This window comes from Vicugna pacos, chromosome 3, assembly GCF_048564905.1.
Source record: "Vicugna pacos chromosome 3, VicPac4, whole genome shotgun sequence".
NCBI classification, from domain to species: Eukaryota; Metazoa; Chordata; class Mammalia; order Artiodactyla; family Camelidae; genus Vicugna; species Vicugna pacos.
In genome coordinates, this window is record NC_132989.1 from 111,270,878 (window position 1) to 111,342,966 (window position 72,089).

Consider the following 72,089-nt stretch of genomic DNA (forward strand, 5'->3'; position numbering starts at 1 on the left):
TACTGCAAGTGATTGTGCCAATTTCTTTTCCAAGAAGCTTACAAACGTGTCAGTTGAGAGAGCCAGCTGAACCACCATCATTCCATCTTCACACTCTTTCCCTCTTCTCCCTTGCCTCCACCTCTCATTTTTTGGAAGAGTACAGTGCCTGTGAATCCTTACAGCTTATATTCAGTAAGCACCTACAATGTTCCAGGCACAGCTCTGATTGCTTGAGAAGGAAATTCTTATTTCCCTTCCACTCTCCAAGGGAAGAAAGGCATCAGGAGAAAGGCTTGTAATATTTTCTAGTAATTATGAAAAGAGAAAAGAAGCATGTTACTTCCAGGCCTGGTTTTTGAAATCAATGACGGGTTGACTTGGCCTCTTCTACAAGAGAGGCTGTGCTGGGGAGGTTTCAGAAAAAATGTATGGTGGGTCATGGGGAAGCACTGCCAGGCAGAGATGGATAGTACCACCCTTCTACACTTGAATTCCTGCTTTCTGAGAGGAAAATGCATATATAAATGTGTGTTTGTATATATATGTATATATATATACACATTCATGCATATAAATGTATATATACTTATGAGTAAATGCATAAATATACATATATGCATATAAATATTATATATACATAACTGAACATCACTGAATGACGCTGCAGTGACTAATGCTTTAATTACAAAAGTTATTGAGAAAGGTTTAAAAATAGCTTGAAATTATATTAATGGAGCTTGCTTTTTCCAAAGGCAAGGAGGTAGAAGGTACCAGAATGCAGCTGGGAGGAAACATAAAATCAATATGTGTTTATACCACAACTAATAAGCTTCTCCACTAAACTCATACTAGTAGGATAAGAGATCCTGCAAAATATTAGCTAATTAAATACTCATGACAACTGTATAATTTAAGGGCTACTTTATTCATTGTATAGACAAGGAACCTGGGTTAGAGGAATTATGTAACACAAGCAAGCTCACACAGCTACTCTGAGGCAGATTTGGAACTTTTACTCTAGAGCATTTGGATTTGAAATTTATCTTTTTCCCCTGTCTCATGTTGCATGCTGCATAATATATAAACTTATCTGATTGACAGCTTTCCTATAAATGCAATTTGAGTTGAATGAGTCTGCACAATATCATTAGAATTTAGTTACTTTTATCCGTACATATCCATATATTTGATTAATTATTGCTTTTTACATTAAGAAACAATTAGATTTGATCACTATTCAATTGAAGAGGTATATTTCTTTTCTTGTGAGGAGGTGTAAGAGTGATATTTTGATTCTCAAAGACTTCATATTTGTGTGTGCTCCAAGCAATTTTTTAATCTTTTGAGGTGAGCTTCTTCAGGGGAAAGAGTTTCTTGCCAGAATGTCCCAGTCTTATCCAGTTCTTTCGCTAAAGATCCTTTTGCCCCTTATCGTGTTAAAGGTTTTATCTTTCTCTTCTCCATCTCTAGGCCAGATTATCCTTGATTAATACTGTTCCTCAGGCTTCCTTCTTTATTGTTATATGAAAACAACTCATCACATTCACTTTAGTTCCCCAGCTAAGGGAAACGTGTAATCCACCTGTGTAATTGCTGGGTCCTGCAGCTAACAGTAAGCCCTGTGGGAAGTATTGGTGTTTTCTGTTTGTTTGCTTGTTTCCTCTGGCAAGTCCTAAAAGTTCTTGCTCAGCTGCCCAGTAAACTTGTTTTCCAAACAAGCTTAGTAAATGACATTTCTAATTCAATTGGTTCATTCCTTAGTATAATTGTAGGTTAATAAAATGTATATATTTGTCCTTTAGTACACTTTGCTGTGAATCTTTAGCTTCAATGTTATAAATTTTCTCGTAACATGCTAGATATGTTTATTAATATTTTAATTTAGTGAGTATTCCATATATACTAAACTATACACGCATGTGAATAAGTATATGTCTCTGTGAACCTATTGGTTTTTCTATTTTGTTCCCAATTAAGATGGTAAATATATCATTCCTCTTTCTTTGTTAGTAGAATTGCATCTTTCAGAGAAATTGTAATATTTCATTTTTATGAGAGGATGAAAGGATGTCTTGATAATTTTAAGAAGAAAATGTTGTTAATATTCTTGTTCACATGAAGGCATTTAAAGGTTTAAAATGAAAACCCAGAATCCAGCCACGTGAAGGTATGTTTGAATGTTGTGATTGGTTGCCTTCCCAACAATCATTCCCTCTTGACTGGCCAGCCCATTTCCCCTGGTGAACAGGGGGCTCCTGAAGGATCTGCCTGCAGCTCCAGCTCCAGGAAGACACACTTCTCAAGCCCACTGCGTTGGCCACAGTGATGAGTTCAGAAGTTGGCTTGAGACTAAGATAAGTTTTTCTGGGAATACCGGCACTCAGATACTCATCCCATTCTCTGTGGCCACTGGTTGAATTAATTTTTGGCTCTCCGTAGATTTCTGGAGAAAGTTCATACCCTTTCCTCAGTATACAAGCCTTTTGTACGCCAATGCTCACTGTTCCCCTGGGTTTATTTATTTCTTTCTCCTCTCCAGCCCTGTCTCACACACATGTACACGCACACGCACACACTCTCTCTGTCTCTCTCTCTCTTTGTCTCTCTATCTCTCTCAATCTGTTTTGAAAACTGCTGTAATTAAAACTTTCCTAAATGAAAAATTTTCAGGCATTGATTGGTTTGCATGTTGCAGCTCATTGCCTGGAACTCCTACGCTCTCTTTCTTCTCTCCCCATCTGCCCGGCAGCCAGATTTCTTTGGTCGAGTCTCACCTCTCTCCTCTGAGGCTATTTCCCAAGAGACACAGAGTTTGATGGGGCCATTTATGCTCCCACAGCTTAAGCCTCAAGTCTACCCTAGCACCCATCACACTGCAATGTAATTGTTGGTTTTATTATCTGTTCCTAGAAAACACTGCAACATTATACAGAGCATGGACCGCATCTTAGTCACCAGAATAATAGGAAGAGTATGTACTCTGGAGACCAATGGACCTTGACTTTACTTTAATCCCTGCTCAAATGTTTCCCAGATGTACAACTACCAGCAAGTTCCTTTACTTTCCTGAGCCTTAGCTTTATTACCTTTATTTTAAATAGAGCTCCTAATGTCTATACCTCAAGGAGTTTAATTATAAATATATACGACATACCACATAAAAACACTTAATATAGTGCCTGGCACATATTTTCTACTATTATAAAACATTTAATACATTTGTTAAATAAATAACTGCTAATCACTAAAATCAAAGAATCAAAGTTTGCAGGGAACTTTGATTCCCATTGAGACGTAGCTTCTGCAGCACCATTCTAACACCTCTTAAAATGGTGTCCTTGAAGTTACCGATGACTTCCTAAAGTTTTTTTCTCTTTCTTCTAGATTTTTTTGCATTAAATTAATTCCACCATTTTATTCTGTGAGGTTCTTTCTGCATAAAAGTTCTATGTACATTAACTCTTTTTATGGAACTTTGAATCATCAGCAAATTTGGACAGTGCAGTGGTCCTCAGTGGAGGAGGAGAGGAGTACATTTGGCAATATCTGGAGAAATTTTTGGTTTTCACGAATGGGGAGGTGCTACTGGCACCTAATAGGTAGAAATAAAAGATTCTGTTAGATATCTCACAATGCACCCAGTCTCCACCAACCAATAATTACCCATCCCAAAATGTCAGTAGTAATGAGGTTGAGAAACACTAGTCTAAGGCCATTTATTTCTTTGAGAACATTTCCAGGGAATGAAAGGCTGTCCTAGATCTTTTACATTTCCCCCAAATGCTAACTGAAAAGTGAAAAAAAATTGTTTTTCTGTTGAGTTATTTTACTAAGAGCACCCCATTCCAGGTACAAAACCATGTTTCTAATATCTACTCCTGTTCAACAACCCACACCAAAACTTAGTGGCATTAAACAACTACATATTCACAAGATACATCTAGTAAATTATTATATTGTCCTGGATTGATCAACACTGAAAAATGTTGAACGTTATAGATTAAAAAAAACCTTTTGGCAAAAAAAAAAATCAAGTAACATAAATAAAATATCAAAAGCAAAATGTTCTGCTGGAACCTAAGGGCACAACATTTTTAAAGCTATGCAAAGGAAGAAAATATGAGCCAAGGATTTTATATTTAGTCACAATTTTGAGTATAACAAGATCACAGGAAAAAGAGCGTTAAGAACTCAAAGTTTCATCTGAGATTATCTCAAGGGCTCTACTAGAATGGGTTTCAGCCAAATATTCACAAAACAGCTGCAGAAACTTTAGCGTAAATTCTGGAGGTAATCACTGAATGTATCTGGTTATAGAACAAAAGATGGGACAAGCATGTCAGATTAGTAAGAGAGTTATAGGTACAGAAAAGAGTGAAACAACAAATAAAGTGAGAGGCAAGGAAATCAACCCTTTACTCTTTAGGAATTTGGCAATTGCAGTTGTAGAGAGAAAGACTCAAGCAATTTCCCTGACTTTCCTATTAGAATTATATGTAAGAGAGGCTCAGTAGTCTGATTAGGAAAAGTACTTCTTTACAGAACAATTTCATCTAATAAATGTGAAAGGAATACTCAAAATAGAAAAATCCCTGTTTTGGCTTTAGCCTTGATCATGGATGGATTAAAAAGCTTGTGAAATGTTAATGGGTAATTTTCTAATGAGGGGGTCGGGTTTGGCCATATGAAGCTACCGATTTATCTTCATTTTAGTAGCATAACTAGACATTATATTCCTCTTGATGCAATGTAATATGAGATATATAGCAACTGCTATGTTAAAAAATGATGACGCTAGGATCTAATCAACCTTTCAGAACTCACTTCTCTTTCATGGAAACTATCTGAACTGAGGAACAAGTGAAAATATACCATAAGGATACCATAAGGGAAAAACAGACAAATTCACAATATGAAATATCCTGAGAACAAATGACCCAGTTCCTTAGCAAGTTAGTGGAGTACATTAAAAAGGCTGGGATGGGGCACTGCATTGTATTAATATTGTGGATCCAAACAAAGTCTATATCCTGGGTTTGGTGGTTATGTTATTGTTTCAAGTACATGTTACTTGTTTTTTGCAAAGTTATTGTCAGTTACATTTACTTTTTTATATTAAAAAATTGAAATATAGCTGATTTATAATATTGTGTTCATTTCAGGTGTACAGCAAAGTGATTCAGATATATATATAGTTATATATATAGTTAATATTTAGTTATATATACAGTTAATATATAGTTTATATATAGTTAATATTTAGTTATATATACAGTATATATATAGTTATTTATAGCTTTGTTTTGGTAAAGTCCCCTTATGTGCTTACTGGAGAATTCATGTTCTCTAGGTATATTCATAATGGTCTCTTTCATTAGATATTTGAGGAACTATTGTGCCAGGCACTGTGCTGGATACTGGAAAAAATTTGCAAATTTACCCAGGAGCAGGTCTGTCTTTAAACTGATCATCCTCTGCTTTCTGTCTGCTTTACTGCTGGCATTCTAAGCTTCCTGTGCAAATGTGTAGTAGTTTTAACATTCACCCAGGGGTGGGGTGAGGGTGGAGTGGGGAGGCTGGAAAGTTGAGGTAGTGGGGGTTTGTACTCAGATTTTGAACTTCAGCTCTTCTGAGGTTTTCTGGCTTACAGGGTATTTTCTTTTAATATTCTATTCATCTGCCCTGATGCTCTGAGCTTTATCATCTATCACTTCGAAGTACTACTGCAGTTTTCACAGCTGAGTGAAATGGGGGAGTGCTTCCAAGCTAAGAAGTCATAAGCCCACAGCCCTTACTTAATGAAATAGGTGTCTTTCTGGTATAAATTCTTTTCAAGTTTCTTTTCACTTTGGTCATTTTCTATTGATTTCAAATTGCCACTTTGAACATTGTTCAGGTTTTATTACCTGATGGTTGAATTGCCAGACCTCTTTATGTCATCATTATTGCAAATCCTACCCATTTTTATCCTGAGCCAATTCTTTTAAAGAAAAGATAATCAAGTATTTTATGAAATCTTGGATCTTCATCTGAAGAATGGCTGGATTGCTACAAGATTTTCTCAATTTAATTAAGGTCCACATTTACCAGGCATACATTTGGAATACTTTTCTAATAGAGGAAATGCCTCATAGTTATTTTTTCTTTGTGCATTGTATATTAATGACAAAAATAATTCCAACAACTAGATTTAAATATAACCTGGAGAGAGAGAATTGCTTTAATAACATTCTAAAAATTTTAAATTTATCTATATTAGATAAGATTTTTCACAAATAGCCAGGATAAGTGTTGATATCTCAGAAGAATAAAAATGTAAAAGGAATCAGGTATAATAATAACCCAATTATGTAAAATTATATATCTGATCATATATCACTCCATGATCCCTTATCTGAAATCACTGGGACCAGATGTGTTTCAAAATTCTGTAGGTTTCAGATTTTAGAAAGGTAACATCATGTTATTTCACACTTGAAGAAGTGCTTGAGGCAACGTGCCACCATGAAACATATAAATATTTTTGCTGTGAAATGTATAAATATTATATTAATGAAAAGAATGATGAGCATATACTAGTTCATGGTAGGACTTATCAGGATTTGTCACAAATGGTTTGTATAAAAATTCTGTTTTTAATATTTTTATTTCAGAATTGCAGATTATTTACTGGTATATACAAAGACATATTTATAATAGGATTATTACTAAAATCACAGGGTTGTATAGTTTCAGATGAGTTTTGGCCTGTCTTATTATATTTATAATTTTTAAAAAAAGTTTTTACAATCAGATGTATTATTTAGGTGATGATAAGAAAGTATTTGTTAAGGATCTTACAAAAATTTTTGTATTGTTATTGGGACCTCTATTAAAAGGAATTTATATTTAGATTTCACCATTTTTAAATTTAATTGCGTACTATTTAGGTAAGGCGTCAAGATTACATAGCAACAAATTGTTGCCTTGTTGAGGTCTTGCTGTAACAAATAAATAATGCTGGTTGATTCATGATTTACACATCAAAGCAGCAGTTAAGTAAGGCTGGTCACTGGTATGATGCTCCACTTACTAGTACAGAACATTTATTGGACAAAGAGGTGAAAGTTACTGATGTGTTTGAAAGACATTTTTCTCTTGAGTTTCTTCCAGCCTTGTTTATTCTATCCTTTTGCTAGCTGAGTAGATTTTTCCGTGCACAATGCAAAGGTGAACTTTCCTTTAGTCTTTACTTGACTGTAAGTAACAAATTAATTCTTTCTAAATGAGATTTGACGGTGCCTACTAATGCATATGTCCTCATTTCCTTAAAGTTTTTGCTAAGAAATGATGTTTTAACTCTTCCCCTCCTCGTTCAACTTGCTATTCTAGTAAATTCTTCAGTGCCCCTGGACTTGATTCTCATTCTTCTCTACTTCCCTGAATGATTCATCTACATTCTTTTGAAGTTGGTAGAGGCCTTATACATAAAAGAAATAGGCAGATTTGGGAAAGAGGCAGAAGAATCAGAGCACAGATTTTTCTGGTGCAGGTAAGGAAGGGTGTGGATTTCTTCACATGAAGAAATGATATTCTATTTAAACATGCAAAAATATAAATCTGTATATAAGCTTGATATTCTGTTTGTATCTGATATATGGTCAATAAGGAAATAAAATTTTCAAGAATTTATAGAAAATATATTATGTATTTTAGCTGAGAATAAAAAAATTGTATGCCAACATTCTTAATTTTGCCTTGTGTAGAAATTCAGTGGAAACAAAGTCTGTCATTTTTGTCAGCTAGCCTAATATTTGTTAGTAAATAATCTTAAAGAAATAGGAGGTTGCTGACACACTGCTTTGTTACTCATCTTATTACATCAAACAGATACAATAATTCTCTAATATTTTTATCTTGTCATAACTTTAAATCAAATGTATATATCTACTTGTTGCATATCTTGTCCTCATAAATTCAAGTTCTTTTTCTAAGACTATTTACCAAGCAAGACAAGGAGGTTTCTCTATAACAGAAAAAGATCTATTTTAATGGTCACAAAGATGATTAACAATAATAATTAATAATAAAGGTTATTAACCTTGAGGCTAAAATACATTTGTCATTAAAAAAACCCTACATTAAAAAAAAGCTTATTGCAGCCAAGAATATACAATGGGAATAAATCTGTTGGGAAAACTGGACTGCCACATGCAAAAGAATGAAACTGGATCCCTATCTTGCACCACATACAAAGTCAACACAAAATTAATTAAAGACTTGAACGGAAGACCTGAAACCATAAAACTCCCAGAAGAAAACATAGTGGGGATAAGCTCCTTGACATAGGTCTCAGCAAAGACTTTTTGGATTTGACACCAAAAGTGAAGACAACAAAAGTAAAAATAAATATGTGGAATGATATTAAACTAAAAATCTTCTGCATGGCAAAGTGAACCATCAACAGAATGGAAAGGCAACCTACAGAATGGGAGAAATTATCTGCAAGTCACATATCTGATAAGGGATTACTATCCCAAATATATGAATAACCCATACAACTCAAAAGCAAAGAATTCCAAGCAATCTGATTAAAAAATGGGCAGAGGAGCTGATGGACATTTTTCCAAAGAAGACATGTAAATGAGCAACAGGTACATGGAAAGATGTTCAACAACACTGATCATCAGAGAATGTAAATCAAAACTACAATGAGATATTACCTCACACCTGTTAGAAAGGCTGTCAACAAAAAGACAACAAATAACAATTGTTGGTGAGGATGTAGGTAAAAGGGAACCCTGTGCACCATTGGCAAGAATGTAAATTGGTATGATCACTATGGAAAACAGTATGGTGGGTCCTCAAAAAATTAAAAATAGAACTGCTATATAATCCGGCAATCCCACTTCTGCATATTTGCCTAAAAAAGCCCCCACTAATTTGAAATGCTGTATACACTCCAAAGTTCATTGAAGCATTATTTATAATAGCCGAAATATGGAATCAAACTAATCGTCCTTCAACAGATGAATGGATAAGAAAATGTGGTATCTATCTATCTATCTATCTATCTATCTATCTATCTATCTATCTATCTATCCACAAATACACACAATGGAGAATTATTGTATAAGAAAGAAATAAAGAAATCCTCCCATTTTTGACAGCAAGGATGGAACTTGAGGGTATTATATTAAGTCAAATAAGCCTCAGAGAACAACAAATACTGCTCAGTATCACATGTGTGGAACAAAAGGAAAAAAAAACCAGTCAAGCTCATAGAGACAGAGTGTTGAAAAGTAATGGCCAGGGTCTCTAGGCTGGGGGAAATAGGGAGAGGTTGGTAAAAGGCTACAAACTTTCAGCTATCAGATGAATGAAGTTGAGGATCTATCGTAAAACATGCTGACTACAGTTGATGACAATGTATTATATAATGGAAATTTGTTAAGAGCATAGAACTTAAATGTTCCCTCACACATACACACAAAAGATAAACATGTGAAGTGATGGATACGTTAATTAACTGAGTGGTGGGAATCCATTCACAATATACACACATATTGAATCACCATGAAAATATCTCACAATTTTATATGTCAATTATACATCAATCAAGATGGACAAGGAAAGAGAGTGGATGGGTTAAAAAACAAAACAGCTACAAAACTAAAACAAAGATTAAAAAAGGCTTCTCATAAAAAAACTGCATTCACTCAAATTTATAAACTTTTCCAATCAGTTTTCTTTTATTCAGTAAGTGTGGGTTGTGATTAGTCATTAATAGCATCACTAATGTAGTTCTAATTATTTTAACTAGTTCACAAAGACTATGCATAGCTTCATAAAATTAAAATGTCACTTTAACATATTAGCTTTAAAATCAGTGCAGAATCTCACATTTGTCTCTCCAGAGCTTCAGTGCCTGGCTCGGAGGATTCCAGGCACTGTGGGGCTCATCTCATGAACTACCATTCAGTCATGGTTCTTCCTGTCACCTGATAACAGTGCGCCTTTTGGATGGAATATTCATGTTTCCTATTCATGTCACATAAAAGTCACTGATTCTCATACCAATGGCTCTAATTTAGGAGAAGGAAACAATTTAGCTATGAAGATAATACAATCTGGTTTCACAAAAGCATACCTAGTTGAGGGGAGCCATTGTAGACCCCTATAATTATTTTCCATAGCAGGCTAATGAATGGACAGAAGTGCATGCAAGGAATGATTGACTGAGTGGACTCAGTGGCCCAAGTCTGTTTGCCTCATTGGAACAGCCTAAATTTTAGATAACTTTTTATAGTAATTGTGTTAAGGTATAAATTTCAAAAGCTAGCAATATGATTTGCATTCAAATATATAAAAAGTATGTATCAGATTGTTATTTAATTTATTAGTGAAGAAACCAGCAGGATGGTAAAGCCAATTTAGAAAAAAAAAATGACATACAGATAGTTGTAGAATAAATAATGCTGGAATAAGATTGCTAGATAAGATAAAAAATTGATCAATGTCCTGCAGAGCAATAAAATTATAACCTTTATTGTTATCTTTTCTAACAGATGACAATAATTTGCATCTCTAGCAGCCAAAATGTTTTATAACTTATTAATCTTGTGCAAGCCTCACTCTTGGCCTGATCCATAGTAATAAATAAGTCAAACAGTGGTACACTAGATAAGTAGAAATCTTGGGCTTGTTAGAAACCGCATCAGTAAAATATTGAAGGCACATCATTTTAGCCATATATTCAAGTTGCAGATAATATTTTATTAAGAATTGTGGTTTTTCATAAACCATACCCCTGCTTTTTTTCCCTTTCAAAATTTTCTGGAAGCAAAACCACATTCTCCAGAAACCATCACATCTTGAGTTTTTGTAGTATAATCATGGAAGCATGTGTATACTTATCTATAGAGTCTTTAATCTTTAAAAAGATTGACACATTCTTTAATTTTGGACTTATTTTACATTAGCAGCAAGTGGAGTTATTGATAATTGCTTAACATTTAGGTTAATTTTATACTTTGCAACTTAAATTTTAAGATGTTGAACTATTTTGCTGAATCAAAGATAGCAAAGTTCAAGAAAGTTCTATCTATCTGAAAATAGACCAAATTCTGGGAGTCTGACTAGATATATAGAATGCCTAGGTTGAAAGCAATATAGGTAAAGAAAAGCTAATGTTATACTTTCCACAAAGTATCTATGTTTCTAGCCATCCCTTCAGTTTGCAAGCTTGGGAAAAGATGTTGACATCTGGGTAAGTCCACATGTTAGTGCTGTACTTAGAAACTCTAAGAGTTTTAAAAAGATGTATTACATTAAAAATTTATGTACATGTAATTATAGGTCGTATTTTGCTAGGTAATTTTACATTGAGTTTACTATGGTTGTGGTCTGATGATGTAAAATCATAAGGAATTGGGTTGGGAACTTAGCCATCCTCTGGGAGACTGGTAAACCAGGAGAAATACAGCATTGTAATTTGTTTATCAGGGCAGCTATGTAGTACTGATTCATCGGGGACTGTCAGAAGAGACCAAATCAAGGTAGAAAAGATTTGGCCGACAGCTCTAAGATCATGATTTCCTGTAAAGTCAATCATCTACCTTGAAGAGAGCCAAGTGATCAGTCATTCTTAGACAAATCATTCCTGCAGATAGCTGTGGTATGATTTTCTAGACAGCTGACACATTTCAATGTGCGAGGTGAGTGTTACCTACTCACTTAGAAAGTCCCTTGGTCTGGGAGCATGTAAAAGTTACCCAACAAGAAGAAATTATTTGGATTATTTTTTCTTATTTTACTTATTAATTAAAGAGAACTGAGCATGGTCCCTTTAGAATTTACTAGCTTTGTCTCTGATAATGTTTATGAGTTGTTAGTATTCACTGAAAGCTATTGACAAGTGTTCAAAGAAATTTCACATTGGACTGGATTTTAAATATTAATTAATTTAATTTATTTTGACTTCCCTAAGATTATTTAATTAATTAGAAAGAAAATTTGGGATTGTTCAGTACATATAAAAATAATTTTTATAAGGATCAGAACCTCCTCTTCCTACATAATTACATTTATGTATCAGTTATTTATTTTGTTATTTGCTGTTTATTGACTGTATACTATATGACTGGCACTGAGCCAGGGATTTCAAGATTATTCAAATATGAAATTCCTACTCACAAAAGCACACAATTTAGTGTCAGATGTTAGGTTTTAACGTGGATATATTGTACCTACAAGAAATAAGTATTTGAGAGTTAAACATAATTTTCTGGAAGAAGCAGAGATGAATCTTGATTGATTGAAAGGATTTACCAACTAAAGTTTCAGAGAGGAGGTTGAATTCAAGCATATAATTAAACCATAGAGCTACATTAACAAGTGGAAAGAGAATGGACTTCTAGAAAGAGGGAAGATTATGAGAAAACCATTACAGTAGAGAAGAGAGCTTATACTCAACAAGTGTGTACCCAGCAAATTAGCTAAAATATATGATATATACATAAAAGAGGTAGAAGGTAAGACCAGAAAGACAGATTGAGACTACATTTTGCTGATTTGGAATACTATGCTGTGGTGTTTGTAAAGTTGGTGACAAACTTAGAGCAGATAAAATATTCTGAGCAAGGAAGTAACATATTCAAAAACGTCTTTCTTTTTTTTTTTTTTAAAGATAAAACAGGTAAGTGTTGAAAGTTAGTTTAGGGAGTGTGCAGACTGAAAGTAAGAAGAAAAATTAGGAGCTGATGCAGTAATAGAAGGAAGATCAAAGGAGAGCCTCCGATCTAACTGTGGCAGGGAGTGGAGGACAGAAATGCTATTGAGAGCAAAAGGGAATTAAGTAAAAATAGTTTTAGGAAGGAGTCCACGGTAGACTTGTTGAATTTGAGGTATTGTTTTAGAGGAGAAAGAGGTCATAGGCATAATTCAGTCCAAATGCATCTCAGTACAAATGAATAAATCAAAACTCAGTTTAGCTTGGAGGTCCAATTGCAGATAAATATTCATAAGTCATCAGCAATTGGCGATAGTTGAAGCTCTAGACATGAATGATATCACAGAAAAGAGCTGTGTAGATAGAGAGTAAAAAGAAGATTAAGGCAGGTCTTTGTCAAATATCTACCTTTAGACAGAAAGAGAAAGCAAATAATAAATGCTGAGAGGTAGGATGAGAAACGGGTTACAGTGTGATTTATGGGATATTGAATATTGATGAGCATTAAGCATCTTCATATCTTAAAGTCTGAGTCAAAGCCATTGATTTTTACTCAGTAACTTATTCAGTTTCTTTCTCACTCAAAGAAGTATTTACTGAATTCTTAAAATGTGTCCATCCCTCTGGTAGGTATAAGATAGGATAATAAACAAAAAGACAGATGGGATCCACGTCTTTCAGTGGCTTATAGCCTTGTGGAGAGCAGACGTTTATCAAATAATCCCACATAAACATTTCCAAATTGTAATACGTACCAGGAGTAAATGACTCAGGGTACTATGAGGGTGGAGGATGTAGGTGTTCGTGTGAGGGGTTGGGTGGTGGAGGACAAATTCAAGTGAGAAGAACCAGCCTCAGGGGCCTTTGCTTTATTTGTAAGGACTTCTGAGCTATCGAGTTCTGCATTTGCCCAGAATAGACCATCATGAGCCCCTCCTTGGAGATCCCACTCACACATATTCATATGAATATTATGTGGTGCTAACTAGGCAAGAATCCCACTTAGCATTTGGTCCAAGGGACAGAAAATTATTGCCTAATAATGCAACATGCCCAGGACCATACATCAAGAGCTGGTGGAGCTAGGTTTTGGATCTTTATGCTCTCAAGGCTTCAGCTCTCTCATGGGTCTAGATTAGTCCTTCATTGACAGATTTTGTTCATTAACCAAAAGTCAGTTTAATACTCTAGTTCCTCATTGATCATCAGTCTTTTTATTAGCTTAGTTCTCAATACATGCTTTATCTGGAATAGGTAAGTGGAAAAATTACTATCCCTTATTAACATAATTTGCTTTCGACCACATTTAATGTGCAAAAGTCACATGCATACTTTTTGCCTGTGCAAACTATATCTAATATGAATCTTTCATAAGATCTGTGAAAAGTTCAGCTCGTTTATTGCAACAGACTTTCAACACCTCTACACTCAATTAAAACCATAATTGTTATTTGGTGATGATAAGGATTCTCTATATATATATAAAGAAGTTGACAAGCAACAAGATAAATGATACAGAAACACCATGATAAAAGAACACTGGTAGGTGACAAATTCTTCCCTTTCTTTGAGTTACTAAGGCAAAGGCTCATTTTTCAAACATGACAGAATTGCTTAAATAGCTAGCATTTTGCTCTGGGATGTTTGGGATGTCACGCTATGGGAGAAGCCAATGAAAAATCCACTTTATTTTTTGATAACTCTCCACAAAAAGAAAAGATACTTTCTAATTGGGTAGATGGAGGACTTTGTCCTTCATTAAGGAAATCAAATTAGTACAATAATAAAACATTTTTTAAATAGGCAAAAGAGCTCTAGAAGAGATGTTGGCCAAGGAAATCCATGACAAAGATAAATCTAAAAATGACATGAAGACATGTAAATCTGTCTTTATTTGAGCTAGGGCACTGCAAAACTAGACTATTTTAAATCCATAAAGGAAATTATTTTAAATAAAATATACTAAATTCTTTTATTTATTTTTAAAATAATAATGCTATCATTTCATACATTGAATTTTTCATGGATAAGTCATATATTCACCTCTAAAGTTTAGAGTTTGTACAACTGTTAAATAAAACTGCAATTATTTTGTGTACGTTTTGTCTTACTGAATTAAGTGAGGAAGTTAGAATACGGTAATCTATGCTATTTTGACTGTAATGTCCTTTATTTGACAATTATTTCCTGAGAGAGGCTATTTGAAAAACATCAAAACGTCTTTCATGTCAACACATCTAGATTCCTGATTCCTAAAATGAAGAGGAGAGAAGTTACTCCTAAACTGTGTGAAGTTAAATAAAGCCAAAAATTCACCATTAAGTAGACGAGAATGATAATGTTTTGTCGAACAATCTTAGAGTCATTAGTTATTACTTTTGATTTTTACACATCAGTTGATTCCTTACAATTTTACACCCCAGAACATTTTCCCTTACTTAACATTTTTTTTAAAACTGGAGGAATTTCCCATAAAAAAGAATATGTGAAAAATAGAAAACAAGACATCTGTTTCATGCCTATCCTCTCATATCTAATTAATGGTTAAATGAAATGGTGGCTACTGAATAAGATACCTAGAGAGAGCCATAAGGATTAGTTTAAAAATCATTGTAGGCCAAGTGGGAAGCAGAAAGTCAGGGAAGGTCCCAGTTCCAAAATCCACCCCAACTCACGTGGACTTGATATCCCAACAATCCTACAATCATACGTAGGACTTATTTTTAGAAAGAAGTTGACAAGGGAATGATTATTTGGCAGCCTCAGGGGGAGGGAGCACATATGGGTTTATTAACAGTCAAGTGTGAAGGACTATAATGAGGTTTTTAAGAATATGGAATTAGGTACAAGGCCTCACCTGAAGTCTCAAAATCACCTTCTTGGGAGAAGAGTAGGTTGGGGTGGGAGTAGAGATGAGAAATAGGGTGCATAGACAGAGTGGGTGATTGTCAGCGTTGTAATTGCCTGAACTTCCAAAACTTTCACTGATGACTTAGTTACTCCCAAATGCATTAAGTGAGAAAAACAAGCATTTCATTTCAACATGTTAAACAAGGCTTAAAAATGGCCCAGAGAGTCTAACAAAATGCTGACTTAAATCAGTATGAGACTCAGATGAGGTCCTGTTTGTTCTTTCAAAGGCTGATTTTGATGGAGATGGACTGAGATCCCGAGTTTGTGTGGGGCTGGTCCCATCAAAGGGAAGACCTAATGATACACACAGCAGAGGTGACTCATGTGTGACGCAGTTTTCACCAGCTCCGTGGCATTACCTACCTCAGATTATTACCTTCTTCAGTTTATTGCCTACCACTATTACCTGTCTGACTCTGCCATGGCCTGGAGTGATATATGGGATATATTTGTGAGGCTAAAATTCTTTCAGAAGGAAAAGAGGCGTAAGAGGTATCTATTGTTATAAAATACTGGCATTATGATTTGAAAGTCAAACCTCTCTAGCATAGGCACCTGAATGATATTATTTGTCAAATACCAAGAATTCATCAGAAAATATGTTTTTATGGTTATAGAAATGATGGAAATGCTCAACCTCTTACATTAGATACCACCCAGCCGTGGACTATTGCATTTAAATTCTAGAACTTGTGGATGGCATTCTGAGATTTTATGACTGCCTTGGAATCTTAAGCACTTTCTCTTTGCAAAAGCTAGTTTCACATTACCTACAGTGGCTGGTGGCTAAGATTATTAGTTTTTTTTTTCCTCTAAAGTCATTTTTTGTTGTTCAGATGATGAGTTAAAGTTAAATTTTAAAAATTTAAAAAGTCAACGTGACTCTTACAGAAGTAGATAATGAACTTGCGTCCAAAATTATTTTATTCATAAATGAGGGAATTGCAGGGCTGTTCAAAGCTGGTTCAAGTAATATTTGAGGAATGGGGTATGTATGGGCATTTAAAAAGGAAAAAGAGTGTTAAAATAATATTGTTATTCTATCGGACATTCTAATTTCTATAATTTATAGGTTAATATCCCAAAAGACAATAAAAACATAACCTTAGGAGTTTTATTTTCTGTTCAGAGATAACATTTGCATCTTTACTGACAAAAAGCTACAATTTAATAGCTAACTTCATATATCTAGGACTTTGTAAACAATAGTAGATAGTAGGTCACACAAACATTCCCTTAGAAATTAAATTGTCCTTGGGTGAATCTTAAAATACTTCATGATGCTGGCTTTCCTTTACCTTATTTACAAGTTATGGATACTTTAAAAATATATGTTGTGATGTAAAGTGAGAATAAGTAAAAAGAATCAACTAAAATGCTATTGTACACTCTAGAGTATTTACTGGCTTAGGATCTGTTAGGGCATGGAGTGTGTGCTAATTACTACTGCTCACAGCATTCAAACCCATTGCAACTCTCATCTTATGTCCCACATCTGACCAAGCTGATGAGAAAACCTTGATGTTCCTTCTATTGGCAGGAACATCTATCATGCAGCCCCCGTTCATGGAACCTCACACTCTAACCACCATTGATGAAAACCAAACCAGTCTCCTTTCCCTGCTCTCTCCTGCCACTTTTGACTTGCTTGGCAACGTGGTCCTGCTCTCCCCAGAGAGCTTCATTATGTGAATAATAAGCCTGTCCTGTTCTCGTGTGGCATCATCAGTCTCTGCATCAGAACAAATTGTGTGCGTGTGTGTGATCCCAACTCTATGGAACGTGACCACATAAAGGCATAGGGAGTGTTGTTTTGGGGAAAAGGGCTATAGATGACCTTATGAAAAAGGAATCATTGTAGTGAAAATCTGATAGAAGTAAGGGTATGAGTCATGTGAATATCTTAGAGGAAAATATCCCGGGAAGAGAGACTCAGTTGTGCAAATACCTGGAGGCAAAAACATGCTGTGAATTCAAGAAACAGCAAGAAAGCCCATGAAGCTGGAGTTGAGAGACCAAAGGGGAGAGGAGGAGTGGAAATGACTAGATAAGCAGTTGGAGGAGCAGATCAGGTAAGATCTAACGGGCCATCGTGAGGCTATTTTGGCTTTTTCCCTGAGTGAGATGCAAAGATCCAAGAGAAATTTTGAGTGACCCTATGGTTACACAGGTTGAGAATCGGGGAACTTTCAGTGCAATAGAATCACTCTGTTGCTGTTTGCAAGATAGACAAAGGTTGAGGTTGTATGTGAATATGAAACAGTTGGAGGCAAGAAATGATAACAAGGTTAGACCTGACTGGTAGCAGTGGAAGTGGTAAGAGGTGGTTGGAATGTCCTCACATTGGGTGTAAAATGTGAATGAGAGGAGTCAAGAATAACAACAGTCTGAGGCTTATGCAAGAATGGATTGGACGTCATGTCTTATTAATATGGAAGGGTAGTGAGGTCAAGCACAGTACTAAACAGTGACACTTGTTATGCCATCAGGGTAAACTTTGGGGAGAGTGATCCATGTGGGTAAGTAATGAGGAGGGATATTGTGATATGTGCGTAAAGAAAGGGAAACATTTCAGGTTCGATTTTTCAAGATAAGAGAGAGGAAGGTGGAAAAGAGAGGGAAGGTCCTCCAGGTTTAGAGAGGGCAGCCCTTCTCAGTTTCCCTGTGGCCTGGGCTGCTTTGCCTGCTCTCAGAGATTCTCATTTAATCCACTTGACAGATGTTTGCACATAAAGCTGTTTCCTTTCCTTCAGTTAAGGCAACCACCTACCCATAATGGACGAGCAGAGATTTATGGTGACCTGTCAGTCTTTAGTAAACACTGTTCTCAGGTGAATTGCTGATCCAAGAATATATATATATATATATATATATATATATATATATATATATCTGAGACACCAGAGATGTATACTCACCATAATGTAATGCAAAATAATCCCCAATTCATAAAAAAAGTCCCTCTAGGTATGAAATTTGACTTTTCAACTGAATGTGCTGGCATCTTTTAAACATAGCTTAAGTTCAACAGATAACAAATTGGAGTCCATGGGCATTGTCACCATAACCTCTATCTATTGGACCGAAGGGCTATAAATGGGGTTTCTGCTATTTAATGTTATTTCACGTTTGATGTAGTCAGTAGACTTCACAGCAAGTTATATTAAATATCAAGAGGCTACAATTCCCAAGATTACTTAGGCACTTGGGAGACTTTTAATCATTTCCGGAAATAGATGGCAGACCCCTCTGCCTGTTGCATTCAATGTGTCTCTGGATTCATTTAGATTCTAGATATTGATTCCTTTTGTTGTTAATGTCCACATTTGTTTCTTGATCATTGTCACCTGTCGGTGGTGAATGGAAATGTTCTGGAATTAGATAGTGGTGATGGTTGCACAACTCTGTGAATGTACTAAAAACAGACTAAATGGTACAGTCTATAAGGATGAATTTTATGATACATGAATTATATCTCAAAAAAGGTGTTACATATCCGTATAAAAGAATCTTACTCTCACAAACCCTGCTGGTAACCTCTCAAGGAAACATACTGGCGAGTAGGGGGTATGTCTAAAGCTTTATCAAATGCTATATAAATACAAATTACCAGGACAATGCTGAATGACGACTCTTATGTTAAATGCAAGCTGTTCAACTTCTTCTCTACCCTTAGGGTCATAAACAGCTAGCAGGTAGTCTATATATCATCCTAATAGTAGCGTAACAGTATGATTTACTAGTTGTGATCTCATTGTAGAATAATAACTGCACAACTTAGAGAGCTATCTAAAAAATGACATATGTTCACACCATCACGTCCCCATGACTGCAGTAACACTATTTTGCCATTAAGCTGAAAGCAGAAATAAAGAATGCTTCAGTTATTTACTTAAGGTTACATAACAATTTGATAGTGGAAGATCCATGGAACTTTGTACCATCTTTTTATATACATTGGTAAACAGTTACTTGCCCATTTTATTTTAATAAGTCAGTCAATTATCAGAATATTATCTGGGTAGTTATTGATAGACTAGGATTTTGCAAACTGGTGGCAAATTTGTACCTTACAAGACAACAAACATAGGCGGGTGTTACGCTGAGTTCTTGATTCAAGCTGTTTAGCAATGACTTTAATTCCCCACCTTTCCACCAGTTTCAGGGCTTCAATCTGAGAACCTTGCCTTGGTAATCTTGAAGCGGAGTTATCTCCTAGGCCTTTTATGATGCCAGTTAAAATGAACCCATTCTAGAGTTTGCCTGTCACACTCTTCTTACTTCAAATAACCAGACTGATTGATTACCAATATAAGATCTCAAAACAGTAGATTTGTTTCATTCTAACTTTGGTAAGATTTTGGAGAACTCAGGATTATTTACCAAGTAGTCTGCTCTCCTCTTTGCAGCCCCCACTTTTCCTGGGAAGACTTTTGTTGCACTTTTGACTCAAGAGCAGCCATGTGAACTTGCTCTGGCTAAAGATACTTGGACTACAGTGACTTGTGTCACCTTCAGGCAGACACTTCATTATCCTGAACACAACCTGCTATTCCTCTCTTCTCTCTCCCACAACCATGGGTCATTCCCAAGACACTGAGAATTTTCCCTTTCAACTTTGAACCTCCTCCCCTTCACTCCTACAATCAAGCCCCTGGTCTGGCCTGTTTGATGTCTACTACTTAACCGGGGATCTCTGAGTTACTTAGCTGCCAGCTCATTCTTCATGCCTTTAACTGCAGAAGTCCAACTTCACCTTTGAATTTTCCAAGTAGAAAAACAGTCCTGTGAATGAAAAGGAGAAACATCTGAGAAGTAGAAGGTCCACAGTACCAACTGATTAACTAAGGTTTTGCTGAAACTTGAACCCCATTTTCACTCTTTCCTATTGGTTGATAGGAAGGCAAGTATCATCCCTGAAGCATCTTAGAATCTGCCCCATTAGCCTTGTCCCTCTTGACCTCTTGGTTCCGAGGGAGCACAAAGAGTGTCAATGCATATGTGAATGCCGATCATGAGGCTGTTGCTATCAGTTTTCATACAGGCTAAAATTATTCATTTCTATTAAAGTAGCCATTGTGCAAAACTCTGAGATATGAGTGACAGAGATATTCCTCTCTCGACCTACTCAGCTTCTTGGCCTACCCTGTCCAGAACAAAGTGTCATCCTGTCCCCTTCCTTTCCTTTTCCCACCCACTTCTGAAATTTCTGCAGGAGTTAAACTGCCTTCCCATATGTTAGTCAAGATGCATTCTTTTGCTTTCTTGGTGCTAATTTGATATTTCTTTTCATTCAGTCTCATGCTGGTGACTTCAATTCTCCCCCTTTCTGCAGCAGGACTAACAATCATGGGAGCTAGCTAGTCTCTGCAAGGCTGCTGTCTTTGAGTCTGATGCTGGAGGTTGAAGCCCACATGGTGATGGGAAGCTGGAGGTAAGGAGGGAGAGAGTGAGAACAAGGTAATAATCACAGGTACAAGCTGGACCCCACCAGAGGGGACTGAAACGTGTGTCAGCCCTTTTTGCCTCTGCCCTAGGTGGAATGGGTCTCCTGTGGGAGCTGGGGCTCATGAAGCTAAACACACACACGTGGGCCAAGAGTTGGAGAAGCCAAAGTAGGATCCAGGGGAGGATGGAGCAGTTGCAGCCCCAGCTGCTCCTCACACCAATGGTGTGAGTCAGCAGGCCAGCGACAGCATACAGGAGCTAAAACCGGCTGCTCCTTTGCTTCCCCTCTCCAAATTTTGTACAAGCATCTCTCTTATAAACTGCTGTAATAGAAACATATAGGACCAATCAGAGGTCAAGCAGAAGATATTCAACTTTACAATTTTTGCTTCAGATGACTCTGAAGCTTTGAGTTTGGCTAACTTGGAAAATGGTGGAAGGTATCCACAAAAAGAGGGAAGATAAAAGAAACACTGGTTAACACATTGGTAGAAATTGCCAAGAATCAAATATGTTGCTTTCGAGCTGCCATTAGCCTTGCATAGCTCTCCTTTAAACATTATAAAATTTAGTGAGCATTCACTATATTCCAGGAAGTATCTAAAATATTTTTTATCTTTATAATACCTTATATTAGATAGATACTCTATATCTCTTGATTTTGAAGAAAAGAAACACACTATCACTTGCTTAAGGTCATACAGTAAATAACTGGCAGAGCCAGGATTGGAAGCCAGGCAGACCCACTGAGGAAGTCACTGGCTTTTCCAGGATGCAACACTGCCTTACTGCTGCTCTATGCAGTTGGAACTGCCACCTGATTTGTTGTCAGGGTATCAAACAGACTTGATCTTAATGAACTTTTCTAGCAAGTCACAGAGCCTGAGAATACCAAGAATAAAGGGGAGGTAAATGTTTTGTGCCAAATATAACAATATTGCTGGAAATTCTATCTTCTTCATTCACTGAGGTTTGTTTGTTTCCTAAGATACTATCAAACAGCAGTTCACTGAAGAGAAGAAAAAAGAAAAACATTGACAGCTAACAGAAAAATGTGAGATAAACTGTGCAAGAACAGAATAAATAATATGCGCCTCAAACCTTGCCTAGAAATTCCACTTAAAAAATCTTTTAAAATAAATATCAGAAGACTACTTTGTCAATATTGTCTATAGTGTTGGCAGGGATTATCATAACTTCCTAATTTAGGTTTCTGGCTCTATATTAATTTTATATTTTTGTGTAACAAATTACCATAAACTTAGTATCTTAAACCTACACACATTGACTATTATCAGTGTTTTGTAGGTCAGAAGTCCAGGCTGACCTAAGGACTCAGATGGGTCCTTTGTTTAGAGTCTCATGAGATCAGAATCAAGAAATTAGGCAGGCTGAACTCTGAACTGGAGGCTGTGGAGAAAAAATCTGTTTCCAAGATCATTCTGATTATTGGTAGAATTAGTTTCTTGCAGTTATAGGACTGAGGGCTCCGTTTCCCTTGTTAGTCCTGTGGCTGGGGGCTGCTGTCACCTTCTAGAGGACTCTAACCCATCCCCCAACATGGTCCCCTCCATCTGGCTGCTGTAGGGGAGCAAAATTTGCCCCTCCAAAATGTGTCTCTTTGACATGAGGATTAATTTAAGCTGATCTTTTTTCTCCTAAGAAACAAAAGACTTAGGAAGCTTTCCTTATTATCTCCTTAACTGCCTAAAAGAATTTAGATAAAGAGCGTGTCCCCAGAATAGAGCTATCACTAGAGATTCTGCAAAGAACATGGGCTAGGTTTTGTGGGGGAGACCTAGCAGGGCCTAGAGATCAGAGTTCTCTCTGTGTCCTGTTGTCTCTGCCTGGTCCAAGCAAACATTTGCTTTCCATCTCCAATCGAATTGCCTTCCTCCCCTTTGGAGTCCCAAACCACTACCCTCAACACCCACTTCTGTATTTAGGTGAAGATGGTATTTAAGGTGAGGGTTTTGGCTCTTTTGTCAGATTACTGTTTTCTTGGGTTTCTCCCCTGTATACATGCTATTAAAGAGTTTTGTTTGCTTTTTTTCCTGTTGATCTATCTCATGTCAATTGAATTTTTAAGCCAGTCAGAAGAACCTAGAAGGGCAGAGGAAAATTTCTTCCTTTCTGATACTTGCAACAGTCTTTGTGCCTCTAATTTCTCTGAGTTCTTCTAGTGCCCCAGTCAGAGAAATCTCTGCCTTTAAAAAACTTGTGTGCTTAGATTAAGGCCACTGGGGTAAACTCTTTTTGTCTTATAGGTAACAAAATCATGAAAGTAACACCAGAGCCTAAAGGTCATGAAAACCACTTTAAAATTCCACTTAGCACATACAGGTTATGACTGAGATAGAAGAACTGAAGATAAGTAGGTTGGGACAAATTAAGACATGTACTTACTGCAACTTATGAAATGAAATATAGCAATGAAAAAGATTTCACTTAATGTGACCATTAAGGGAAAATTTATCAACCCTTCCCAAGAAGCTTATCAGAATATATGGCCTACTTTTTGTAATTTGTTCAGCCACAAAAATGAGTCATTCTTAATTCAGGAAGGTTAAAAAAACTCTCAAAGTGAACTTTGTTAAAATTTCATGGAATATACACCTATAAAAGCTTTGCTATATATCTTGCTCTGGTTTGCCTCTGATAGTGGATTTCCTAATATTCTTGACATGCTTGAACTTGAAATAGAAATGTGTCTCCTTAAATACTACCAGCAGATAATATTTGTGGGAAGATGTAGTTGGAAGTTTGTTAAGATGGAATCTCACTCTCTCTCTCTCTCTATATATATATATGCATTTCATTTTAAAAATTCGGATGTGAAGATGATTAGAGCACAGAGGATATTTATAAAGGGCCAGGAAGTTAGAATCCAGAGGAAGAGATTGTAGATGATGCTTCACTAAAAAGAAATGCCAGCTGTGGGTGATTATTTATATATATATATATATATATATATATATATATATATATATATATATATAAAATGTCCCTTTTCCCTCAGATATGTTCATTTTCCTCATCTTCGCATCTATTTCCACGTTAGTCCCAACCATTTTGAAAGTGAACCAACCAACGACCTTGGTCATTCAATAGAAGAAGGAATCCAGAAAATGTTTCACTGAAAATTGGTATTCCATATCCAATTTAAGAAGTCCTCCTCACATTCCATTTCTCTCCTTAATCTAGATTCTCACTCGTGTACCTGATTGGCTAGGTGCACCCCCATAGTCCTTGTAAGGAATCTGTGCCAACAAACAGAGTAAATATCTTAAGTAGCAAAGCACTCAATTTAAGCACACTTAAGTACTTAATGCTTCCTCTCAAGAACTCCTGGAAAGTCCTTTCAATTACTCCAACAAGGTGGTTCCTGTGGGTAACTGTCTCCAATTTATACTGGACTCTGCTCTACAAAACTGACCTCGATTTCTTTCTATCTAAATCTCTCATTGTCTTCCATCTTTTCTAGATTTGTCTCCCTTTAAGCTCCTCCCACCTCCCTCGCCCCACAAATGATTATTGCTTTCCACTTCTTTAATGTGCACCTTCATTTATCAAATGTTACATCCCATCTCTTTAGATCATCAAGATTCCTTGTTATATCCAGAGGCACATGTTTTGCATCTAATTAGGAAACATTCCCTTCTCTATAATTACGGAAGGAAAAATAAAAGATGTAATTCATCATGTAGGCAATTCTATAGATAAATCTTTTTTGGCTTAAAAAGAATATTTTAAATTGTTTTCTTGACTCAAGCCTCCAATCCTGTAAGCTATCCTTATCACACATACTCATTAATCTAGATATGAGACTTTTAAAAATAAAGATGACATTTATTGTGACTTCCTTAGAGCTTTCAACATGTCTGGTGAGCAAGATGGGTTGCTATTCCTTAGTAACTGAAGCTTCCGAAAAGCTGGTAGCAATAAGGAAAAGCTCATTAGAAAAATGCTGTGATCTGAGATAGGCATGAAAAGAGAGCGTCTCCTTCAGACTTCCCTGATGATAAATACCAAGAACTAACTAGGGATCATCTGAGGTTTTACTCTTCTTGCAAGTGAGCCTGCCACAGTTTCGTGGACTCTATCAATCAAGTAGACACGGGGCTATTGGGTTCATTACTCAAGCAATAAGTTTATGCAGGGTACAGCATTTACCCTGCTTCCCTGGGCCCTGATTGGCAGGTGGCATGACTAAGCCACACTGGTTGCATTGCAAGAGAGGAGCCATGAGCTTGGGAACCCCCTTTTTTTTTTAAATAATGGGATGTAAACCTGTCTGACTTTGCCTCTGTGGGTGACATTATCTTTATTACACCACATTGTAAACAAATCTGTCTTTTGTTCCTGAATGGCACATTGTCTTTTTTCAAAGGATTTTGCTGTACAAATACTTTTGAAAAGATAGTCCAGAACAAATGTAGTCAGTGCCCACAAAATGTACAGAAACGTGAAAGATACATGGAGAATTGGCTCCCCAAAATGTGTTGTTGAGATTGGAAGAGACAGGTATGAACAGTAGCCTAAGGCCATTTAGACAAAAGGGCTGATGCAAATATTCAAGTCAGCCTTGGTGTCATCTTGGATTCTCACCTTTCCTTCACTTGCCACCTGTCCCCATCAAATCTATCAGCCTATCAAGAAGTCTGATTGACTGCCTTCAAAATACCTGTCAAGCTTAGCCATTTCTATGTATCCACTGCTGATTCAAGGTACCTTCATTTCTCCCCTGCACTGCTGTAATATGTAATAGCCTCTTATTTTTTTGTGTGTGTGTTTTCTTTGTTCCTTTCCTGTCCCTTTATAGTCTGTGTCCGTGGAGCAGTCAGAGTAATCATAGTGATCATTTCACAACCTCAAGTCAGATCATGTAAATCCCTCTTTAAAGTCTTTCAATAATTTCTAACTTAGAACCTCAATAATTTCTAACTTAGAACCTCAAACCCCTTGGCATACTAGGACAACTTCATCAAGCCTCTCTTCCAGTCCTTGATTGGCACTGTTTTTATTTTTCCTGAAATGCTCTTCTGTCATATGCTTTGCATGTCTGGTTCCTGATCATTTTTTATCTCAGCTCCAAGATTTTCTCCTCTTTCAGTCTTCTACTTTCCTCACCAACAAGCTCACTATCCATATAATTATATAGATAACCAAATAGAAACTTTGTTCACTAGTTTTATATCATGCACCATTATGTATCATCGTATTATCTGACTTAAAAATGTTCTCCTTGTCTCATCCCAGCCTTAAGGTAGCCTCTTAAGATCAGAGACTTTGGCCCTTTTGATCAGTTATTTCCTTAACACTTAGAGTGGTGCCTATCATTGCTTAGATAATATTTGTTGAAACATTGTAGGACCCCATGGCTCTTAATTCAGCCAAGGATACAGAGATTTTAGAACTTTTCTATGTTCCTATCCCATGACCACCAAAGATGGGTGAAGCCTGTGTCCTGTTGCCCCTGGCAACCTTAGCAGAAGTAGCAACAATATATAATATATAAATTATCTGAGTGGCATGAGGATTCTGCACAGGCTCTGGGCAGCCGAGGAGGATTACCATAAAAACCTAAAAGCATGGTACCCAACAAGAATTAGAGAAAAATCATTGTTGTTAGAAAACCTAGGGAACCTGTGCAGCAGCACCCAATACACATAGCACTTGTTTACTTACTTTTAATAGACTTTAATTTTTTAGAGCAAAATTGAGCAGAAGATAGAGATTTCCCGCATACCTCCCACCTCCACACATGCATAGTCTCCCCCATTATCAGCATCTCACACCAAAGTAATATTTTAATTGCAACTGATGAATCTACAATGACACATCCTTATCACCCAAAGTCCATACATTCCATTAGGGCTCACTCTTGGTGTTGTATACCTGTGGGTTTAGACAAATGTATAACAGCATGTATTCATCATTATAGTATCATACAGAGCATTTTAACTGCTCTGAAAATCCTTTGTGTTCCACTTATTTATCCTACTCCCCTAACCCCTCATGACTAGTGATCTATTTACTGTCTTCATAGTTTTACTTTTCCCCAAATATCATATAGTTGGAATCATAGGGTATGTAGCATTTTAAGTCTCCATTTCCATTAATTCCATTAATATGCATTTAAGTTCCCTCCATTTCTCTTGATGCCTTAATTGCTCATTTCCTTTTAGAGCTGAGTAATATTCCATTGTCTGGAAGCACCATAGTTCATTTAGCCATTGGCTGACTGAAGGACATTTTGGTTGCTTCCAAGTTCTGGCAGTTATGAATAAAGCTGCTATAAACATCTGTGTGAAGGTTTTTGTGAGACCTAAGTTTTCAATCCCTTTGAGCAAATACCAAGGAACGCAATTGCTGGATTGTTTGGTAAGAGTGCTTTCAGTTTTGCAAAAACAAACAAACAAACAAACAAACAAACACACCATCAAACTGTCTTCCAGAGTGGTTATCCCATTTTGCATTACTGCCAGCAATGAATGAGATTTCCTGTTGCTTTACATCATTGCCAACATTTGGTGTTGTCGGTGTTCTGGATTTTGGCCATTATAAGCTTTCATTTACTTTCCCTTTTTTTTTTTTCCTTTTCTGGTACAGAGGACAGAGCTTGAAAGATCTGAGTACAGAGTAACTTATATTATTATCTTGCAACTATAGGTTGGTCGTCTGGAAATAACTGTTTAAATTTTTGCCCACATTTGGATTTGCATAGCTTACAGGTAGTGGTTAGCCCGAACCAGCATCCTATCTTCTCTAGTTTCACACAATATAGAAAACAAAAGCCAACAGTAGGATAAATCAAAATATTAGGACTCAGTATTAACTTTTAATAAGAAGTTTATTATTAGCAATAATAAAATATATCTCTTAATAGTAATATTAACAAACCTACCTTCACAATTATCTTGTTTCAGAAACAATCCTGGTAAAGAATAACTTTTAATTGTTTTCAATAGGCAGGTGTTCAATTAACTTAATGAGCACTGATATAGGACATTATAAGACAATGCTGGTGTCATAAGAATACAATCTTACCTTTGAATTAAGTATCATTTATTTTAAGCCTGAGGAAACTTGGAATTAAAGATGGGACACAAGAAAATCAGCTTCATGGAAATACGATAGTTATTCTAGTTTCATTGTGGAAAAGAGTGAGTCCGGAGGATATTTCAAATCATAAATAAATTCATGATGGAGAGCTATCCCAAGCTTATAAAAATTCTCATAAGTTTGATACAGGACGTTCAGGTGATTTTTTATTTCATAACCAAGTTTTTCATTGTGTCCTCATAATATATATTTTATTGTGACTTAAAAAGAGATCTTATCTTTTTTCTCATCTCTCAGCAACCTAGAAATTTTGTCTACATTAGGAAACTACCACCACCTTTTGATAATGTATCAGTTTCCTAGGGCTGCCATATCAAATTATCACAAACTAAGTGGCTTAAAACAACAGAAATTTATTGTCCTACAGTTCTGAAAGGGCAACATCTGAAATTAAGGAATGGGCAGGAATTCTTTCTGGATCCTGGAAGGGAGAATTGCTCCATGCCTGATGGCTGCTGGCAGCTTTTGCGTCCTTAGCTTGTAGTTGTATACCTCCAGTCTCTCCCTCTGTCTGTCCATGGTCTCTCTCTCTCTGTGTATTTCCCCTTGTCTCTTCTAGGGACACTCATCGTAAGACTGACGGCCCCCTCAAGATAATCTTAGATGATCTCACCCCAAGATCCTGACCCTACATACATAGCAAAGATGCTTATTCCAAATAAGGCCACGTTCTAAGTTTCTGGGTAGACATGGAATTTTGAGGGACACTATTCTATCCATTACTGGTGACAAGAAACTGTTCTGGAATGAATGGAGCAACCAATTGCTGCAGGAAGGTTCCTGTGCTTTTGTGAGAAGGCAGTTTTAAAAAGTACAACTTCAGTAGCATAAAGATTATAAAATACATAAAGACAAACTTTTAAAATACATGCATGACCTCTAGAGAGAAAAATCTAACTTGACATGGGTCAAGCATAAGTGTGATAAGAAAAAAAACTTTTAGAAGAAAACCCAGGAGAAAATTGTAGTAACCGTGGGTTAGGAAAAGGTTTCCTGAATGTAAGAAACATGAACTATAAAATAATTGACAAATTAATATCTTTTACTCTTTGAAAATCATTGCTTATTGCCAGGACTGTGTAGGTGTTATCATGGAAGGGTAGCATGAAGGGGTTCATTTGTGGTGATAAAACAGTTCTGTATCTTGATTGTTGTGGTGGTTACACAAATCAATGCATGTGATAAAATTACATAGAGCTATACACACACATACATATACAGTGTGTCTATATATATATATACACACACACACAAGTGCTGATGAAATCTGAATAAAGTCTCTAGTTACTAATATTGTGCCAATACATCCTGATAAAGAAATAGACAAAAGACTTAAGCAGACATTTTACCAAAGAAGAGGTACAGATGGAAAATAAACACATGAAAAGATGTTCAACATCATTAGTCATGAGTCAAATGCAAATACAAAGCATAAGGATATAGAACCACACAGCTACTAGAATGGCTAAAATTACCACTGAGGAAAAAAAGTGTTAGTGAGAATGTGGAACAACTAGAATACTAATAAATTATGGATGGGAACACAAAATGATACAACTACTTTGAAAGACAGTTGTATACTTTCTTATAAATTTAGACAATTAACATATGATGTAGCAATTCTACTTCTAGAGAGTCATCTGATAAATGGCAGCATATGTCCACACAAACACTTGTATATGAACGGCAATGAAAGCTTTATTAGAAGTAGCCAGAAACTGGAAACAAGCCAAAAGTTCTCCAGCTGATGAGTGGGTAAACAAGTAGTAGCATGTTCATTTGATGATATACTACAGGACAATGAAATAGAGAGACTGCTGAGACATGCAACCTAATGTAAAGGAAAAGAAGTCAGATTCAAGAGCCTATATTCTGTATACCGCAATTTGTATGAAATTCTCTAAAAGGAAAATTACAGAGATAGAAAGCAAGTCAGTGATCGCCCGGGGCAGGAAGTGGATAAAGAAAATTGATTGCAAAGTGCCTGAGGAAGTTGTTTAAGGTAATGAAAAATGTTCTAAATCATACAACTAAAATGTGGTTACACAATCGTATGCACTTAGAAAACTCAACAAACTGTACAGTAAAATTAGTGAATTTTATTTTATATAAATCAGAATTCAATAAAACTCATTTAAAATTTTTTTTTAAAGGCAGAAGAGGATCACAGAATTGGATCACTGGAAATTTAAATGACTTCAGAATCTAAATTGAAAGAAATTTGAATGAATCTGCAAGAATATAATCCATGGAAAGAGACAACAAATAATAATACTTGAGATTTTTAGACTTTAAGGCTTGTTTCTGTATTATGCTTTTTGCCTACAAACAACTAATGCCTACAGTTTTACCTTTTAACAATGGCATCCAGTCTCTAATGGACCTTTCCCTTGGCAAGTAAGAGTGCTCCAGGCTTTTGTATTTAAAAAAAAAATGATATTCTACTCCACAAATTTAAAATATCTTTAAATTTCTTTACTTTAAATTTCTCCCTTTTATAGCCAAGCTACTTGGAGGGAAAAAAAAGATATCTCTTCTTGTTTTCACTTTTCATTTGTTCATTCCTCTGCCTACTGGAATTAGGCTGTTACATAACCCAGTCACCCCTCTGTCTAGGTATATCCCAGTTCAGCAATTTCATCAGTTTTTCACTTACTTCATTTTTCTACTGACACATTATTGTTGACTTTCTTAATACTTCTATCTGTTCACGTTCCTTCTTTCTTGCTAACAGCTCCTTCCCAAGGCTATTTTTTCTGATGATTTTTCTTCACATAACTCTTGGTGTTTCTTGGCAATGTGACAAACCTTCTCACTTTGCACATTATTCCAAGTGATCTTTTCCATGCCCATGACTTTTAAGAGCTGCTTATATGTCGATGATTTCCAGGTCCATATCTCTTTCTTGGAATTTCAAGACCATGTTTATCTACGCCTCCAGGATGGCATCCAATACACATTAAAAGGGGTCAGCTAGATGTTTAGAAAACACCACCCAGTGATGTAAACAAATGACCTAGATCTTCATCTGATTATATGAATGGCTTTGAGTAGCGTGGGCATTTTCACAATATTAATGCTTCTAATTTATGAACATAGGTATCTTTTTATTTATTTGTTTCTTTTTCAGTTTCTTTCATCAGAGTCTTGTAGTTTTCAGTGACCAGAACTTTCACTTTCTTGGTTAAATCTATTTTTTATTACTTTATTGATGGCTATTGTAAATGAAATTTTCTGTATTTTCTTTTCAGGCATTTCATTGTTAGTGTATAGAAATGGAACTGATTTCTCTATTTTGTTTTACCTTGCAGTTTTGCTGAATTTATTTATTAGTTCTAACAGTTCTTGGTTTAGTCTCTGGAGTTTTCTATATATACGAGATCATATCATCTGCAAGCAGAAATTACGTTACTTCTTCCTTTCCAATTTGGATGTGTCTTATTTCTTTTCCTTGCTTAATTGTTAGGATAGGACTTCCAGGGCTATATTGAGAGGAATAGTGAAAGTGGGCATGCTTTTCTTGATCTTGAGTTTAGAGAAAAAGCTTTTAACCTTTCACCTTTGAGTTAGCAGTGGACTTGTCATATTATGGTCTTTATTGTGTTGTGGTATCTTCCTTAAAACTCAATTTGCTGAGAGTTTTTATCATAAAAGGAGGCGTTCCGTCCAAATCTTTTGCATCTACTGATGTGATCGTATCATTTTTGCCTTTCACACCCACACTAGTCTCCTTCTTAAAGGATCTCTTGGCCCACACACTTAGTATTCTCTTCTCTTTTCTCAGTTTTTGCAACATGAATAGGCTGAAAATTTGCCAAAATTTTAAGCTCTTCTTCCCTTTTGATTAATAATTCTGTCTTTAATTTTTTTCTTCACACATTTTAATATAAACATTCAAGAGAAATTAGGCAGCTTTTTCTAGACTTTGCTTAGAAATTTCATAAGCCAAACATCCAAATATCCATTGCTCACAAATTTTACCTTTTATACAACACTACTAAACAAACACAATTCAGCCAAGCTCTTTGCCATTTTACAACAGTAACTAACTTTTCTTCAGTTTCCAATGATATGTTTCTCATTTCCATCTGAGACCTCATCAGAGTGAGCTTTACCATCTATAAGTCTGCAAATTTTCTGTTTATGACTGCCGAGAGACTCTACTTATGTAGAGGATTTCTCGACAACTCTCTGCCTCTCCTTCTGAACCCTCACTAGAATTGCTTTTAATGGTCTGTTCATGGCAATGTAGGCTTTTTTCTAACATGCACCTCAAAACGTTTCTAGTTTCTACCCACAACCAAGTCCAAAGCCACTTCCACATTTTTTGTGTTACAGCAGCATTGTTATTTCTTAGTACCAAATTTCTGTCTTAGTTCATTTCAGCTGCCATAAAAAAAATCCCACAGACTGGGTAGCTTATGCGAAACAGAAATTTGTTTCCCATAGTTCTGGAGGCTGGAAATTCAAGATCAAGTCACCAGCATTGTCAGGTTCTGGTGAAGGCTGCCAATTTCTCACTGTGTCCTCACATGGAAAGGGTTCAGGAGCCCTATGGGGGTCTCTTTTATAAGACCACTAGTCCCATTCATGAGAGCTCAACCCTCATGACCAAGTCACCTCCCAAAGGCCTCACTTTCAAATACTATCACATTGGGCATTAGGTTTCAATATATGAAATTTGGAGAGTCAGGGGCAAACATCCAGATCATAATAGAAGATCAATAAGAAAACAGAGAACTTGAACAACACCTTAGACCAACTGGACCTAAAAGAGATTTATAGAACACTCCACTCTGCAGCAAAAGAATACATATTTTTCTTAAAGGCACAAAATAAATTATTTGTTAGACCATAAATCAGTCAACAAACTCATGAAGATTAAAATCATACCAAGTGTCTTTTCTGATCCCAGTGGAATGAAACTAGAAATTAATAGTAAAAGGAAAAAATTCATAAATATGTGGAAATTGAACAATGCACTCTTGAACAAACAGTGGGTGAAAGAAGAACACATACAGGAATCAGAAAACATGTTAAGCAAATGAAGTTAAAATACTTCACGTCTTATGGGATGCAGCAAAAACATCGATAAAGACAACCAAGGAGACAAAGGCATTTTACACTGAAAACTGCAAAACATTCTTGAAAGGAACTAAAGAAGACACAAGTAAATGGAAAGACATCCTTTGGTCATGGATTGGAAGACAATATTGTTACAATGTCCGTACCATCCAAAGTGATCTACAGATTCAGTGTAATCTCTATCAAAATCTCAATGACATTTTTTAATTCTTTATACATCCTGATTTCAAAGATAGAGTAATAAAATATTACAACACTATCATGATTAATGTTACAGACTTCTAATAATCAATATTAGAGTGTAGTACCAATATTACAATGCTATAGTAATCAAAATGTCACATTTCTGGACATTAGTTGATGTGTATGGTCAATTAATCTTCAATTAGGGTGTCATGGCTACACAATGGGGAAAGAATGATCTCTAACAAATGGTGCTAAGGAAGCTTGACATTCAAATGCAGAAGAATGAAGTTAGACTTATATCTTATGTCTTATAGAAAAATTAACTCAAAATGGATTAAAGTTGTAAATGTAAGACTTACAACAATAAAGTTCCCAGAAGAAAATCTAGGGTGAAACTTCATGACATTGGATTTGGCAATGATTTCTTGAATATGACACCAAAATAGCAAAAAATAAAAACAAAAATAAACAAATGGGACTACATCAAACTTAAATATTTCTGTGTAGCAAAGAAAACACTCAACAGGGTGAAAAGACAAGCTAAGGAATGGAAGAAAATATTTCACCCCATGTATCTGATAAGAGATTAATATCCAGAATATATAGAAAATGTCTACAAATTTTTAACAACAAAAAAACCTATTAGTTAAAAAAATGGGACAATGACTTAAATTGACCTATCTCCAAAGAAGATATACAAATGGCCAAAAAGCATGAAAAATAAAAAAGTTGTGCAACATCACTAATTATCAGGGAAATGAAAACTAAAACCACAATGAGATATCACCTCATACCATTAGAATGGCCACTCTGAAAAATGAGAAAATAACAAATGTTGGAAAAGATGAATTGAATTCTTTTGGGGGTAATGCAAAATGGTGCAGCCACTATGGAAAAGAGAATGGAAGTTTACCAAAAAACCAAAACTAGAACTTTGATATGATCTAGTAATCCCACTTCTGGGTACACATTTGAAAGAATAAAAACAGGCTCTTGAAGAGATAGTTACACATCTGTGTTCATTGCTACTTTATTCACAATAGCTAAGAGATAGAAGAAAACTAAATATCCGTTAACAGATCAATGGATAAGGATATGCATAAAATGGCATATTATTCAGCCTTAAAAATAAGGAAATTCTGCAATATGCTGCAACATTTGAAGACATTTCTAAGTAAAGAAAGACAGACAAGACAAATATTGTATGATTCCACTTACACAAAATTTCTAAAGGAGTCAGAGACAAAGTAAAATTGTGGTTTTCTGGGCCCGAGGAAAGAAAGGAATAGAGAGTTATTCAATATAGATTTTCAGTTCTGCAAGATGAAAAAGTTCTAGAGATCTGTCACAATACAGTTAACACTACCGTGCAGTACACTGAAAAATGATTAAGATGGTAAATTTTTGATATGTTTTTACCACAATAAAAAGCATAAAAATTGGCACAGTGTGGTTTTCTAAGGGAGATTTTTTGTTTATTTGCTTTCTTTCCTTGGAGAATAATTCCTCTTGACTGAGTATGGCTTAAAGTTAGTTCATTCTTCTATGTTAAAGGACCTAGTACAGTATCTCACTAGTTAATTATCATGTTTGTTGATTTGAATTGATTAAATTGAATTGAAGAAAGTAAGAGAACGTTTAGAACATCCGATGACTATTTTGGTTTAACTGTCAATAATTTTGAAGCACAGTCTTTAAAATTTGTTTCTGCTCCCATTTCTACTTATTTCTCCACTAAAGAAACAAGACAAAAAACATAAACAGTAACTAAATCATAAAACTATGACTGTTTATAGGCAATGGGTGTGTGCACATGGCTTTGGGATAAAAGAGATGGGATTCACAACCCTATATACAGACTCAGACACCTAATGGTGAGTCAGCTTTGGTTTTGGGGGGCATTATTATTCCACTGAAGGATGAGTAATAGATTTTTCCTATGTTTTCATAAAGTTGCTCATATAAAGAACATGTCTCTTTCCCGCTTTATTTTAGATGCCCTTCAAAATTGCAAAGCCAACACATTTTGACTTCAATTTAGCAGTTCTACAACATGCTTAGGAAAATTAATATTGTGCTTACAACTTGTAGTGGTGCTTTAGAAAAATTAGAGACTTTCCCATAAAACGGGCTACCCTCCTGGCGGTTTTAATGACGTTCTCCTGCAGCAGATGCTCCTAATATTCATGAATCACTTGTGGCACAAATCGTGTATCCCTACCAACGTCATGAACTGAATGTGGTAACAGTAGTCAAATAAACAGTTAAAATAAAGACTTGCAAGCTGAAAGATCATCTTTACCGTCCAAATCTTGTTACTGCTGATGCCATTAGAACAGAAATCTCTCTGCCAGAACAAAAACTACAATAACAAATTTGAGACAATGCTTTAGACATATGCCAGCTAATTTAATTATATTTGGAGTTTGCTTTAAGCATATCTTTCATCATTCTAATGAACAATGTATTTAATAGATGTATTAAAATACTATCCTAGATCAGATTCATTTTCCACATACCCCCAAATTTTACTTTGGGTAGAAATATTAAGATCACAATTTGATAAAATATGGTATTGTTTTTTGTATCAAGATTTGAGACTGTAACTCTGGAAGTCACTTTTTTTTCGTTCAAAATAATATTTATCTATTAAACATACATTTACTTCAACATTACTAGAGCTCATCTTTACTTTAAGCCCATACCTCCCTGAGACAATAAATTTTTAAAATGTCAGCGATTTTATAAATAAAATAGTACTTCTTTTTGCTTGATCTCCTTGCATTTGTTAAGCACTAGGGATACTTGCTTATTTTTCACTTCTTCCATTTCTGCACAATTCTTGGTCTTTAATTGTATACTTCTCAGTCTCCAAATTCTTTGGATGAAATATCTTACTACAAAATATAAAAAGAATATTAACAATCTTGGCACTTTTAATCTAGAAATCCTAGGAAATGATTATAGCCAGTTACTTGTCAATGTATTATTTATAGTCAATTTATTATTTTTTTCTGCCATGAAAATAAGAACTAGAAAATAAGAATCTAGAAGATAAAAGTGTCTACACCACACACTTTGGCCATTCCACCCACCTGGGGAACATTGCTATGCCTTGGAGATAAAATGTTTACTTTGTTACATACCTGCATTTGAAATCCCTGGATAATTTTGAAGACTCAAAAATTATTTCCACAAGGTAATCAAACTGTCGTTGATTAGAGTTGCTGCTCTCATTACATTTCCTCTTTGGTCTGCTCTAGTCTGAGTTAGAGACAATGAGAGAAAACACCCATGGAAGACTTTCCAATTGCTCCAAATGCCATTATATTTTTTACTGTATTAAACACATGATGACAATTACTTTAATGGTAATGATTTAATATGATGAGGGTAATGATGGTTTGCAAGTGACAAAAATACAAGAGGTCTACTATTGGTATGTTGTCATCATAGAATTGGTTTAGACAAAGACAGGAAAGAAATGTAACTGTTTGCATGATTTTTAATATAAGCTGGGTTAGAGATTTGGATCAAATCATTTCTACTTTTTCCCCAAACTGAGACACACACTCCAAGATGTTTTTGGTCCTATGAACCGGGGATACAGGATGAAATCAGGTTGCAGTGAACTCTAGCCCCACCTTATAACTGTGGACATTTGTCTTTAGAAGTACCATGAAATTGGTTTTCAGATCCCAAATCAATGCACAAAGCCTCATCTGCGTACTAGCTCCTTTTTCTTTTAATGGAAAGCTGATTCATTCTGTAGTCAATCAGACCTTACATTGAATCCCAGGTGCGATATTTACTACCCTTATAATTTGGGAAAGTGTACTTTAACTGAGTCTCATTTTCCTCCAGTAATAAACAGAATTGAAATATACATAACTTACAGGGTGGTGTAATCATTTTATGATGTAACATATGTGAAAGGGTGTGCAGTGCAATATCTGTGTGCAGTAAGTTCTTAATGACTATTTCCTTTTCTCCTTCACTTTTGCATCCAAATCATAATTGAGAGGCAGCAGTGTTGATCACAAGGGAAGCCCATGAGTTAGTCACTATTTCAGAACAAACTGAGATTTAAAGAGAAGGCGAAACAGAGAAAGCAGGATTAGAAGAGTCACAGATTGGTGATCCAGATCTGCCTCTGCTATTAGAAGTGTAACCATCATATATCCTGAACATCCTTATCTGTGTAATGACTGTGCTTGAATTAATATTCAAATTATCATCCAGCCTGAATGTCTTTTGTCTTTCACCAAGTTATTTACAAAATAAAAGCACACATTTAACTTGACCTGCATTATTCACTCTTAATTAATTAGTGAATTACCCTTTTATTAATTGGTTTAAAAGACCACTTGGTGAAATTTAAAAAGATGTTTGTAAAATAACGAGTTAGTGGACAGAATTTCTTCTTTTATATATATTTCATTTTTATTGAACTAAAATTGGCATATAATATTATACTAGTTTCAGGTATAAAACATAGTGATTCAACATTTATACACATTATACATTCATCACCATGGTAAGTCCAGAAGCCATCTGTTACCATGAGAAGTTATTGTGATATTATTGACTATATTCCCTAGGCTGTACATTACATCTGTGTGGCTTATTTATTTTCAAGTGGAATGTTATACCTCTTAATCGCCTTCACTTATTTTGCCCAGTCCCCCAGCTCTCTTCTATCTGGCGACCACAAGTTTGTTCTCTGTATCTGAGTCTGCTTCTGTTTTGTTTGGTTGGTTCATTTATTTTGTTTTTTAGATTCCACATTTAAATGAAATCATAAGTTATTTGTCATTCTCTGACTTTCTTTCCTTAGAATACTATCTTCTAGGTTCATCCATGTTGTCACAAGAGGCAAGATTTCATTCTTTTTATGGCTGAGTAATATTCCATTTTATGTTTATATATGTATATATATTTATGTATGTGTGTACATGTGTGTACATATATATATATATACATACACACATGTATGTATCTCACATCTTCTTTATACATTTATGTATCAGTGGACACTCAAATTGCTTCCTCATCTTGGCTGCTGTAAATAATGCTACTATGAACATAGGGGTGCATGTATCTTTTTGAATTAGTGTTTTTGTTTTCTTTGGATAAATGTCCAGAAATGAAATTGCTGGATCATAAGGCAGTTACATTTTTAATTTTTTTGAGGAAACTCCATACTGTTTTCCATAGTGGTATAACAGACTCCCACCAACAATATACAAGAATTCCCTGTTCTCCACATCCTTCCCAACACTTGTTTTTTTGTTGCCTTTTTGATAATAGCCATTCTGACAGGTGTGAACTGAAATCTTATTGTGGTTTTGATTTTTCATTTCCCTGATGATTAGTGATGATGAACATCTTTTCATGTGCCTGTTGACCATCTGTATGTCTTTTTTGGAAAAATGACGATTCAAGCCTTCTGTCCATTTTTAAATTTGATATTTTTTGTATTGAGTTGTGTGAGTACTTTACATATTTTTGACATTAACCTCTGTTGGATATATCATTTGCAAATATCTTCTCCCATTCAGTAGCTTGCCTTTTCATTTTGTTGATGGTTTCCTTCACCATGCAAAAGTTTTAAAAAATTTGACATAGTCCCATTTGTTTAGTTTTGCCTTTGTTGCCTTTGCCTGAGGAGACAGATCCAAAAAATACCAAGACTGATGTCAGCAAGTGTACTGCTTATGTTTTCTTCCAGGAATTTTATGATTTCAAGTCTTACATTTAAGTCTTTAATCCCTTTGAGTTTATTTTTGTATATGGTGTAAAAAAGTGGTACACAGATGCTATAATTGTTAATTCTATTTGTTTCATTTAATGGAAGAGTTGATGTCTAGTATGTTAGCTTACTGGCATCCTCTTCTGAGGAATTTCCCTTCATCACATGTTATTTCACTTCACCACGTTTTGTAGATGTTCCTATAGCTGGGATTCCCTTGCTCACCTTGGCCACAATACCTTTTTGGCTTTGTAATTATGAAGGAAGAAGATTAAAAATTCCTGTATTACAATTCCCCTTTTTCCTCCCATTGACATTAATTAAAAGGCCCTAGGACAAATGGTTAGCAGGGGTAGAGTGGCAAAAGTTAAAGCAGGATAGTGGTAAATGATTTTAACTGATGTCTTAAATCATAAGTTTGTAGCTTGGAAGGGATTTAATACTGAACATCAATGAATTTTCCTGTTTGCTTTTTCTGATCTACTCTGATGAGAGCCGTTCTTCCATTTTACCATTTATTTCCTTAGACTTGGAAGTTGTCTTTATTTTCTATGTTGCTCAGTATTTTAGAGGTGGGAAATTCTAGATAAATAGATAGGTTACATGGGTATTGAATTAGGTTTGCTGATACATAGACGAGATGTACTTGTTCTTTGAATGCTTCATTTACTTTTATAATTGAGTAGCTACACATTTGTCCTCTCAAATATCTGACATTGATAGCCTTTTGTGAAATGAACTTATGATTAAAACAAAATAATATGCAGAAATTAGTACTTACTTGATACAATTATCAACTCTTCTTATGAAGATTAAATTCATATAACAATAAATATAGAAACACAAAGTTACAATAACTTTGTAAGTAATAATTTCATTCAACACCCTGTGTGAAATAATAACATGTAAAATTAGTATAATTTGTTTGCTTCCAGAGAAGCATTCTAAGAACCTTTTGAAGCCAGAAGTCCCATCTGCACTTCACAGATATGCAATAATTTATTCCGGGGTTGTGTTCATGAATTGCATGAATTGCATTGAAAACAAATGCAAATATCTACTTCACAGTGCATTTTTAACCTTGAAACAAAAGAAATAAAACACTTTAGTTCCTCATGAACCATAGCATTTGCTAGCTTGAGCAGTGTACATTCTGTCAAATAATGAGACTGACTTTTAAACACCATGATAACACTTTTGCAACACAGAAAATAAGAGGAAAAAGGTTGGACTTACAGAGCTGCTATAGAGTGTAAGGAATCCTGAATGAATAATTATGGGAGTGTGCAACCTTGGTCTACCTTCCTTTCCAATGAGATTAATTTCTGAAACCGAGGCTAATTAGGATTGAATATACCATCTTCAGAACAGCCTGGACCACTCCACATAAACAGTAGTCCAAGAGAAGTTTCCAAAGGGCTAAACTCTGTGTCAGGGTGACGTCATGGAGACACCAAGTCTTGTCAGGGCATCTGGTTTCATTTCTGAATGTGATGCATGAACACTTATTTTTTCCCCTCTGCCAGACCTCTCTACATTGTACCCTGGCAGTGCAGTGGTTGAACATTCATTTCAAAGAGCTAAGTATACAATGAAGTGAAAATTATACCCAAACCGGAGAGTTGTGTATCTATCTGCCTTGAGTTAGGCCACTCAAGTAGCTCAGCGCTACTGTCAGTAGTTAAAAGAGCAAAACATGCTATAGGATGTTATAACCCTGTGGTGATATGGGCAGTCTTATTCTAATACCTGGAAGATAAGAGAAATAAAAGAAGAACCTACTCATTTTGCACAGACAGTTCTGTGGAGCCCCCAGCCAATTCAATTACCCAGATGGTATTAGAGGTCTCAAATTCTGCAATAGGTAGTCTCACATCCCACCTTGAGCATTTAGAAGGACAATGTTAATTGAAGAGGGTACCATAGGCCAAGAAAAAGAAGCCACAATGAAAAAAGTAGTCTTCTTATCTTGTACCTAGAAAACTAAATTTTCTCCAGGGTGGCTGTAAAGGAACTTTCCCTGGCAGAACCTGTCAAAGCCAAGATGGCTTTACCCAGTTGGAAAGAATGGCTGGTTTTCCTCACACCTATCCTGTCTACTGCTGCCTCCTGGTCTGTAAATAAGAGTCATTTCTTTACTTCTAGTCTCCCACTCTCCTGCTGAAGTGCATGGCTTCTCATTAAATGCTTACATTTTAAGATCCTAATGCAAATAAAATAAATGATTTTAATGGGGGTAAGATAGAGATGAGGTGAAGCTGAAGTAAGAAGAAAAGAGAGATGTTCCTCATGGAAAATGAAGGCGTGGTTGCAGAAAATACAGGCTGTTGGTGCTGTAAGTGACTGTCTATCTATTCTGCACTTTGGTGAAGTGTGGATTCTAGCCAGACCCTTGGACTCTCTCTAGATCAATGCTTCTCACTGTGGACATGGAGCTGGCAGTGGACTGAGGAAAAGATAAACAGAAGCTTTAAGAGAAGAGATTAGAAACTTTATAGCAATTTGGTATCACGAGGACATCCAACATGGGATCAGTGGACTCATTCCTCGAACAAACACAGATGGGTTCAGATGGGTGCAGGTGTCGTAGATCTTTCCTTATAAGATGCTCATGGTACAAACTCTGTAGTGGTTACACACAGTAGGAGTTCATTACTGTTTTGTGGTGTTTCCAGATGAGTATGTCAACCATAGCTAACAAGTATATGAAAACCAGAATCCACTTAGTTTCACTAAAAGATAATTTAAATTTAACCAAAACTTTACAGAATAAATGATTGGAAATGGCTGCTGGTATAGGAGTGAAAATGAATTTTTAAAATGCAGAATCACTTGCTTTATATGTTCTATGAAATTAAAATACGAATATCTTGAGCTTACTGAAATTGCTTTAAAATTTTTTTCTTAGCTCCCACCAATTTCTGTGAGGCTGAATTTTCTAGAATCAATGTTTTCAAAGCAAAACCAAAAGAAGGAGCTTATAAACATTATTACAGAAATGTCTTTGTTGCCAATCTAACTTTGTATTTAGGCTAAAACAATAAGCAAGTTTATTTGTCATATGAAATATTAATATACATAGTGTTCATTCGAAGGATATATGTATGTGTGTGTATCTGTGTGTGTATGTGTGTGTTTAGCATGGGTAAATTAGTACTTTGTAACTTGTGGAAAATTATGGCTATAGAATGACAAAAAGTTACGTGCAACAGCATTTTTCTCTATTGTTTGTCCTTATGCACACTTTAAATAAACAAAACTTACAATATTTAAATTATTTTTTTCTCCATCGTATGTTTGTTCAACATTTATTGATATTTGTCTGCTGACACTTGTATTACAATTGGGGCTTATAGTTTCATTTTTTAATTTTAATTTATTAGTACTTAATATTTGCATTTTATAAAGCTATTGGTTCACAGTGGTTATTAAAAACAAAGCAAGCAAACAATCATAAAGTTTCCTCAGTAACAACACTGCTGTATTTAAATGTGCCGGATAGAACTGGTTGGTGTCATTTGGCTGGATAACAAAGGTGGCCATAAGGTAAAATCACTGGTATCTAATTCTACTGAATCTAACTCTAGTAAATACATACATATAATATATACGTATGTATGTATGTATGTATGTCTGTATCTCATGTCTTCTTTATCCATTTATCTATCAGTGGACACTCAGTTTGCTTTCTTATCTTGGCTATTGTAAATGACGCTGCAGTGAAATAGGGGTGCATGTATCTTTTTGAATTAGTGTTTTTGTTTTCTTTGGATAAATATCCAGAAGTGAAATTGCTGGATCATAAGGTAGTTATATTTTTAATTTTTTTGAGGAAACTCCATATTGTTTTCCATAGTGGCTATAACAGTTTCCATTTCCACCAACAATATACAAGAATTCCCTTTTCTCCATATCCTTCCCAACACTTGTTTTTTTGTTGCCTTTTTGACAATAGCCATTCTAACAGGTGTGAAGTGATATCTTATTGTGGTTTTGACTTTCATTTCCCTGATGATTAGTGATGTTGAGCATCTTTTCATGTGCCTGTTGACCATCTGTATGTCCTTATTGGAAAAATGACTTTTGAAGTCTTCTGTCCATTTTTAAATTGGATATTTTTTGTATTGAGTGGTGCGATATCTTTATATATTTTGGATACTAACCCCTATTGGATATATCACTTGCAAATATCTTCTCCCATTCAGTAGCTTGCCTTTTCATTTTGTTGATGGTTTCCTTCACCATGCAAAAGATGCATTTCTCTGGCTGCTTCATTTTGACATGAGTATTAAATGATATCTTTCTCTGACCCAGAGATCTTGCATTTTTCTGTCGTACATTTGAAAATGTATATCAAAATGTGGCAGGATAACTTGTTAGCTTGAAAGTAGGAGAAATCTCAGAGCTTTCATTGTTTCTGACTTAACAGGAGCATGCTTCCTCAGCAAACTTCTTCTTATATTTTATTAGAACAGAAGAACATAGCTAATCTTAGACAAATCAATGACAACCAAGAATGAGATAATGCAACTAGTTTATCACCATCATAACTTATCTCTTGGTCTTGGGGGAGCACTTCCTCTTTTGTACAAGGTAACTCTACGCCCTCCAGAGATTTATTTTTTAAGAAGTCATTGTGTCTGTGAGTGTGGGTAACCAATGCATGGGCAATGAATGGTGTATCTGCCATATACTGTAAACCTAGAAGTCCATTAACAGTGTATGTGCTCATCAATACTGAACACAAAATTCCTTCAGGTGAAGGAATTGTGTCTAATTTATACTAAAATATATTTAGTGCTAAGTATAGACTTTTTTACATATAGATGTTTAATATAGGTTGATTTAAAGAATAAATTTATGTTAGCCAACATCATATTTCTAAAAATAATTAATGGAAATTCCTAAAATATGTAATAAAAAGGAGGGGGAAATATATCTAAGACACTGGGTGAGAACAAGTTCTATTTCTTGACTGACTGATTCTGGAAGTTTCCTATATACTGGAAAAAAATTCTAATAAATTACAATAATACTATTTCATGTAACTATTATCTTTCTTTAGTATTAAGATTGGCTTGGATGTTCCACTTCTACATGCTACACAGGCACTTCAGTATTGTAACTGTCAAATTCTTATATGATTTATAAACTGGTAGCTAAAACATCAATGATGTTGTCAAAGAAATTGTTCTATATTCTTTAAAAGTATATTTATAGTCAGAACAGAATAAATATGGGGGCATGCATTTATTCTTAGTGATTTTCTTGTCAAAATTTATTGGGATTACTTGTCAGGTGAGCACCAATCTTATTGTCTGTGCCATAAAATCAACCTGGCATTAGAACACTAAGCTGTGTTCTTCTAGTGCTCTGTAGCTATTGATAGCATGCATTTTTGAAATTGAAAATTATTAGGCAAAGTTAGTGATAAAGTAAATGATGCAACATAAGACAACTTTACTACAATACCTCTGCACGATTAAATTACTGCTTAGAGTATGAAATAAATTAATTTTAAGTCAACCATAGCCAAAGAAATACAATAGAGCAAGCAGCAAAATTTAATCATCTTTCCCATCAATAATAGCAAATATTGAGATATATTTATAGCTAGAAAGGATTTTGAATATTATTTATTTAATCTAACATGTTAGTCACAGATAAGTTAAATGGCTCACTAAGGCCACACAACAGGGTTCCAACTACGCATGGTACCACGTATCAGCGTGGCACCTGTAAGATATCCACTACCCTGGAGTATTTATTCCTGACTCTGTCTAGAGAATTAACCAATCATTATTTGAATTTGTTCCTTTTATGTACTTGATTATTGACAAAATGATCAATATTGCACATGGATATAATGAAATATAAGCGCTTATTATAATTTTATCAATCATTCATAAAATGTCAGTCTTGACTCACCCAGCAAACTACTTTCCCGTGGTTTTTAACTGTGCTTCATTCAACTTCTCTATTCTGTGGTTCTCCAATGAGAAGACATTTTCCTACACCTGATAGAAACCGCCCTGTTGGGACAGGCTTGCATTCCCCACAAAGGAGGAAACCTCAGAGCCATGGTACAATGTCTCACATATTTAAGTGGACCCAACATGATAAAGCTGCGAAAACGTTTTTGTTATTTCCACATTAACTAATAGAAGTAAAGAAACTAACATTTATTGGGTATCTTTTGTGAAATATGTCTTTAAAAAGCACTTTATAGGTATAGCACATTCTTACAATGACCCTGTAGGATTGGCATTATTATGACCATTTGACAAATGCAGAAAGTGGAGGTTTGTAAAGGTTGAATCATTTGCATAGGTTTCTACATCTATTACACAGTGAATATTGTGTAGCGATTCAAATCCAGGCCTGTCAGTCTTCAATGTCTTTTCTGTGAAATAGTGACCACTTATTAACACTAAAATATTTCCAATTAGTGAAGGGCTCTATTTGATGTATTGTCCTCAAGAGTACTGTTGTAATCTGTGATCAATAATCACAGGAATGCAGAAATTGCACAAAGCTTCCAAATTTGTGGGGAGAACATTATAAGAGAAACAATCAGCATCTTTTCTTAGAAAATGAGATAGCGAAGTCTGGAATAGTGCCTAGCATTGGAGAGTATGGAGGGAAGAAATTTGAAATACCTTCAAATCATGGACAACTGCTTACCCAGGGTTGGGCAACCTAACATTGGGCGTTAATTATCCAAGGTCTAAGGTAGCAATGTCTTCATTATGTTTTTCACTGTCCACTTTCTGAGCTCCTTTTTCTGAGCTCTGAATGCCACTCTGGTCATTCCATGGCATGGGTCCCTGGGAAGGCAGAGAGATTTGTATGGAATTGTCTTCACCCTGATTGTGCTTGACAGCCTATAATGATGAAATGATGGCTGTTCTTCCATGTCAATTAAAGTGTGTCTTCTGTGCTGAGGTTGTCACTTCTGGAGATGCTTTTCTGACATAAACCCTCCATCTAGCAAGAACCAGAGAAGAATGTATAAAATCCCTCACACTTTTGATTACTGCTGACCTGATATGTATTGGAATTGGTGACCTGGAGCTGAAAGGCTTGGTTTTCCCTCACCAATTATCCCCTTGAGCCATTCACTGTCCTATTTACCCATGGTTACCAGCCTTCCTTCACCCATCAGGGACCTGACTCCAAAGGAAGGTTAAATAGTTTGTTTTCCAACAACACCCTGAAAGCAAAATATAACTCTATAAAACGTTTCATCCATGAAGGGCAATCAGAGTTTCATTCATTGGAAAAAAACAAAGAGCATCGGGACCTTGTCACATAAAGAATGCTTGTTGCATTTTGAAAGAAGAGTTACATTCACCTCTGGAGTTAAAGAACCCAAAACATAACTGGGAGCCACATTTATACACTATTTATTCTGGACAGTCAAAATTGCAGGCAGCTAGGAAAAATGCCAACTTAAATTTTCCCAGAACTGCTTCAGAAGAGAATTAAGTGGAAAGCAAGTTTTATTAGAATTAGGTGAACACTGTAGGTTTAAAATGGAAAAATCTTAAAGTAACAAGAGAAATGAGCAAGTATTTAAATAAACTTTAAAAAATGCCTACCATGGACTAGGTAGGCACTGTTATCTGTGACTATGTTATTCAATTGTTATAACAAACCTATGAGATAGTCTTGTTTTGTTTTGGCTTTTTTAAAAAAAATTATTTTATAAATGAAGAAACTGTCTCAGAAGTTGAAATAACCTGCCTAAATGCCCACCATGCAAATGTGGCTGAGCTGGGTTTTGCATTCAGATCTTTGACAGCAGATTCTATGATTTTCATTCTCCCAATGCATTAAGGCTATTTGTCCTATTTCACATATTATGGATACTCCAGGAAGCCAAAATAACAACAGAGAGAAATATGATTTCCTATAGTTCTCCTCGCTGTTTAATTTCTTCCCCCAAGAAAAAGGATAATCACCAAATTCCTCGGCTGCACACCAGCCCTCCGAATCCAGGTCTGTGGAAGGTGGAGCCTTGACTCTGCACGTTGAACAAGGTTCCCAGGTAATACTTGTGAATATAAGTTTAAGAACCACTTTTCTATGGAATGTGAGGATGTGACTGATTGGGAGAGGCAGACGCCCCTTGTCTCTAGAATAATTATCATTAACACTAGTACAAATACTGATAGTCATCTAGCACTTGTGTATGGCTGATGTAGCCTCACAGGCTAGGTGAGCATCTAGCATCTAGGAGATATTTTAAAGATCACAAAGTATCTTCAAAGTATATTTAAATATATTTAAACATACCAAAATACCTTCCTTCCTGGTCAGCAAAGTAGTAAAATATCCACGCTAAAGATATTTTCTATTTCTTCTTCTTATTATTCCTCCTCCTCCTCCTTCTCCTCAATATTACTATTAGTCTCGAAGGTCTTATTCCAAATCTGTCTGCTCTTACATAATATTTGCTTGTGGAGCATTTGAAATTGCAAAACCCTGAGATTCAGTATTTTTTTAAAAAATGTGTCCACTCCTGCAGTGTCATGAATGATCTGGCAATTTGGAGAACCACGGCAAATACACAAGACAAGTGAGCCATGACATCGTTGGACAGCATGCAGCCTGAACGTAAAGGTGGGGAAAGAAGAGGGGATGCTTCGTAGAGGCAGAGAGTGAAGCCAGGCAGCGGGCACACATTAAAGCTGAAGTCTGTGTTCTTTCTGGCTTTGCCCTAGCACAGACTCTGCTATCTGCAAGACACTCACTCACTCACATTCACTGTCTGACCTAGGATATAAATTCTCTTCCTGCTTCTAAGAAAAAACATGCCTGCACTGTAGAATATTTTTCTTGCAAGAAATTTTATAAAGAAATTGATTTCTTCTTTGCAAAGGAAGAGGAATTTACAGACAGAACGTAAAAATGGGCTCTTATTTTACCACCAGCTATTCATGTGAACCTAAGTGATTTCTGAAATGAATCATGCCTTTTAATTTCTTGATAATGATAATGAGAGCAATGATGCATATTCTGTATAATGTATAAATAATACATAAATACCAATATATGTATCTATATAATTTACATTTTATATAATGTATCTTTGTATAATTTATATAAATGTATAATATACCATATGGCTCAAATACATTAACTCAATAAATTAGGAATTTTCAATGTTTTCATGGAGGTTCACAACAGCTAATATTATATATTGTTTTCTTATCATGGTACTCTATTCTGTAACTGAAAAATAGAATGTATTACAAAACATTTTAAATAAACAAATTACTCTGTAGTTTTAGGATGATCCAGTAGATTTTAGCATTTGGTTTCTTTCTCGATGACTTGGTACTACTAAGCAAAATTACAATTATGCAAAGATCAAACGCAGTTTTGAAATGAACTGCTTTACATAGTTTATTGGGTTTGACAGATATTTTCAAAGCTAATTTAGTTTCCATTTATACTAAATACAGGCTGTGATGTGTTTCTAAATGGAGTATGTTTGACAGAAAAAGAGATAAAGTTCTAGGTTGGAAGGTATGGGGAAAAGCTGAGGTATGTACGAATGTATCCTGGGTACTAATACAAAGGAAGAAGAGAGTGAGAACAGGTATTAGATCCTTTCTCACCCACTTTGTGTGTGTACGTTTGTAATGAAGAGAGAATATATGTGTCTCGTATTTCTGCTCTAAAGGAGATGCCCAGGCAATGAAGGAAACCAGCGGTTTTCATCGGTCACAGCTGTATTAGTACGGCTGGGCCACTTTGTGCTGTCGCACACAACCCTGAAATCTCAGTGGCCTGAAAGAACCCTGTTTTGTTCCTCTTGCTCTCCATGTCTACCATGGGTCGGCAGGTGGCTCTGTTCTGTACTATACACAGTCTCACTTTGGGACAAAGTTGATGGACCCTTCACCATCCCAGATTCTGCAGCATAAAGAAAGCATAGCCTGGGAGTAACGCACTGACAGCAAAATCCTTGGCTGAAAAGTTGTATGTTTTTTTCCCTCACGACTTGAACAAAATTAGTTACATGGCTCAACAGGAGAGGAACCAGGAACTGAAATGCCTCCATGTCCCTGGAAGGAGAGGCAATATTTGCAACACTAGTGACTATCACAGTATTCTACTCATAGTCACCACCTTCTAGGATCGCTGAATCATCATGAAACCATTAGGTTAGGAAAATATTCTTTAATTAATTTTTTCTCTTTGCAAAAATATACTCCTAGAGTTGTAACTTTAAAACCCTATTCCTATGCTGAAAACTTTTGAAAAAGAAAAAATAAATTTATTATGCTGAACGGTAAGGTAACGAGTATATAAAGAAAAATGAACTTGAGAAGCATTGAAACAAAATTAAAACTCTGTAGAGAGAAAGGTATATGGATATGTATATGCTCCCATCATGGAGTGATGTGCCAAGCATTTGAAAGGAAATTTTAGATCTTAAAACATTATTATCCTTTTTCATGAGAGCCAAAGCTGTATGATCTGACTTTCACTGTCAAAAAGCTATTAATTTAAAAAATGTGAGGTACGAGTCATGATTATTTCTACAGGAGGGGATTTAGAAATTTTGTTGAGGTTATTTATCTTGCACAAGTTATCACTGTATATTTTATACAACAGACATGGTACTTCTGTGTCCCAATTCAAAAGCAGTGTATGAAAGTGTATGTATACAAAATTTTTCCTTACCTGGAATTCATCTAACTAGTACAAAAATTATTGTATATTCTTTGCTTTAAAAATAATTTTATCCATTTTAATTGAAAAATTATCCTCACTCAGAACACATGCATGGATCAATATCTTCACACCTGTCTCTGTCTCTGTATCTATCTATTTATCTATCTATAAAAACAGAGTAAGAGAAGGAGAGAGGAGAAAAGGGGAGATTGAATGAAAGAAGAGACCAAATAATAGACTGAAATATTGAGGTAGTGAATATAATTCCTCACTAGCATGCTTTTTGACCTTGCACAGCACATCTTAAAGTATATTTTTTCTCTTTAAAATGTACATGAGTTGTGGGCTCACATTAATATGTGATATATGGAAGTATGTTAATACTAAGACACTATGCAAAAATTAGCTTGTAGCAACTGCACAATACTCTAGGATTAATGGAAAAGCTCAGATTGGGTGATTGGACAAGGTTCAATTAGCTGTATTTACTTTTGACATAGAATAGAAGTGTCCCATAGGAGTATAAGATACCAGAAATTATACCCAATCAAAGTGGCTTATCGAAATTTGCTAACTCTGCCGGGAGAGAATGTAAGTTGGCATTTCTCCCAGACTTTCCACTTTTTCAGGACTTATTTTCTGAATGGGAAGTGAAAAGAGTATGTTGGATAATAAGTTTATTATCCATTAGTTTTCATTTTCCTACTTTTAACATATATGACGTACAGATCAACTTAGTAAATTGGACTTTAAAAAAAAATTCACAGCTCTCTATTGTGAAAGAAGACACCTTAGACCACTGACTGTCATTTTTTTTTGTTCATCTTGTCAGTTTGATTTTAAAAATGGCTTCTCTAAGAATTATGTTCTGTCTTTTCTATGTCAATTCCAAATTAGCACACAACAAATACTGAACTATCATGAATCCAAGTAGATAATGAAAACCTATATCTATATGATATATATAAACTCTCCAGAGGCTAATTCTAAGTTTTCATTAAATAAATAAGAAATTCCTTCCTGAAAAATGTGGCTTTTGATGAGAACTTTGAAAGGTGAATAAGAAGAAAATTTCAGGGGTCAAATATTAGAGGACGTCTCAACAGTGATGAAGGTGGGAAAATTTAGGAAATTACTTATTATTCAATCTGACTGAGAAATAGAAAAATTGAAAAGAACCATATTAAAGTTGAGTTCCGTGTTCAGATCTGGTTTTCATGAGATTGGCAATAGAGAACTATAGAACATTTTGGAAAGGGAAGTAACTTGATTAAAATGGCCCATGGTGCTTTGCGTATTCCTTAACCAGTGGGTTTTTGCTAGAATGAGTACAAGAACTGTGCTACTTTGGTTTATAGATCTTCGGCTGTTGTGTATCATGAGACCTCTTACATAACAGCCTCTCAACTAACACTTGTTGAATGCTGAACAAAGAAAGACTATTCTAATGATTATGTAGAAGATGGATTCAGGTGGTGGACATAGAAATTGAGGACAACTCATAGAGTGCTCAAGCTATGTGTTTTTGAAAAGGAAGGACATAGGAAAATATAGAAAATGTCTTTGTCTAAAGTTGTGTTAAATATGGTAGCCAATAACTGTACAAGTCATTTTAATTAAAATTAAATTAAATTAAAAATTCTACAGCACAGTCACACTAGACAACTGTAAGTTTTCAATAGCCATACATGGCTAATGGCTACCACATTGGGCAGGCCGGATATAGAACATTTTCATATCACAGTAGGTTTTATTGGACAGTGCTTGTCTAGAAAACCCTTTTGAATGACTCAGCCCTTTTGTAACATAGTTCATAACTTATAACTACTCTTGTTTAATGTATCGTGTCTGTTTAAAAATATTGCTAGATTATGCTATCTCAAGCAAAGTGAAAGTATTTTAGATATTCACAAAACACAGAAAAAACTAAAAATATTTCCTTTTTGATATGATGAAACAAAGGCACCAACTAAATGACGCTCGTTTCATTTGGATTAAGGATGCACTCTTAGAATGACCATATCACTTGTGAATATTTTGTGAATTTTCACTTATCTGTATATTGATGACTGCTAAGAAGACAGCAATTATCTTTTACATGTGCCAAAAAAAAAGTCAATTCAGAGGAAACACCAGGTTATAAGGATACATATTGATAGGAACAGAAAACGTTGAGTAATAACAGTAGTTTGGAAAAGTTTTTCTGCCTTTAACAGTTTTCTTTTGCTTTTAGTAAAGCAGCTAAATAGAGAAGGAGAGTAATAGACACGTGTATGTGTGTAACACCCCTATGTCTGATCAGGCTTTTGGCCCCAGACAGACTGAGAGTAGTAATTATATACTTCTCAGTTGATTTGGATACGGAAGTAAAGTCACTACAAGGCTATGTTTACACTTCAGCAAGATTATGTTTTGGCAGAAATAAGATAAAAAGCTTGCATTTTGATAGCATGCATGTGAGGCATGTGTAGGTAATAAAGAGGTGTAAGAAAATATAAGTCCAAGTCTGTTAATTCTTAATCCAGTTCATCCCATTTTCTGTGGCCATTTCTAACCCATGTAAAGAGAAGCCAAATTATAGCACGAATTCCAGCTTATTTTCCTCCCAGGATATCTGCTTCCAGCCCAAATTCTCAGCATGCCAGAATCAACTTCCACCTAATTTGTTATCATGTATCTTCCTTCTCTTTCATTTAATGGGAAAAAAAATGAGCATATTTGTCTTGCCACAAGACATAATTATAGAAGCAATCTGAAAGAAAAAAAATACAAACAGATTATAAATAGTATATTCAGTCTAAAAGTATAATCAGAGAGATTTGAAAATTTCTAGCTACCCTGATTAAGGTTTCATTTTATCACCTTCAGATATAGACACTTAACTCTTTCATGTTCACTCTTATTTAGGACTTTAGAAGCCATAATTCAGTTTCTAAGTATGTATCAGGATAGAAAATCATAAAATACAAATCCATTCCTTTATCAAATAAATGTTTCTGTGATTTCTCTGTGCCGTGTGATGGGCTAATCCCAAAATCACACAGCCAGTAGTTGGTAGAACTGAGAAACAAATTCGATCCATTTAATGTCCAGGCTACTAACTCTTGGCCCCTAAGACATACAAACTGGTTTGTTTAATCATGATGCTGAAGGGTCAGAGAAATCTGAGTTTCATGCAGAGCCTGCTGTTTCCTAGACTTGAAGTTTTAGACAACTTGCTCTGTTTTACGAAGACTCAGATTCCTCACCTGGAAAGTGGTAATAATTATAATACCTACCTTAGACGATTATTGTTTGACTAAGTTAACTCATAGTCAGAGTTGTAACTGTAAAAGGATTTGATAAGTGTAATCTGTTATTATTCCTTTAATATGGAAAAATTCAAGTAGGGAATAGTGGAAAACTTATTTAATGTCTTTTTTGGGGAAGCCTTTGCTTCTTTCCTTTCTTTTATATGATTCTAATAAGGTTGACATTATAGGTAGACACCCCTCAACCAGTCCATGGGAAAGAGAATATGGCTCTAACCTTGTTAGTTATAAGCTTTTATATTTCTGAAAACAGTGATCAATGAAAGAGTGGGCATATGACTCAGATAAAGTGAATCTAAGTCTTTCTTTGGTAAGAAAATAAGGAGATAATTGACCTCTCCTTCATCTAGGATTGCTAAGGTGAGAGAATGTGAATGAGAAACTCTCAAGCATCTATCTGTATTACTCCCTGAGGATAGTGTACATTCAGAATTAATTTTAAAAGAGCTAAGAAACAGGAGAGTGAGTCCCAGTGGTGTTGAATTCTACTTTCAGTTCCTAAAGCCGTGTTTACTTTAGTTCTTCCAAGTGTTCATCATAAATATGTGAACTAATCCTCTAGCTTAAAATATTATAGGTTCTTATACCTGAAAATAAAATGGTCTTAACCAATTTAAACACTGGAACCAGGAGAGAGTATTATAAGTGTGATGTACTAAAATGTAAAGCTCTTTAAACAGTGGTGTTGTGGAGAATTTCCATGTGGTTGGGGTTACTGGATACCTTTGCTAAATGTTAGCAAAGTTCAACAGTTGCTCAATTCTTGGAACTTAGAAAATACAGTCTCAAAAGTTGAAGCTTTAGTGGATTTGGCCAAAAATTACTCAGGGTGTTGGCGTGTTTGGGTAGTATTTATCATCATTAGCAAGAATTTGAATAAAAGGACATGCTTTAGTAGATTCCTGTCCATTTGAAGGCATACAAGAAATGACATAAAGCTTTGATATGCACGAATCTTTCAAGGCTACTGCTCAAGATGGCAAGATGTCAGATTATTCATGGGTCTTCCATCATTATAAAGCTTAATTACTCATTTCTTGGTGCAAATTAGTAGAACTCAAGGCAGGGAAATGGAAAATACAGTAGGATAAGAAGCCAGAAAAAAAATAGGTGAAATGTGATCCTGCAGGCCCTTCACAAACACTGTCTGCTATGCACAAGTTTCCAAGGACAGTACTATTTATTGTGAGACAGTTTGGAGCAGAGTTCAGTCAATATGTCCTTACCCCCTGGCGTATTGTACGTAGGGCAAGATGGAAGTATTTCAGGTGAAGTTTTACAACTGAGGGATGGTAGGGTTTCATGAGAATTGAATATAAAATAATTACATCACTACTTTTAGAACAGCGTACTCAAGATATGTCAGATAATAAAATAATGTGTTAATATGGATAAAGCTCCAATGTCTCTTGCTAAAGATAGAAACAGAAAATTTTTGTTTTTCTTCTTCCCAATATCCCTTACTTTGGGGACCCCTGTGACTGAGGTGGGGCTGTAATTCCCATAGTGAATTCCACTACAATATAGAAAAGTGGCCAGCATAAGGCAATGCCAGTCACCTGGCAGTAGTAATGGGGGTAAGGGTGGCAGACAGACCCTGGAATCAAGAGGTTTTTTTCCCTTCAGCTGGGCTGCTAAATTTGGAGAATCCAAAGGTCAGGTTACTGATAGCTTCTTTCTCTTCTCTATGAAGAAATCTTGTCTGTAGAATTAAGTCCAAAGGCAGAAGCAGAGGTAAGAGCCAGCTCAAGGGAGACAGGCATTTGTTGGCAGTGACTCCTCATTTTGGTACCTATGATGTGGTTCCTGCAGACCTTTCTTTGATCATGTGACCTACCTGAACATTGGTCTTTAGAAAACAGTTTCTCTTGTTTTCTATCATTATTTATATAAATATAAGTCATCGCCAATGAGTTCCTGTTATTGGCTATGTTAAAGTCTGAACAAATATGGATGGCAAGGCATTCACATGTGAAAAATTAACCTACATTACAAAGAAGTGTATAAAACTTGATTAATGTGCAAGATGGTACTAGAGGCTTTTGCATCCTGTGGACTAAAGTCACGTAGGAGGCATCAAGGAGGTTGCAGAACTTAATGTTGGCTTGGGACATTAAGATAAGGAAAGAAGAGCATAGGGACATCTATTAAGGCTTCAAAGAAGAGACTGTGAGGTTCTCTGTGTTCAAGGAGCTGCCAGTGACAAGGCATAGTGACTCCAACTGTCCCCAATTAAGAATAAATGAATTTCCCACTTCAAAGTCTCCAAGGAAAACTAGGAGGAGAGAAACCACCCATCTCTAACTAGCTAACCTCAAATGGTACCACCCTTTGTATCCACAATTGGCAGGACCATTTCCACTAGTTAACACTATTCTTAGTGCACTCAGCCCATTCTCAGTTACGAGATGAGTGTTTGAGAGGAATTCATGATACATTCACTCTTTCATCTCAGTTCAGTGACTTGGTGAAATATTATGCTTCTTTTAATGAATAAAGAGCCACAAAAGCATCAAGCTTACCACAATGACCCCAGAGAACTTAGGGGTAAAGTATTTGGGAATAAGTCAATGTCGTGAACCTCAATGGAGTAGATTGATCCCTTAAAAAAAAAAAGGAGAGAAGAATGATGATTGAGTGTGATACCTGTTGAGGGGCAGCTGGCAGAGATGACCTGCCCTCTTTCACACCCTGAGCTTATTCACTTAGCCTGTACGGTCTCCATATAGGGAGGTTCCAGAAGGAGACAGTGGGTCAAAATTCTAGATGCAGTGAAGACTATATTTTCTGAAGCTTTAGTTGGCAGAAGATAAGTTCTATAGTTTTGGTCATTTGTCAAGTTTGCTGCTGCATATGTATTTAAATTTGGCTGTTGCCTGGTCTCAGTCAAAATGAATTATGCACCAACTTTGGGAAGGCAGTGGTGAGAGTAGGAATTGTTCGAGTGTTTACAATAAACCCAATTTATGCTCAACCATTTTAAGTTTTGAGTATACTTAACTGCTGACCAAGATTTCCTGTGGGAAATAAAGAAGAAAAAAAAACAATGAAGCTATTGTATTGTTGATAAACTTGTTATGATATCCCAACTGGGAGGAACTTCTTAAAGTACACAATGTGATTATGTTTGTCATTTATTAATTAAGCAATTACTACATGCCAGGCGTTTGGGGTGATAATAAAACAAATATCTATGAGGTGAATATTTTAAAAATCTATTTTAGATAAGATGAAATTGGGGCAAAATGGTTAATGCAATTACCAAATTCACACAATGAATAAACACAGAACCAGAGCCAAACCCCCTCTCCTTTGGATTTGGTTAAGATTTAAGATATGTTTTGAAAGAGTAGTTGAAAGAATTGACAGATGAATTGGTTTGGGGATGACAAAGTATGAGAAAGTATGAAAAATGACAAAAAGATTTTTTTGGCTTGAGCAGCTGAACATTGGCGTTATTTCTTTGAGTTATGGGGAAACTTGGCAAGTTTTATCTTAACAGGAAATGAGGAATTCATATTTTATGTTACATTTCAAGTGTCTATTAAATATTAAATGGAGATGACATAGAGAAATTTGGCTATAGGTCTTCTCAATGTGTGGGAAAACTCAAGGCTGAGGATGTAAATTTGAATGTCATTGATTAAAAAATATTACGTTTAATCTGCAGAGGATTTCTGCAGTGCCAGAATCAGATTGCAGGAGAGAAGGACCAGTGCACTGACCTTGTGACTCCCCAGCTTTCTGAGCTCACGAAGTATTATTGATTGCATTGTGCTCCCCCGCCCCTCAATTTATGTGTTGAAGCCCGAACCTCCAAAGTGACCGCACTTGGAGACAGGGCCATAAAGGAGATAATGAAGGCTAATGAGGTCATAAGGGTGGTGTCCTAACAAGAAAAAGAAGAAGAGACATAAATAAAAGGCCATTTGAGGACACAGGGAGAAGTCGGCCATCTACAAGCCAGGAAGAGGGGCTTCAGGAGAAAACAAATCTGGCAAAACCTCAATCTCACATTTTCAACCTCTGTAACTATGAGAAATCCATTTATGGTGTTTAAGTCACCCAGTGTGTGGTGCTTTGTCATGGCAGCCTTAGAGTCCTCAAGTCCAAGAAGAATGACACAGAAATAGCCTCTGAAGAGGCAGAGGGGAAACTGGCCACGGGCTGCGTCCCAGAAGCCAAGTCAAAGCAGTGTCTGCAGGAGAGAATGATCAACCTCGTCAAACGCTGCCGAGAGAACTGACCCGCGGGGGACTTACAGTGGCTCCCAGCTTGGCTGAAGTTCAGACAGGCTTCTTCCTGAATCCAGGCCCTTGACCTCCCTTCTCTTAAAGCATTTACTTTAGAGAACTGGTAGCAGTAAATTCTTCCTCTGTCCCTTTAAGATGTAAACCTTTTTAAAAGCATCTAGCCAGTGTTATACCCCCAGAATGTCCTCCTCAAAAACATGGGAGCCATCCCTCCAAAATGTCATTATCAAGGAATATGGTGCCTCTATTCCCCAGTTGTTTTTTTTTTTTTTTTTTTTGGAGAATAGGAGCTTAGCTTCCATGGGCACCAATTAGCAAACACAGATGGTTTAATCACAGAGTGAAAATATTTACAAACTCAAGAATAACTCAATGTGCTTAGTACATCCCACTATTAACCTTAAGCCTAACTTTCTCTAGGATTTTTCCAGTAGCTCACTCCAGCAATTAAACTTTCCCTGACCTTTTGTTTCAGTAGAGTTGAGTTGAGACTTCAGTTTTAGCCTCCCTCCTCTTTTGTGGTATTCCCGACTGACAACTTCATTGCTTGTTTAACTTTTTCTGGTGCATTTTTTGTTAGGACAGGATGAATAAGGTGAAGATTGAGGACTGATCATTGGCTTTGCCAACATAAATGTCATTGGTGAACTATAGGTTTAGGTTTATAAATTTAATGAATAAAATATATTCAGAATCACCGTACATGGTTGATATGAAGAAATTAGTTCACTGGTTTCAATGCCAATATCTCTCTAGTTTAGGATTGATATAGTTACTTCCCCTTGATCCTCCTACAGATTTTAGCTATTTGAAACTAAGAATAATAGCATAAGCTGTTTAAATACTTAAGTGTGGAGTTGGTTATTCAAGTACAAATGGTTACATTTAATTTTTTAAATTTAAGGGCAGAAATCTACTGAAGGTAAAATAAATGTTCTAGCCTGCGAAATCTGATTTACTGTCCCAAGGAAGGAGGGATCTTTAGGCCATTTTACCAGCATCCTCTGAAGCATTTTTTAAAGCTCATTAGGAAAATTCGATTTCTTTTTCTTCTTAGTGCTTTTTTTTTGTCATATAGTTCTTTTATGCAAATATGTCTGGTTGACATTTTGATGACCAATTTAGGCAAGACCTACACACTGATGTCAAAGAAGTGGAGGTTTTCAAAACTCAGTGCTCAGCTTGGGGATTTGCAAACAAATCACCAAGCAGTATCTAAAATTACCTTTGCTATTTGGAAAATGACTGTTAGCTTACACTATACTCAGAAGTGAAAATTGCTAATTACATAGAAATATTTCAACTTAATGAGGTAAGAAAATGTAGTCGGTTTCTTTCTCTTACTATCTTTTTTTCCCCCCTGCTGACTTGATGTCCTAATTTACTTAAGAATTTTCTCTCTTGTCTCTAGACTGAAAGTGTCCAATGAGTATTTGCTAGAAAAATCACTAGAATTTGTATAGGTTAAATATTTACAAACTGCCTTTCCTTTCCAGATCTTAAATTCATCCTTTCTTTTCTCCTGTCCAAAGAAGTACAAGATTATTGAGGAAAAGTCTGGAAATGCATAAAAGCAGAAAGAAAGAAAGAAACAAGAACACTGAAAATGCCCTGAGCCACAGATTAACTACTGAGAATGTGCTACTGCATTCAAGCCAAGATGGTAATGGACCTTCACATTCTGAATGCTCCAAGAGCATGATGATGATGGCTGGAAATTAAAAGAGAACATTAATGAAGACATGTATACTATAAATTTAATACAAACATCTTTGTGTAACAGAATTAAAAAATAAACAAAAAATTTTGTGAAAAGTAAAGCTATGAGGCTATTGGGATTGGAATTACAACTGAGCAGCTGAAAATTTGGACTTCTTGGGAAAACGAGAGTAAGAGCTCCATTTGATCAAGTCTCACTGCTTAGAATCAGTTGCTGGAGTGGGGCTCACCCAGTATTGGAGTTATATAATCTATGTCCCGAGGGAGAAAGGAAATAACAAAATAGCACATCTTTCTACTCTTTGGGTTAGTGGTTTGATGCCTATATACTCAATGTCACCAGAGTGCAAGAGTCCTCAGCTATCCAAAAATAGATTTAGTTCTAAACTAGGGCGGTGAGAAGTGGAGAGAAAGGAAGGGAGAGAGAGAGAGAATGAGGAAGACTGAGAGACAGCACTCACATTCTCACTCCATGTGAATCTTAAATCCACCAAAAAAAAAAAATCAGTAAAATATAAGACAAAATATAGCAGAGAACAACAAGATAGTACATGAAAATAAAAAGAATTAATATGAGATACTACAATGGGAAAATATATTTATTTAAATAAAATTTAATGGGTTGATAAACTCCAAGCTGAATAAAATCAATGTTAGAATAAATGAATAAAATCATATTTGGTAATTAGCTAAGAATCTAGTAAGAACCCTCCTCCCCGACACATACACATGCACACACACACATACACACACACAAATGCATACACATACTAGAAAAGCTAATATTAAGCAACAGAGAAAACAGAAAGGGAAAAGTTTCAGTATTCATATAATTAGATTTCCTAAAGAGAAGAAATGGCATAGAATCAATATTTGTTCAAAACCAATTATTTAAAATTTAGAAAGATTTAACCTTTTACACTGACAACAAAATTTTCATCTACAAAAAAAATGATGTTAGAAGATGGTAGCATAGTATCTCCCAAGTTCTCAAAGGATAGTAGACGTTTGTCCCAGCTAAGCTAGCATCAATGGGTGGGCACAAAAGGGCATTTCAGAATCAAAAAGACTAAGATAGTTTTTATTCACAAAATTTTAGAATTATTGCTCCGTTTAAAACTGAATCCTTACCCACTTGTTTACTTTCATATTGATTCGTACTTCTTTATAGCACTAATCACTGTAATATATTAGAATACATTTATCATATTTCTACATTAAGTTATACTACACTATTTGCTTTGTTTTTTGCACCTTTTTTTCCCACTAGAATGCAAGGCAAGTCATTTATATATTATAAATATAAATGTATATTTATAGAATGTGGAATATATAAAGTTATATTTACATTAAGTATATTTATAAATATAAATATTAAATGTTCAAGATCAGAGACTTTATAAATTTATTTTTGCTGTTAGGCACTCAAAAATGTGTTTTAAATTGTTAAAATGGGACTACCTTATGAGATGGCTCTGCTTAAACTAATTATGTAAAGAAATGAGATTTCAGCTGCATGAGTTTTCCTTAATTACTCATATTTCTGCAGTTTTACTCTACCTAGTTTTCTTATTTTTCTCTTGTTTAATTAATATAGTAAGATTTTATATCTTTTTCTATTGCCAATACCTTACACTCTAGTCTAATATTGACTTTGTATCGGGATAAATAATAACCTAGACTTGATGATGCATGTGATTGTTAAATTTCTGTGTGATAAATTATTTTAACTGTATTTTATTAAAATCACTGAAATTCCATGTCTAGATAAGTATAACTGGTACCCTAGGGGTGGCCGTCATTTGAAACACCTTGGTCTGGAAGCTACATCTCAGGAATTAGCATCAGGAGTTGAAAAACCAGGATTATTAGTGAAATCTAACAATAAGAATTGTTGAAAATACTTTCTAACTAGAGAGTTGAGTGGTGCTCAAGTGGTGAGGGTGGCTAGAGGGATGGTGTGCGTACCTCACTCGCTTATGAGCAAACTGATAGGACCTGCAAGAGCCAATGAGCAGCTCTGCTTTGTAGTCTCTGGCTTCCTGAAGACATTGCCATGTGGCCCCACTAGACGCTTGAATGATTCTGCCATCAGAATATTATTTCATGTGTCTTAGAATGAATCCTTGACTCATAGGAGATGCTGGTGTGTCTGAGATGAACAGTGCAGTTTTTGGCAATTTTTTTAAGAATAGATTGTATCACAGCTAGTTTCAAAGTCAGGTGGAAGAGTTGAACTACAGCAGGCTGTATCAATTGGTATAGCATTTTCTGGAGAAACAAAACCAATATAACGATGCACACACACACACATACACATACATACAAAGATTTTGAGGAATTGGTTCATGTGATGGTGAGAACTGGCAAGTGCAAAATTTGTACGGCAGGTCAGCAGGCTGGTAACTCAGGCAAGATTTCTATGTTAACAGTCTTGAATTCTTTTGCTAGCAAACCTCAGTTTTTGCTCTTAATATGTTTAACTGATTGAATGAGTCCCATCCACATTATCCAGAGTAATCTCCTTTACTTCAGGGCAATTAATTTTAGCTATTAATCATGTCTACAAAGTATCTCCATGGCACCATCAGGACTGGTGTCTTACCGAACACTTGGGCCCCATAGCCTAGCCAAGCCGACACAAGATTAGCTATCACATAGTCCTTCTCAAAATTAAGAGGGTTCATTCAAAAGGAATAACTGCATAGAGAGCGGAAGCTCCAAATCTGCTGCCCAAGAATATGGGTGGCCATCAAGAGGAAGCAGGAGGTGAGAAACACACCATGCATAACTGGGGATTTTTAACTGGAGCTATCACACAATTTTCTGTCAATGGCAGGACACTTTTAACAGTGAAAGGACAGGTTGTTAATGATTCATGTCAGGATACAGGTTGAAACCATGATGGTTTCAATTAAACTGTGATGCTTACATCCTAATAAATGTCAGACTCTCCTTACTCCTCCTTGTCTAGTTAGTTACTTTACCACTTATCTGTAGACACAAATAAAGGGGAGAAAGGGACAGAAACCACCCTTTCAACATTCCCACATTGGGAATTACCAGCAGAAATTTCCTTCTCTGTAGTTTAAAGAGAATTTTGGAGAAGAGGAGCAAAAAGTTCCACCAATACATTGAGACATATAATCAGAGAATGCGTTAGTGAACAAGTGATTGGCAAAACCTATATTTCAAGTGTCCAAAACGATTAGTCTTCCTTACAAGTCTAAAAGTTTACATTATTCCCAATAGGACTGGGAGTCATCAAAGGAAACATTTCTTTCTCTCTTTATATTTTCTCAGTCTTCTAGCCCTGGCAGTGTTCCTCAGACTGCAGATGCCCTGCGGATCCTACCCCGAGCTGTGTTTGCACAGAGTCTCCAGATCACTAGCAGCAATATTGTTGCATCTTGGAAATCTGGTTTAATCATGCTCAGGTAATTAGATCCATTTATATTAATGGCAAAAGAAATTTGCATGGATAAAATGAGCAAAATTTAGTGCACCTGGTACTGATGCATCTGTATTTTTTACAAACAATAATGGAAGTTCTTCTTCTGTCTGCTGTATTATTCTCATTCTTCTCCCCAAGTACATGTTAGGAATTAACTCTCCTCCTTGTGGTCTGTTGTATGTAAATAGTTCTTACCAATGATGTGTCCTTCCAGGACAACTATATAATTGCCAAGGCATGATTTATTCAGAACAAAAGGTGGCCATCGTTATGTAGTGGGAATTATTATTTGGTGAAACTGTCTCTTGAATAAATTTGAAAAGCACATAATGCACCCACTGAGCATATAGCACTGGTGGAAGGGTCTGGAGAGCAGGTTGTTATTAGGTATGCTTACCAGTCTTTGAAAAGGCACTAAAAGAAGGGAACCTAACCGACTGGTTTGCAAGCAGTAACATAGGAAGTAAAGAGTGTAGATATTCAGCTGCTTGTAGTTTGGGGGAAAAATAAGTATTTTTTAACCTCAAATAGTAAAATACAAATAAAGAAATACCTTGAGCAAGAAAATCAGATTAAACCCTGGCTAAATGCAAGAATCAAAGAGACTGCTTTCAAATCCACTGCTCAACTTTGAATGGCTTAGGTCCGTCAGGCATTTTTGTTGGAAAAAATGACTTAGGGGAAGGAGATTGGAGTGTGACTTTCTCCTAGAAAAATGATCGGCTCCAGGTGGCAGCAATCATATCCAGAAAAGGAGAGCAAAGTTCCTGGGAAAAGCTATGGGGGTCGCTGTTGGACATGCTATGGACTAGAATAGAATAGATGAGACCCTAAGGATTTGAGAAAGCTGTACTGGGAAAGTAAATAATAATAATAATAATAATAATAATAATAATAATAATAATAATAATAATAATAATAATAATAATAATAATAATAAAATAGAATAAGGCCCTAGTTTAAGTTCTACTGTTTTGAATATTGAACAACCTTGAACTCTCACATTTATATGGGAGGAAAATAATCTAAGAAGGTGTTCAATTCCAAAAGAGAGGGTGGTGGCCATGAGGATGTGCTGCTCGGATCATCAGCATCACAGGGATCATGACCGGGGGCTCCCGTGGCCCCTCTGAAACCATCGCCATGTGTGTGCCAGGGCTGCGCTTCCCACAGGGGGCTCGCAGGTAGTAAGTGAACATGCGCAAGCTCATTCCTGGGAGACGCAGGACCCCTCTGATGAGTGACTTTGGCTCAAGGACTCACTAATACACTTGCCAACGTTTCCTTAGAATTGTCCTGCATTTTAACATGCTTCAGCTGTCCCTTCCTTCCATCTTTCCTCACTTCCTTCCCTCTCTCCTCTCCTTGGGGTCAGACCTGCATTATGATCTGAAGGTTCCTCAGCCTCCCCCGGCACCTTCTCCTAACACCTTCTCCCACAGGCATGCGTCCTAATAAATCTCTTGCTTATTTAATACCCTCTTGGCATCTGCTTCTCACCAGGACTCAGACTGTCACATAAAGAGTGTTCTCCAATCTTCTTCAGCAGTGGCCTAAGAGGATAATGGAAAATGAAGGACTTTACAGAGGCTGGAAACAAAGGATCAGAGAAAACAATGAGCTGGGGGACACCCCCCCCCATCTCCCAGGAAAGAAGCAAAACCAGAACAGATTCATGAATATTTCCTTCCCTTAAAAATTTCTGCCCATCCTCAGAAACTTGACTGCTTTGTATCTCAGATTCTTTCCACTTTCTAAGTAGGAATGTATATTGCAGATACCCTGTCCTTGACCCACAATTTTTAATAGAGTGGGTTGTTGATAAATAGCTTGTCTTTTGAGTATATAGTTCTCTGGGTCAAGAGGAGCTGGTTCCAATCTGAAATAGACACTGCAACAGTCAGGATTTGAGTCAGGAGACAGCACACTGGCTACTTTAACAGAGAATTAAATACAAAGTATTGTTACGCGAAAAGGCAGAAAGGGAACACTAGCCATATCACAGAGGGAGTGTGTGATGGAAGCAGCTGCCGCTCTGGGGAACTGGAAATTGACAGGAAAAGTTAGAACTATTGCAGCACTGGATTCTGAGCTGGGATCCAGCCCTCTGACTGCTGAAATTAGAACAGGAGCTCTCTAGAGAAGGAAAGCAGACCTGGATGGAGTGGCACTTACCTCTAGTTAGCTGATTCTTCTGTCTCCGAGGGGGGAAAAGTGAGGATCTTTGGAGAGTGTTGAAAAATTACAAGCTATTATCAGCCACTGTGACTGAAATAACTGCATCACGTTTTGTTTTTTTTCCTTCTTCTAGTCTTCCAATCGTATTCCCAAACCCTCCACTGCAAAACCTAACCAGGAGTCAGCTGGTAAAAGAGAATCTATGGTTTGCAGGATCTCCGTGTTTTACGGTGGAACATAGAAAGGTGGGATTCAAGCTAAGAGATAGTAGCTTAGTGAGGGGCACTGCCACGAAACAGATCTTACATCACTCAGAGACCCAAGCCTTTGAGATTCAGGGTGTGACTGAGTGGACGCCTTTTAAGTTATCTCACTCATGGAGGCTGTAAGTGTATTTTGCTGGTGAAATGGAGAGTAAAACAAAGTATTTGGTGATCAGAGGGGTAGGTGGTGCTGGCCTTTAGGGTTATGTACATTTCATTTCATTCTCTGACTTCCTGTGGTTGAAATGGATTTGTGGCTCCACAAATGAGATGAGAGTGGGAATGCGGTCTATCATTTCTTGGTTCTGCATTTTAATTTTGACCCAAGGATCTCAAGAGCTCCCTCTTCCCCTCTGTACTCGGAATGACCATCACAGTTGAAGATAGTGGCTGCCTCGTTAACCTGAACCCTGAGGGACTAAAATGAGCAGTGACCATACAGCTGTGAAGCATGAAGAAGAAAGGAACCATGGTTGTGCTTAAGTCACTGAAATTTGTGGGTTGTTATAACCACAACATACTAGCCCATTCCGATTGATATCTCATATTTATTTCAAAACAGCATCTTACTGATGTAACTTTGCCCTAATAATATTGCAGATTGACTACATCTTTTGAAGTTTATTTTGAAAAAAGTTTATTTTGATCCCACTTCTTTTTCAAAGAGGATTTGAGATAGCTTACAAGGATGCAATGTAAAAAATGCTAAATGATTCCGTTTTTTGCATTCAGTTTGCTAGCATTTTGCTGAGGATTTTTGCATCTATATTCATCAAGATATGGGCCTGTGATTCTCTTTTTCTTGTAGGATATTTGGGTCACCATGATGCACACTTGAAACTAATGCAATATTGTAAATCAACTATACTTTAATAAATTAAAAAAAGAAAAAAATGCTAAATTATTGTTGGAGGAGGGTATCGAGAGGATGTGAATGCTGGCTGACCTGTGGGCTGGATCTGAGCATTTGGAGGTTCCTCACCCTCTCCCTGGTGCTTGGAGTGTGGCATTTTGCCCATCATTCCCACAGCCAAAGCTGTTCCAAGGATGTAGCCTTGAAAGAGTAAGGATGTTGTTGAGACTGTTGGATGGTACATGTGACTGAACCCAGTCTAAGACCACTATACCTATAAACTTTTAGAGACTTCGGAGGTTGGATGGAGAGATCTACTCTTCTTTGGCCACCCAAGACAGGCCTAGTATGTAAGTTTCTGTGCTTGTCAAACCTGTCACTTACCAACTTGGAGTGTTCTGCCTCTTTCTTTGGTCTTTCCTTGCCCTCCATGTTTCAGATTGCACCCAGGAAACTCTCAAGTTTCCAAACCAAAAACAAAGTGATGCTTTTTTACATGGACAAAATTGATTTGAATTACAGAGCTGTATAAAGTCAGAAGTCATCCCACTTTGAATTTTTTTTAAAAAAAATTTTTTTACTTGGCCAAAAAGACATATTTTAAATAAAAACTTAAAGAAATATGAATGCATTTAGTATTTATATTCAGAGTCCAAATAAAGTGTAACTGTTAGTGTAGTTGTTAATGTGGTCTTCAAACCTTGTCAAAATCCAAAAAATTTCACACTGTTATGCATAAACTGAATAATTCATTGATGAAAATAAAATAATTCTCTCTTAAAAAATTTAAAGTACATGCATTTGAAAGGAATGACTATGGCTGTAATTCCAAACCATGTCTTTAAAACAGTGGAGAGAAGAAAATAAAAGCTTTATTGTACATGATCTGACAAGCTACCAAGTGGTTGTCTGAGTCTTTATTTTCATGAAGTTATGCTGGGTATTTTTTTTTTTACAGTACATATTGTTGTAACCTTTTAAAAAGCCAGATTTTATTAGCATTAAAATAAATTTGTAGACCTAATTTTTTTTTACGTTGCTTTGTATTTCTCAAGTCTCATAATTAATTTGAATTGGTGCAGAGGTCAGGTAATAGTGAAAATTAAGTTTGTTTCTTATTTATGCTTTTTTTCAATTTTATTGAGATATAATTAACATATGACATTGTGTGAATTTAAGGTGTGCAACATGCTGATTTGATACACTTATACATGCAAATGGTCACCACCATAGGGTTAGCTATCACCTCCATCCTGTCACATAATTGTTTCTTTAAATTCATGTTTAAATTTCTGTTTCTGTGTACCCAGCCTCCATGTTGGTAAAATTAAATAATTGTAAATTTTATTCCCCCTTAAGTTCTGCCTGATTGCATGCCCCAGGTGTGAAGGTTCAAATGTGGTTCTATTTAAATATCAGGGTTTACAGAACAAACTCAGCACTCCAAGCGCATCTCCTTTACTCCAGTCTCAAATTCTCCAGTGCACCTTGGATCACATCTAGCAAAAGCTGAGAAGCCAGCCTCGATCAGCTAGAAGCAGGGATCTGACTGACTGTTTCTTTTTGCTTTTCAGAAGAATGTGCAGTAATTATCTTGCCTAAGTTCAGGTCAGGTAAAGAGAATGCTCTAGGGAATTAAGTGACAGGTCATCCTCAGTCCTGGTCTGTTACGCTATGAAGTGGGGGAACTATTTCCAGGGAGATTATCAGTAAAATGGTGACAAGAAAAATTTTCTCGCTAGTGCTCGACCTCCACTAGTTTCATGATTCCCAGTTTAAACAATACTGAGCTAGATTTAGTGAAGGTAAACTATTGATGGCAATTAGATGGAGGGCAGTTTGTGGCAAGAGACAGTATGTTGAAGGCTAGGGTTCATTTGCTAAAGATATTATTTTAAGTTTTGTAGAGGTCTGTTAGATCTTTTAAAAATGGAATAAATTAATATTTTTTTCTTTTCCAGAACACAAGAAAGAGATTATTCTCCCCATTTCATATATGAGTTTCTCAAACCCACAGGATTTATAAGTGGAAAACAAGAAAATGGCCTCAGTCTCCTAACAGAGTCCACTGCCTGTCCCATTATACTTTGCTCATTAGTTTCTAAATATCACCCCTTTATTAGAGGCACAGTATATTTTGGCCATGTGGATGTAATCAATCGCTGTAATATAAGAATGCCACTATTAGTTAATCTTATGTACACACCAACAGTTCACACAATGGTACAGACTATCTCTGCACTTGTTTCAGTCAGTCATTTTCCGTCTTGATACCTGCTCTGTTTTTTTGGTGAGTGTTCTGTCTCCTCATATGGGATTTGCTAGAAATTGCTCCCCCTCTCTGCCGTACCTTCAGCAACCTGTTTAGGCTTGCTCCCTGTGCATAAGCATGCAAGCCTGTGCTCTCTCTGACTCCTCTGGGGAGGCTGGGACCAGGGGCTCTTTATCTCCTTCAGACTTTCAGCCATTCATATTTTTCCACTGTGGCGCAGAGGCAATGAATGTGCTATCCACTCCAGGAGCGCAAAGCTGATGTGCTGTTAAGCTACCAAAGAGACTCTCCTTTTCACTCTATCATCATCAAAGGCCTTTTTCCTATAAACAATGAAAGGGAAAGAAAATCTTGCCCTCCTATAATCACTTCCAATTTTTGCCTTATATCCTGTTCCTACACCCCCACCCCCTGGCCCCTCCAAAAAAGACTTACAGGTGTTCAGAACTTGTAGCACATAGAGCTAAATAAAAGTCGTGTTGAATGCTACGGCTTCATACTCACATGCCTCTGATGGCAAGGGAATACATCAGAGAGGAGATAAGATAGGTGAATAGAAAAATCTAACACACCGAAGCTTCCCCATATATCTAAAAGCCCCAGAGGTAACGAATTAGCAGCCTCATCTGCACGGAGAAAGGAAAGCTCATGCATTATAATATCTAATCTTCCTGCCAATGTGTTTAAGCAGGAAGAAGCATTGTGGGTAATCACCTTCTGGCTGCATAATACATATCAATCACTAAAAGGGCCCTAAAAGAGATGGAGTAGCAGCAAAATCAGAATAAAGGCCCAGGACTTTGTCCAACAATCTGAATATGAGGTCTGTGAACAATGCAAAGGACTGTAGGCAAAGTCTGCCGAGAAGTGGAGTGCAATCTGAGCACTAACAGCATTAGCATTTCAGTAACAAACGATATGCAGAGAAGGCTGGTTTCAAAAGAGACCTTTAAGGGCTTCAGAGAACTCGTACTGTGAACCCCACTGGTATGATCTTCCTTTCAAATGCCATCCTAGCCTTTGATTGCCAACTTTGCTTTGACTCTGAGCTGTATCAAGTCTATAAAAACATAAAGGTTAGCCTTCCATTGGAGGAGTGTGTAAAGGAAGCGCAGGAGCAAAGCTGAAATCATAAAAGAAAAGCTCTCCGATATGTCATGGGTTTGCTGCAACTCGAAGGCACAAAATTAATCGGAGCCCTTTCCCCCTTCTCCTCCTAAAAGGCTGCAACAAATGCAGACAAAGGAGAGACGGCCCTTCACTTCCCCTAGTGCTTGCCCTTTATTAGAGCCACAGTCAGAGATCTTCAAATGCCAGACCGAAGGTTAAGGAGGCCTCTAGTTAAAATGCAAAGTAGCTCTTACCCAGGAGGTATCATAGTGAAGAGATGGAGACCAAGCCATGAAGAAGTTCATCTTAACAATATTTCAACAGAAGGTAAGAGAGAATCCTTGATTTTCCTCTTTATAATAGGCAGTAGTAGAATTTAATCGGAGCATTCTAAATCATATTCCTTAATTTTTAAGAATTATGATGACCTTTGAAGAGTCTACAGCATGAGGCGAGGTCTGGTGATGGCAGCTTGATGGAAGTATCGCACCTTCCACTCCGGTAAAGGACAGATGAAAAATAAGAACAACAGGAATCAAAATGGTCTTAAGCCAACTTACCATTTATTAGTAGTCTGTGTATTTCTTGTTAACCTGAATTAAGCCAAATAATAGATGAATTTAATTTTAAGAAACGTTAAAAGATCCCTTTGAGTAATAACGACTAGAGCTTGGAATTATACAGTGATAATATCTTGTATTTACTTTGCATTGGTTGTATGGGTTTTACTTATCTGAATTCCCTTCATCTATATAAGCATCCTACGAGGTTGGTCACATTGTTACCCTCCTTTATAGATAAGAAGATTGAAACAGAGGAATTGCCCAAAGTGGCAGAGGCAGGATATGAATCCAGGTAGATGTCCATTGGATGTTCAGTTCCTTTCCTTTCTGAAGAACTTCATGAGGTAAGCATTTCGACAGTTTGTAGATTCCACCTCCAAAGTTTCTGAATATAAATAATAAGCTGAAAAAAAGTTGTCTTCAAATTTATAGTTAAACATGGATACAATGATTTATATTTTGTTAGATTACTTTATTTTATTTGTAAAACAAAAATCGGCGCACTTTGAAAAATAGGGAACAGAAAATTTCTGTTTCAGAAGTTTTGACGTGCTTGCTAAGACCCATATAAGTAGCGAATGTCCTTTGTGGTTAGTTACGCCATCAAGTGTATGTAGTGCTTGTAAAAACCTCGCCTTTATTTGCTGTACACAGATATTAGCAATGAGTCAAACAGGATAGAAAGAGTCATCAGAATCACCTGGGATACTGACTAAATTTCAGATTTCCTGGCCTCCACCTCCGAACTCTTGGGTGGTGGTGGGCTGAAATATTAATTTTTAATGAATACCGTACCACTTTAATAAACAACAATGAAGCTCATATGAGTACAAAAATAAAATATCCTCCCTAAATCTACCCTGGGACTCTCTCCCTTTGAGACGGTGGACAGAGGACACAGGGCTGAGTCCCACTGAAGCCTGCCAGTCTGGGATGTGGCTCATGGCTGGGAACCGGCCCAGAGAAGGGCAGACACTTGCCGGGCTTCACAGACAGGCAATAGAAGAGTGAGGGCTAGAAACGGTGACGAAAAATAAAATGAATGTGGGCAACATTATAAAAATTGTAAATCACGGAGGAAATGTAAATGTTGTCATTACAGCTGCTATTGTGATAGTAGGTGACAATTTAGTAGAGAGAGGACATTTCCTCATGGGCACAGACGCATCAGAAGTTTGTGTTTCCTCTTTGTGTGGCTCATTTCGTCCACAGTTTTTGAGTCATAAAAAGGGAGAGCAGTCTTTACGCTAATGGCAGTAGTAAGGGGGAAAACACCTGTTCTACACCTGGGGCTGGTTCCAGGATTTCCACCAGACCTGACTGCTGCCAGTCTTACAGCGACCCAGTCTTCCCACCCTGCTCAGAGAGTTCCTCCAAGCTGGTCTCTGCTCTGTCAAGTCTGCTGAGTAGTGCAGGGAGGTGGGGACATGGCGGACACATGGGAAGCGTGTTTTATTGACTGAAAAGAGGAGCAGGGTAATCACGGATCTGAGCAGGAAGCAAACAGATGGAGAGTTGGTCGAGCGATCAGCTATGTGAGTTCAAAACTCGAAGTCCCGGTGTCTTCCTGCCATCACTGCCTGGTATGTGGGTCCTGCTGTTCCTGACGCTGGTCTCTCACTTTTCCCTAGGCCCCTGTTCATGTGGACTCCCATTTCTTGATGCTCCTGGACACCATCTCTGTTTCTGGCAATCAGAAGAACCTATAGTCTTAGTTGTCCAAAATGGGAATGATTATTTTGAAGACGTGAATCTTGGATTAGTGGAGAGAGATGCATGTCTGGTCCTCATGTTCAGAGCTGGGGGGAGAAAAGACATACAAAGTAGACTGAGTGAGTTAAGGAACCGATATATTTCCCTCCTCGTATTAAGTTCATTTGCCACATGACTTTACTTTTCCTCTCACTAAAGGGGTGGAGACCATTCCCCCATCTCTTGAATCTGAGCTGCCCTATAAATTGTTCTACAGTAGCATATGATTGAAGGATTGTAAACTTCCAAGTCAGGGCCTCAAGAATCCTCATGCACTGCTTCCCACTGCCATGAGAAGTTGCCACGATTGGCTTGCCAAGGATGGGAGACCATGTGGGGCAGAGCTGAATCACCCAACAGCCAGCCAGCCATCATGTGTGCAAACCCAGCCAAGATCAGCAGAGCCATGTGATCTCGTCACAGCTGACACCATATACATAAGCAATAAACAATTATTTTTCAAGCTAGTGAC

The 72,089-nt window shown here is 36.3% G+C and overlaps 1 long non-coding RNA gene across 2 annotated transcripts; it reads left to right on the top strand.

Moving 5' to 3' along the window:
- Positions 1-17,330: 17,330 nt before the first annotated feature.
- On the top strand, positions 17,331-30,472 carry LOC140689997 (uncharacterized). Of its 2 annotated transcripts, none has more exons than XR_012065156.1 (3): positions 17,331-17,676; positions 20,940-21,038; positions 30,331-30,472. It is a non-coding gene; the product is annotated as an uncharacterized lncRNA (long non-coding RNA). The 2 variants fall into 2 exon arrangements; XR_012065157.1 differs by lacking the exon at positions 30,331-30,472 and adding an exon at positions 22,041-22,138.
- The last annotated feature ends 41,617 nt before the right edge of the window (positions 30,473-72,089 follow it).